The sequence below is a fragment of the Mercenaria mercenaria genome, chromosome 16, assembly GCF_021730395.1.
Source record: "Mercenaria mercenaria strain notata chromosome 16, MADL_Memer_1, whole genome shotgun sequence".
NCBI classification, from domain to species: domain Eukaryota; kingdom Metazoa; phylum Mollusca; class Bivalvia; order Venerida; family Veneridae; genus Mercenaria; species Mercenaria mercenaria.
In genome coordinates, this window is record NC_069376.1 from 40,079,629 (window position 1) to 40,150,626 (window position 70,998).

The 70,998-nt window shown below is 35.1% G+C and overlaps 4 protein-coding genes across 4 annotated transcripts; 3 read left to right on the forward strand and 1 right to left on the reverse strand.

The window, feature by feature from the left end:
• Positions 1–3,188: 3,188 nt before the first annotated feature.
• Positions 3,189–15,219, forward strand: LOC128549644 (C-type lectin domain family 10 member A-like). The gene is made up of 6 exons (XM_053526781.1): positions 3,189–3,311; positions 5,850–5,944; positions 6,427–6,520; positions 7,939–8,025; positions 8,473–8,593; positions 15,096–15,219. Exons 1-6 carry the CDS (start codon positions 3,260–3,262, stop codon positions 15,127–15,129), a joined length of 483 nt encoding a protein of 160 aa, XP_053382756.1. The 5' UTR covers positions 3,189–3,259; the 3' UTR covers positions 15,130–15,219.
• Positions 15,220–17,199: 1,980 nt separating this feature from the next.
• Positions 17,200–25,222, forward strand: LOC123541274 (C-type lectin domain family 10 member A-like). Its single transcript, XM_045326690.2, has 6 exons — positions 17,200–17,307; positions 18,957–19,051; positions 20,497–20,590; positions 22,457–22,543; positions 22,869–22,989; positions 25,075–25,222. The coding sequence occupies exons 1-6, from the start codon at positions 17,256–17,258 to the stop codon at positions 25,106–25,108; spliced, it is 483 nt and encodes a 160-aa protein (XP_045182625.1). The 5' UTR covers positions 17,200–17,255; the 3' UTR covers positions 25,109–25,222.
• A 14,401-nt stretch (positions 25,223–39,623) lies between these two features.
• LOC128549645 (cholecystokinin receptor type A-like) lies at positions 39,624–41,906 on the reverse strand. Its single transcript, XM_053526782.1, has one exon. The coding sequence runs from the start codon at positions 41,421–41,423 to the stop codon at positions 40,281–40,283; it is 1,143 nt and encodes a 380-aa protein (XP_053382757.1). The 5' UTR covers positions 41,424–41,906; the 3' UTR covers positions 39,624–40,280.
• Positions 41,907–53,693: 11,787 nt separating this feature from the next.
• Positions 53,694–56,435, forward strand: LOC128549312 (uncharacterized). Its single transcript, XM_053525892.1, has 4 exons — positions 53,694–53,799; positions 55,239–55,487; positions 56,043–56,050; positions 56,412–56,435. Exons 1-4 carry the CDS (start codon positions 53,694–53,696, stop codon positions 56,433–56,435), a joined length of 387 nt encoding a protein of 128 aa, XP_053381867.1.
• The last annotated feature ends 14,563 nt before the right edge of the window (positions 56,436–70,998 follow it).

Here is a 70,998-nt window from a genome sequence, read left to right on the forward strand (position 1 = left end):
GAATGAAACTAGTACTAGCTACCAGCCATTTTAATGCCACTGACTGAGCCTCACTCGGGGCGTTGAATTCTTCATGTGAGATCTTTCCAGCGGGTCAAGGGATTTGGGCCACCATTAACACAGCTGGGGGCTAATGACTTGCTGTAATAAACAGGGGCCATTGTTTATTGGAAAGTCAGCCAACCTTATACCTGTATCAATAACTTAGAAAGGGAAACAGCGTATTTTATTGTCAAACTTCTATTAAAAATTGTATCTAATTTGGGGGCGCTTCTATGTTTAAAAATAAGAAAATTATTTAGTAATTTATGTTAAAAATCTTTTGGAAAGAAAATCATGTTTTAAGCTGGTTTATGCTACAACTATCAACTTATAAAATAAAGAAATTTTAAAATTATTATCTTGTCAACTTCACTAATAATTAATCTCGTGAATACTTGTTTGAAGTGTGCACAAATTGAAATTAATTTTTTAAAGAAAAAATATGACAGTCGAAAACGTCTAAATTTTTATTTTACTGCTTTCTGAATATTGTAAAAAAACATCTGGAAAAATATGTGCATTTCATTGTTATATAATCAAGCATGAAAAAGGTATACTTCATGTCGAATGGGAGTATAACATCACAGTGTTACGTGTAATGCGAAAAATCGTTTAAACGAATAAATTAGCCATAATGTTTCATGATATATGCAACAAGTAAGATAAGAAATTGTATAATTATAGTGACATATTTGATAACACCAAATACCATCAATACAACCATAAGGCCTAAAAAATATTTGTTTCCGGTATCCTGACCTATCCTAAATTTTTGGCCCGACCATACAGTAAATGTTTTTTTGGCCTTAGAGATTTCTTTTCAACTTTAACCAAAAAATATGCTTTAAACATTGTCAGTGGTGTTAGAAATCAACTTACTGATAATAATAATAATAAATTCTTTATTTTTCTCAAAAGGCATAACCCCCTTATTTGTGTTCAGTTTTTGACACAAAAATAATTTCTGGAAAATCCCACTTAATAAAAAAAATATTTAAAAAAATACCGACCTACTTACCATAATTTTTTGGCATGTTACCGGAAACAAACACTTTTTAGGCCTAACATGTTTTAATTAAGAAATAATATATCTCATCGGTGATTTGTCGCTGAATAAATCACTGTTTGGAGTTCAGATGCGAAGGAATTATATCACGAGGGCGTAGCCCGAGTGATATAAAGCTACGCATCTGAACGACAAACAGTGATTTATTCAAGAGCAAATCACTAAATGAGATATATTATTTCGATTCTAACACGTTATCAAGGACTTTAAAGTACACCTTGTCGGCATGCATTAAATATTTGCCCGTTTTCAATCGGGTTCTTTTCCAGCGCGCCGTTATGCCGCTTGACGCTATGACGTAATAGTTGTGACGTCAGACCAGTGAATTGTTGTTTAATAAATCACTGTCTCCAGTCTTCTTTGTTTAATAGGAAAATGAATCGGATCGTGTTAGAATAAAAGACAAATCAGCAAGTGTGACCTATACCATAATCAGTAACAGTTTATTGCCTCCAGAACAGGATTGAACAAAAATATCTTACATTTTACACTCACAAAATTAATGATTTTGATATGGCTCTGAAATCCGTCACAAAATGCAAACCGGTTTAATCCCCACCAATGTGGCCCGAAGAACAGAACATCTGTGATGTATGTCCCAGATAAAATGTTTAATTTATGCATAACCAGAACAGCATGGAAATCATTTACATAGGAATAAGATATAACTCTATACCGTGTAAGTCATTTTAAGTATTGACATGTATTATTTACATGCTAGTAAACTACGATGTATATAACTTTTGTGCAGAGCAATTGAGTTTGTGACTAAGAAACGATTTTCTCTCTTTACTTTGTAACTCCTAGGGAACAACTTAAAAAAGAAATGGATCGCCTACAGGTTTAATTGCATTTTCCATATATTGTATTGGTAAGTGGAATACTGCAATAGGTTGGATAAGCCGAAACTGTCAAGACACACTACTGTAGTGGGGATCATTTGTTTTACTCCATGGCGACAGTGTGCGATCGATCCCGAATTTTGTCGATTTTTGGAACGATTCCCTATCATTTGGAATAAAAAAAAAACAACACTGTCCATATTGTATTGTATTACAGATAATTTCCATTGCTTGGATATGCGAACCGTCCGGAAAGTTATATTTATTTATATGAACTATGCTCACTAGATGCTTTTATTTACAAGTGCGTACTACGTGTATATGTACCATATAACCATATTTGTACCGATGTGCACGACGTTGCGGTTCAGACAAGTTTTGTGTACGCTTAATAGGCACAAGGAAAAAGCGTATTCTTCAAAAAAAATCCGAAGTTAGACGCTCTGTGCACGTGCCGGAAGTACACATTTTTTAATTCGATAGTATATATCTCATTTGGCATATCGCATGTTTTGCGACGAAAATCGGCAGAATCGGTTCCCTATAAATGTATTTTCTCCATGGCGACAGTGTGCAGACATTATAACCATAAACTGACACATGACCTAAGCTTGGCTGTAGTTTTCTCTTTTTTGTGTGAAAAATACCGATTGTATATAAATTCATTATGTTGTACAACATTAGGTAATTTACCGAGAAGTTTCGAGGGATTGATCCATGGTTTGACTTTGGGAGTGGGAATCGATTCAAAATCGTGTAAAGGGGACATGACTCTAGAAATCTACGTATGTTTTCGGCAAACTTACATTGAATTGTACAATCTGGTGTATTTTTTCAGTATATTTTAGGTACAACATTTGCATAATGTCATTATTTTAACTTTTAAAGGTTCAATTAAAAAAGCACTATTATCCCAGGTCTGTCGGTCGGTTCCTTCTTTCAAGCAAGTTTAAATACTACTGGCATAATGATGCACGAGCATTTCTTCTAACATGAGTAAAATATGAACTTTTGACTGCATGCCTGATTTAGTGGGTATAATAAGAGGCGCTCCATAGATTTGCTGCAGGTTTTCCATTACTATACCTGAACGTCATTGACCTGTGATAATCTATATCAACTTTATGCAAAGTTAACTAATTTTACAACATCAATTTGGTATCAGAAAAAATGAGATAAGTTTCCAAACTTTGGCAAATCAGCTTGAGAGATAATACGAAAGTATGTGAAGATGAACATGATTAAACTGATAAGACATGTTTGTGCAATAGTTATAGGCTTGTGGTCGTAGACTAAGGGATCTATTAGCATGCTGTTTATTTTGTCTTTTCTTTCCATAGGATTGTTTGCTGAAACAGAAGGTATGCTTACTTTACAAACTTAAAATCTTAAATCAGTATATTATCATATTTAATAGTTCCTTTGTATATACATCATATGTCAGAGCATTGATGATCTACTATTAAATAATGGTGTCAAATAATGGAATAAGGGCGATAAAACGATGGATAATGATGCTAAAACAGTGGAATGTTATTATTATTATTATTTACCAGATTATAATAGCGCTCTTTTCATCTATAAAATAAACGTTCGAAAGCGCTGTATAAACCTTATACAAGTATCACAGAATGATATGGACACACAATACAACGCAAAAAATATATCAATAATAAAAGGTATTTAGCCTGAATCAGGTTTTACTCTACATTTTGATTGTACTAGATATTTTAAAGAACAATAAACAACAGTAAATAGTTTCCATTGCAAAGTCATATAACAGCTTGTTTTCCAGTGCAAAGTTAGTTTCAATAGACCTTGAAGAAAAAGTGTGTTTTCAATAATATTTTGAAAGCATCAAAACTTTTAGCGTGTCTAATGGTAGCCGGAAGAGCATTCCATAACTTCGGTGCAGCTGAAAACTACGATCACCGTACCTCACAGTTTTGCTTTTTGGAACAACCAATTGTTTTGAGTTGTTCTTGGATCTCAAATTTCTTGCTGGCCGATAGGGTTCTAGCAAGTCTTTAACATAGATCGGTGATTGGTCATGCAATGCTTTGTATGTGTGAACTAGAATCTTAAAGTCCACTCTGTGAGTAACGAGTATCCAATGCAGTTCTTTTAATACCGGTGTAATGTGACCATAACGCGATATTCTCGTTATGATTCGAGCTGCAGTGTTCTGAAGATTTTGAAGTCTATTCAGCAAGGCCTTCGAAACACCATACAAGAGCGCATTGCAATACTCAAGGCGTGAAGTGACGAGGGAATTTACTAGCGGTTTTGTAGCATCTGTATTTAGATATTTCCTGATGTGGCCTTTATGACGTAGCTGTCCGTATCCTGATCTACAAACTGAGTTAATATGTTTTTCCATGCTCATTTTGGAATCTAGAAAAGCACCAAGATTCCTTACACATTTAGATGGTTTAATGTTCTCTTCTCCAATTTTCACAGTAACCGATTCAATGTGTTTTTCGTTTCTTTGAGAGATAAATACAATCACTTCAGTTTTATCGGCAATATTGATTTACTATGGTGGCTGATTTCTGCCATTTCGCGTTTTCGCCCCGCGACCCCGCCGAGCGAAAAGACGAGAATTAACAAATTAAAATGGCGGGGGCGCGGGGCGAAAACTCGCTATATAGCGTGAGCGCGGAGCGAAAACTCGCTGTTTAGCGGGGTCGCGGGGCGAGATTTAGTAACTGGTATGTCGGGGGCGCGAGACGAAAACACGATAAATAGTGCTGCTTAAACGTCGAGTTTTCGCACCGCGCCCCGACATCCAGTTACTAAATCTCGCCCCGCGCCCCCGCTAATTATCGTGTTTTCGCTTCGCGCCCCCGCTAAATAGCGAGTTTTCGCCTGGCGCCCCCTCCATTTTATCTTGTTAATTTTGTGTTTTCGCTCGGCGGGGTCGCGGGGCGAAAACTCGCTATTTAGTAGGGGCGCGAAGCGAAAACACGATAATTAGCGGGGTCGAGGGTCGAGATTAAGGAACTGGAATGTCGGGGGTGCGGTGCGAAAACTCGGCGTTTAAGCAGAGCTAATTATCGTGTTTTCGCCACGCGCCCCTGACATCCCACTTACTAACTCTCGCCCCGCGACCCCGCTAATTATCGTGTTTTCGCTCTGCGCCCCCGCTAAATAGCGTGTTTTCGCCCCGCGCCCCCGCCATTTTAACTTGTAAATTCTCGTGTTTTTGCTCGGTGGGGTCGCGGGGCGAAAACGCGAAATGGCAGAAATCAGCCACCATAATTTTCAACATGTTGCTGTTCATACAAGATACATTTCTACGAGACAGTTTTCAACACAGCCTAAAGCATCCTTCTAAGAGACTGGATTTGTTGGTTTGAAAGATAAATAAAGCTGCCCATCGTCGGCGTAAAAATGGTGATTTAGTCCATGTTTCTTGCATATTGTAGAAACTGGTTTAGTGTACATTGTGAAAAATGGCGATAAAACGACATGTTAATAGCAAGAAAAACTATAGAATAATGGCGATGAAACGATGGGCAAATGGCGCTAAAACAATAGAATAATGGCGATAAAACGATGGGCAAATGGCGCTAGAACAATAGAATAATGGCGATAAAACGATGGGCAAATGGCGCTAAAACGTTGGAATAATGACGATAAACGACGGGTAAATGGCGCTAAAATTATGGAATAGTGGTAATGAAACGACGAGTAAATGGCACTAAAGCTATGGAATAATGGCGATAAAACGACGCGGTGCTGGCGATAAAACGTTGGAATAATGATAGTAAAACAATAGAATAATGATACATGGATGGAATAAGAGATAGGGCCATCATTAATTGTTGCTTTATTTGTAAACCGATTTCTTTAATATTTCATATATTAGACTCCAGTTTGTTTGAAAATATTTCCAGGATTGACAAGCACGACATGTTACGATGGATGGCTTGCTTTTGAAGGATCGTGCTACTTCTTCGGACATTCTGCGGTCCATTTCACGGAAGCGGAGGTAAAAATAACATCGTTTAGTGAATAAATCTAATGACATGCATTGGCTTTAACATCAAATATTGCTTACAATTCAATATCTTTCGGGCTATTACACGCGGTTCTTGTTTTATCAAAATGCAAATGAGAATTATGCAGTGCTTCTATGAAAATCATAATATCTTGCATGTAAACATGTCATTTTTGGAGACACCCATTATATTTGGTTTTATTCTGACGTTAAATAAAGTATTCATATTATTTAATTTCGTAGGCATACAATCACATTTTTTTTTCACACAAAACTGCTATTTTTTGGCGGACATGAATCCGCGGATATCAAGTTTCCGAGATAAAATGAATGGGAATTACATATTTTTGTTGGAATTTAATTTCTTGGATCAACACAGTCACAAAATCCACGAAAATAAGTTCCCCACGAATATTTCTGATGTCATAGTATTATATTACTGTTATTAATGTGGGTATTTTATTATTTGCTAGCAATTCTGTAGACAGCACCATAACAGCCATCTTATTCATGTTGAGAGTAAACTCGAAAATGATTTCATCAAAGACCGACTCCGGGATTTCAAAAGTAAGTAAACAGGTTGATGCGCTTTTAGGCAGTGCTCACATTGTAACCTGTCAAAATGTTATCAAAACATGTATAAGTTATTTTTATCATACAGGAGTGTCATGATAGTAACTTCGGTGCAAATTCTAACGTCAGTCCTTGTATTAACATTACGATCGCATCTTTTGACTCAGTTTACATGCTTACTTAATGTCTCTTTTAGATCAACAAGTCATAAGGGCAGCGGTGGTCTAGTGGTTAAAGTGTCTGCCTCTCAACCCGGTTGTTGTGGGTTCAAGCCCCACTGGGGTCACGATCATGCTCATATGACACCAGTACTGATTTTTCCGCGAATAACTTTAAGCTTTCATCACAGTCGAGCTAAAATAAATTAGTATAAACTACATGTAAATCAACACTTCATAAACCCCTACGATTTCATATTTGCTTTACATTTATGTGTTTCTTCCGTAATATAGCAACGTTAGCGCCTAGGACAGAGTAACGGGGGCGTTATAGACTGCGTCACTACATGAGTAAAAATGACACAGAATAAAAGAAATGCATTATTGATTAAGTAAAATGTTTTGGCAAAACCATTTGCCGTTAAACATTTACCTCTGAAAAAGAAAAGGTAAATGTCGTCTTTCAACTTCATACATATACCACTGACACTGATAGACTTTTGACAGTCGAATACTTCTTGCCGTTTGAAATGTAATTGTAACTGAAAATAAAACGTTCTTTTAAATAGAAAAAGTAAAAACTCCATAGGACGTTTAACACGATAAAAATGGAAATGTTTCAAGTTCGGTTTGATTGAGCTTGTTCATGGACGCTAGTGGAAATGCCTATACTAGTTATTGTCCATGTCCTCTAGCTCCGGGTTGAGCAGAACTCAACAATTGTACCAAAAAGTTAGAGACATCCGCAGATGTGCTCATACTGCTTTGTATATGGAACCTTCAATAATACAGTGTGCAATTTCATTTAAAGCTGCGTATGGTCGAGTTGCGATGAAGGGCTTACCATAAATGAGAAAAAAAACAGGCAGAACTAAACAAAGGGGATCTGAGGTTATAAGTAAGTCCTTGAGCAGACAAAGACTGTCTAGGAATTTGTCAGAGATTTGGAAGTCAAAGACTTCTGCCGTCGATCTTAATTCTACAATAAAGATTTTGGCATCCAAAATATCTAGCCTTAGAACAGATATTACCGATAATGTCAGTTTTTATTTATTTTTATTTTTTTGACAGTCAAGTACTTTTTCCCTTTAACATTTATACTGACGAAGATAGCTATGCGGCAGTCAAAGGCGATTGTTGCTTTTTGGATTTTTGGAAGTCTTGGACTTCTGCCACCGAATATATGATGTTATATAGGCCTACATCATATATCTATAACGACATAAATAACATATATTGCATTAAATTAAAAAGGTAAGCACTGGTGGCTTGGATTGACAGATGAATTGATTGAAGGCACGTGGAAATGGTTTGATAATGATCAGACAGCGAATTTTACAGGTATGTTTATTGCACACGGTTAAAAATTATCATAATGTTAATTTTAAAGTCTGTGTTTTTTTGGTGCATATATGTTTTACACCATTTGAATTTGATATTTGAGCCACGCCATGAGAAAACCAACATAGTGGGTTTGCGACCAGCATGGATCCAGACCAGCCTGCACGTCCGCGCAGTCTGGTCAGGATCCATGCTGTTCGCTTTCAAAGTCTATTGCCATTGGAGAAACTGTTAGCGAACAGCATGGATCCTGACCAGACTGCGCGGATGCGCAGGCTGGTCTGGATCCATGCTGGTCGCAAAGCCACTATGTTGATTTTCTCATGGCACGGCTCATTTGAATTATACAATTAACATGTAAATGAGACAACTTGCTTTTTCATTGATAGAAATCTCTGTCACATATTGATGGATTGCCTCTATGAGCTATACTTCTGTCGATTTTAGACTGGCATCCTGGACAACCAGATGCTTATCCCGAAGACTGTGCGATATATGTTTACTATCTCGACTTTGATTGGGGAGATGTGAAATGTCTTGATAACTTTTATCCTCTGTGTGAACTTCGGTATGTATATAAAGTATAGGTTAATAAATGGGAGAGCGATGCCTTCGAGTGATAATGGCCCTGGCAAGGTGATAATAGCCCGAGGGCTATTATCTTCTTCCAGGGCCATTATCACTCAACGGCATCGCTCTCCCATGTATTTACCTGTTTATTACATGTTTACCTATAATATAGTAAGAAATTGCTTTTTTTTGTGTCATTTTATGGGTACCTGTATCTTCTGGCACAATAAATTTCAGCTTTTCAGTTTCTATAATTATTATTTGTATAAGAGACTATTTACTGTATAAAATCAAAAACCTGGATAGTTGTACTTTCTTGCTTATTGCATAATTTAGGGATAAAAATACGTTATTTCACGAAGAATACACGATGTTACGCTCAAGATGATAAAATAGAACGGAAATATTCGCTGTTTTACCTCCATGAAACGCCATGACGTCATTTCTGTTTACGGACGTTAATTTCCCGCGCTAACGCGTTATATTATTATCGATAATGTTATTATTATCGATAATGGCCCCGGGGCTTATTATGATAATGTGATAATGCATGACGCAATGCGATAATGGGAGAATTTTCAGCACAAATTTGTTACTATTTATAGGTACTCATGTAATAATATCATTTATTTTATGCTAACTAATGAAATACAGTATTTTATTTTATGCTAACTAATGAAATACTGTATTTTATTTTATGCAAACTAATGAAATACTGTATTTTATTTTATGCTAACTAATGAAATACTGTATTCTATCAGTTAAATATTTTCACTTCTTGCATACCAGACGGGATTTCCGGTATTTTTACCGGTGCTGGAATATAAGATTTTTCACTGGTTACAGGTGCAGATGGGAATTTCCGGCCTCGAGGGTAACTGTTTAGGCGGTAACGAGGTTCCTACCGAGTTACCGCCTAAACAGTTACCCGAGAGCCGGATATTCCCAACTGCACCTGTTACCAGTGACAGAATCTTTTTCTTGCATACTGATATAAAGATATAATAATAAAAATAAAATCCGTCGAACGGCTTTCTTTTTAGAACTATTTCTTATAGCAGCGTATTTAAACAAAGCGCGGGAAATCAACGTCCGTAAACACGAAAGACGTCATTACGTTTCAAAAACAAATAACAATGTTCAGTTCCGGTTTTGTTTTATCAGTTCCAGCGTAACGGTATGAATTTTTGATAAAATAACGTGTTTTGAATCGAGAAATATACTATCAGGAACAAAGAGGAACTGTCAAGGTATTGGATTTTTATTCCGTTTTTCGAAATAAAATATAAATAACTACATAAATTTTCTACATATATGTAGTTCGTAATACGTCATTTAAAGCACGAGAGTCATCTTACACCCCGGGGTGTAAGATGGATTTTTCCAGCACCGGTAAAAATACCGGAAATCCCCGTCTGGTATGCAAGAAAAATCCATCTTACACCCCGGGATGTAAGATGTCTCTCGTGCTTTAAATGACGTATTACGAACTACATATATGTAGAAGATTTATGTAGTTATTTATATTTGATTTTGAAAAAACGGAATAAAAATCCAATACCTTGACAGTTCCTCTTTGTTCCTGATAGTATATTTCTCGATTCAAAACACGTTATTTTATCAAAAATTCATAAAGTTACGCTGGAACTGATAAAACAAAACCGGAACTAAACATTGTTATTTGTCTTTGAAACGTCATGACGTCTTTCCTGTTTACGGACGTTGATTTCCCGCGATTTGTTTAAATACGCTGCTACAAGAAATAGTTCTAAAAAGAAAGCCGTTCAACTGATCTTATTTTTATTATTATATCTTGATATCGGTATGCAAGAAAAAGATTCTGTCACTGGTTATAGGTGCAGATGGGAATATCCGGCTCTCGGGTAACTGTTTAGGCGGTAACTCGGTAGGAACCTCGTTACCGCCTAAACAGTTACCCTCGAGGCCGAAAATACCCATCTGCACCTATAACCAGTGAAAGAATCTTATAATCTCATCGCTCACACTGTGAAAATATGAAATCTATATTTTCACACTGTGAGAGATATGAGCTCCGCCCCCTCATACATTGTGTATGAATTTAAAATTATTTGCTTAAAACAGGATGAAAATTATAGTCGCACTTTGTTCTTTATAATATATTTCTCGATTCAAATTATTTTACTTAAAGGCGTATGCTAGAATTCCCTGTATATGAGATGGGCGAAAATTTTCCCAATAACAGAATTTCTTTAAACTTTGGATATTGAAGGACAATCATCTAAGAAACAAAAAAAATGCAATAAAAATCATAGGTCACCGGATTCGAAAAAGAGTTATCTGCCCTTGAAAACGTCATTTTTGGGGGAAATGCCGTTTTCAAGGGCAGATAACTCTTTTTTGATATCGGTGACCTATGATTTTTATTGCATTTTTTTGTTTCTTAGATGATTGTCCTTCAATATCCAAAGTTTGAAGAAATTCTGTTATTGGGAAAATTTTCGCACCAAATTTTAGCATACGTCCTTAAAGAGAATTTCATACCGTTATGCAGCGAAATATAAAACAAAATGGAACTTTATGTTGCATGCGTCTTAATAACGTCACAGCACGTCTGACGTCATGTCTGTTTACACGCGTCTGTTTCCCGCGCTGAGATTAAAACAGTTACAAAATGCATTTCTCGACGTAATTGAGCATAAAATAAAAAAAAATTGTTTGTTTTTCGTGAATATGGAATATATCTCACCTCGAAGTGAGAAAATTTTCACATTTTCACTCGCGCTACGCGTTCGTGAAAATATTTGAAATTTTCTCACTTCTCAGTGAGATATATTCCATATTCACTGAAAACAAACAAATATCCTCTATCTATCAGTTAAATATTTTCATATCTCATCGCTCACACTGTGAAAATATGAAATCTATATTTTCACACTGTGAGAGATATGAGGTCCGCCCCCTCATACATTGTGTATGAATTTTAAATTATTTACTTAAAACAGGATGAAAATTATAGTCGCACTTTGTTCTTTATAATATATTTCTCGATTCAAATTATTTTACTTAAAGAGAATTTCATACCGTTATGCAGCAAAGTATAAAACAAAATGGAACTTTATGTCGCATGCGTCTTTATAACGTCACATCACGTCTGACGTCATGTCTGTTTACGCGCGTCTGTTTTCCGCGCGGAGATTAAAACAGTTGCAAAATGCATTTCTCAACGTAATTGAGCATAAAATAAAAAGAAAATATCCTCTATATATTTGCTTTCCGTGTTCTAAAGTTTATAAATAAAACTTATCTCATATTATCATATTATCACACACTCGTTTCATCCTCCGTTTGGATACAATAGAACCAGAATATTTTCCATACTGACGTCTGTATTTCACATCGGGTGTGTGACGCCATTTCAGTGCGTGGCATTGCATTAATTATTATCATTATTATTATTATTATTATTATACCAGATTTATATAGCGCCCTTTTCATGATCAATTTCACGTTCAAAGGCGCTTTACATACTTTAAATGCAGCCACACTACTAGTACAGACACAGAGCGATCTGACCAGAGGGGCAGAGTGAGACAAAGCCCCCACGACAGAGAGATCAAAAATCAGATACAGGCTTGTCCGGCTAACTTAGCCTAGCTCGTTGCGAATATAGACAGCCTGGTTCTTTAACGTGCCCAGTGTACAGCACTGATACACGCAAGGATGGCCTGGGTTCCTGACCAGTAAACCTCTAGTTGGGTGGGAAACACTGAAAAGCGTTTCTGAAAATTCCCGAATAGCTGCCGGGGATCGAACCCCCGACCTCAGGATTGGAAGGACAGTGTGCAAACCACTGAGCTATCCGTCCACCTAATTCAGTGTTGCTAATGACAGAAAGAAAAAATCCTCAATTTTTCACAGTTAAGCCAGTTCCCGTTTTTATTTCATTTATACTTGACATTTTGGTTGCATTTTCAAGTATATTTTTGCATTTACAGAAATGTGAACAAACCTTATTACTCATGTGTTCATATCCACATTTTCTCTGTCAGTTTGAAAGATATTCCAGTGTTGACCTGCCAGACAAAAAATCTCTGTTAGAAGCCATAATACATGACCCCTACTTTTCTTGGTGTCTTTGGTGGTTTTTATGTCAATTAAGAACATAATGCTAGTAATTGTAATGGGCCTAGCTATGTGTTACCGCTCTCAGAAGATTCTTAATTTTATATAGAACAGATAAGGTGGACGGATAGCTCAGTGGCTTGCACACTGGCCTTCCAGTCCTGAGGTCGGGGGTTCGATCCCCGGCAGCTATTCGGGAATTTTCAGAAATGCTTTTCAGTGTTTCCCACCCAACTAGAGGTGTACTGGTCAGGAACCCAGGCAATCCTTGCGTGTATCAGTACTATACACTGGGCACGTTAAAGAACCAGGCTGTCTATTCGCAACGAGCTAGGCTAAGTTAGCCGGACAAGTCTGTGTCTGATTTCTGATCTCTGTCGTGAGGGCTTTGTCTCACTCTGTCCCTCTGGTCAGATCGCTCTGTGTCTGTACTAGTAGAGGATGAATTATGCGCCCTGTGTGGCTGCATTTGAACTATGTAAAGCGCCTTTGAACGTGAAATTTATCATGAAAAGGGCGCTATAAAAATCTGGTTTAATGATAATAATAATAATAATAGCAAATTTATTTACTACTGTACAGCCTAAAAAGGTTATTAGTTATGCACTCGTTCTTTAGCGGAAATGATATATTGCACTCCTACAGACGCGCAATTTCTCCGCTGCAGAACTCGTACAAAGCTAGTAACCTATAATTAAAGCGCTTGAAAAGCTTCCGCTTGAGCTTAAAACATAACAGGACCTGTATATACATAAGAATTATATGAACAGGCTGAACACAAGATTAAGTGTTTCAAAATGAAAGCGAGTTTGGCCCAAATTACTGTGGTCTCGAGATCTATACAAGGTTGAGAAGATTCTATCAAAACTACACTCAGTTTGGATCAGAATATTTTAAAAATGTTTTTGCCATTGTAGCTTTTACTTATTATCATACTGGTATCTGAAAATGAGTGAAAAAAGTCAAAAATGGGTAAACAGTTTTCCTACTTTTATCATTGTGACAAGAAGAGGGACCATGACCAATATACATGTACTGTCAGTTTGTAAACTTGCTCTGTCACAAAGCCTATCTCAGTGGGAAGTTCAATGAACTAGCTGACATATTGAAGCGTTTGGAAAAGCAAGAGCAGACGACACTAACAAACCACGATACAATTTTTCAAAGACTAACAAACCACGATACAAGTTTTCAAAGACGTGGAGGTCACAGCGCAGATGAGTGTTATAACAAAAGGACTCTGTTTACTGGAATATAATATTATGAATGTCGATTTTCCGAAAATAATGCTGTTTCTTGGCTTTACTGTAACCCGATATCACCATATCTGAAAGAGAGCACTTGGTATTAACTGAACAAACTGTCATTTTGGATTCTTCTTGCGATTCTTTTGATGGAGTTTGTAGGGAGGGTGGTAGCCCTTTGATGTTGGAAATAGTGGGATCAGAGGCTGGAATATCCGCAAACCGGACAATGCCCAAATGCATTCCCTTAGAGGACCCTTATATATAGATGTTGCATATCTATCCGATCTGGGTCATGTCTGAAGTCATGGTGCATGGTTGGTTACGCTTTTGTACATACGTCATGTGAGATTCTCGCATTTTACCTATGTTTGCCCTATTACAGAATACATAATGATGCTATGGCATAAAGATCAGTGTTCAAACAATCGCCGTTAGAAAGATATCCCAACTTTTTAAAGATTGATAACACTATGAAACAGAAAACAACAGGGATTAATCTCAGTAGTTGACCCGTGATGACAATCGACATATTACTCCTCGTTTAAATGGGTCAACAGTGTTATTGTACTTATAAAATAGACTTGCCTGATTTATAGGTTGGTCAGGGCTACGGATACGCGATATGTATTGTATCTTGTAATTATTTTTGAGCATGGATCCTCTTCAGTTTGGGACCGTCCATGTGCGTATTCTGCGTACGCGATTTCGGCATTCTTCCGTTGTTATGGAAATTAAAGCAATTTTCTGTTATGGTCGAATGATGCCGAAATAACATACGATGATACGTAATTACACGAAAATTGTCGAGTGTGTTTTCACTACCTTATATGTACTACCTCTGTCACTGAAATATATAAACATAAAGTTACAGCGGTAGATCTATGTCGAATTTCGGATATAGAAGTAAATGTCTTGGTCTCTTGGATTTCAAGAATGTGTAGCATAAAATATCATGCAAGAAGACCTTAGCTACCACTTGAATCAATTATTAGTGAGTTGATACCTTTTGTCTTTTAAGTATATTTTAATGTTCATTATCTAATACAGAAACGTCGTAGTTACCGAATCTCAAAAATGTAATATTATCGAAAAATTCATCGACAAAGTTTTTACGTGAATAATCACACAATGATTATTTTCATTTTTCAGAGGAATGCAAGTGGAAACAGAAGTCGTTGGATGAATTTTCATTTGTGTACACATTGTCTTTATCTCTTTTATAGATTAGATAATTTGTTATGGAAATAAAATTAATGGTAAATGTATTACATAACCAGAGTTAAACCTATACCCCTCCATATTACAGCATTATAACTATTGCATGTATATGATTGAAACTTCACACAAAGCTTCCTAGTCTTTGTAGAACTTGATGCAAATTAGGGTCCACTTTGAAAATCCAGATAAAGTTTTGCGTTGAAATATCAAGCTGTGCCTCATTAAAACTCTATGTTTTGTATTAAAACTTCACGCGACGCTTCCCAGTCATCAATTAACAAGTCAGATAACTCTTGGTTGAACTTGATTCAAATTATGGCCACTTTCACGACTTAGAAAATTTGGTTTTGCGTTTATCTGTCACCTGGAATTTTAGCAGCAACTATATATATTGGATTGAAACTAAACAAAAGGACACCTTCTCATTGATTACAAAATACTTCAAAATCAAGGAAAAGTAAAAATAGTTACAAAGATTTGTAAAAGTTTTACATATTATTATTTAAGTGGCTGCTGTATTTGTATTCAAAGTAGCAATTAAGTATTTTAAATCGTTCTTATGAAAGGATAACTAAAAACCCCGCCAGATAAATCCCTTATACACGTTACTGTACCAGAAGGTATTGTATTTAAACACAAATATGAAATACAGAAAGGCTACTCTCTTTTTGCATACAACTCATAAATTGATATGGTTACGAAAAATGACTTAACAAACAATTTTTGTTTATATTTTGTAAGGTTAAACTTTATCAAGAATTTTTATACTCTGCTAATGTTAACAAGTCTAAGAAACTTCATTTAAGGACATTGGTCTCAAAATTAGGTCTTAGGCAATGGTTACTGACAGGTACCAAATTAGAAAACTATTGCCAGATGTAATATTTTACTTTTTGAACACATGTATGATAATACTATTGTACTTTTATAGTTTACACTTCTGAGACATTCGGCTACTATGTTGATACGATAAAACTGCGAACAAACACGGTTGTTTTCATTTTCCACGAAAAGAAAACTGGGCCTATTTTTAAAATGACAAATGTACACTTTTACTGATTCTAACCAAAAAGGTAAATAGCCAAATTGAATCGTATGTCAAAATACGATGTATAAATATTCCCTAATATCAAACTTTGAAATTATTATAATATTTTACGTCAGATAATATTTTAAGATATTTGATCAGAAATGAACAATAGGGAGTCAGTGGCGCAGTGTTTAGCAGGTTGGACTACAACGCCAGCGGTCCTGGTTCGATTCCCGGTCGCGGCTTATATCCCGACTAGTGTTCAGTGCTGGGTGATTTGTTTCCATAGTTTCCATCGGCCTATACTTGATGTTGGGGAGGTAAATATGACGCCTGCCGTGAGCTCGGCTGGAAATAAGTTGTTAACATTTAGGAATTCATACTTTTTATCACAGGGCAAAGCGTTGCGAAATCACTTGGACATTATATCTTACTACACGCCCGGATCAGTTTTCAGTCTTTGAATTAAGAGTCAAGCAGTATTAAGTCAGTTTAATATTTCAAATAAACATTGCATTTTTGTTGTTCGTAGCCTAATGGTGATTTAAAATAAATTTGTTTAAGTTTACGGCTGAAGTCATGTTTTACCAAAAGAACATGTATCTCTGATTGGTCAGTCACAGATTTCTGCATTCGGTAAATTCAGAGCAATATTTTTATATGCATTAGACTCCTTAGCCATGCTATTTTATGTAACTATTTTGAACTGTGTTCAAACTTGCAACTGGATGGTCTGACAAGGGCAATTCTTCAGTCTATATGACTGTGGTATAAAGATATGTCCAATGATTTTGCACTATTGCGCATGCTATTCCTAATAAACAAACCTTGTACAGAACGAATATGTATTTTTTTCAATCCCATGATTATTTGATGCCTAAATGGTAAAAGTTGAAGAATCTTTAATTTTGTGCAACGCCTTTAGAACATGAAAAATGAGTTATTTTCAAACTTTGGTAGGACAGCCAGATAAGTTATATGACATTTTGTAAACCTGTACATGACTGAACTGATAAGACCTATCTATCAAACAATTATTGGTGTGTAAATAGGCTATCAACATGCCGTTTATTTTGTCTTTTCTCTTTATAGGACTGTTTGCAACAGTAAAAGGTAAGCTTATTTAAAACAATATAATAATCATCTTCAAAATCATACAATTATTGCCTTTCAGAGAGGTCGATTTGAGGGTTTATCGACCTGGAAGATTGGCCGTGGAGTTAAGCATGTCTTGATATCCTTATTACCAAGTTGATAAATTCTCCTATTGGTCGAACCTTAATGACAACAATATTGATTTGTTCCTTCTCTTGAGAAGGAATATTATAGTTCAATAAGTCACACTTGACTGAGCTACTGATACCGAAAGCTGTTGTCATTATAAGCTGGCCAATAAAACTCCGTGACCTTAGAAATAACCTCTGACGTTAGACTATTCTTTCCTAATTGAGGCGACTCTCTGACTGAACGCGTTCCGTGGATTACATATTACTAAACCCGGGGATGTTATTTCCTCCATTCTTGAGGAACATAACATACATTAAGTCGACCAGATAGACATATATCAGCAAATTTAAATGTAAACAACTAAATATTATCGTTACCTTGAAATGCATAGTTAATATATGAAAACAAACCCCATTGCGACCCTCTAATTATGCGCAACAAATTCACGCATCGAATCGTAATTGATTAACCGGGTCAATGTCTTATTGCCGTATTTACTCTACTGAAAGTGGTAACAGATTTAATTTGTTGTTGGATTTAACAATTTATGTTAAATAACTAGCGTAAATACTTACTTGAAATTTTTTGGCAGTAAAAACAGACATTGCAACCAAAATTTTACAAGATGATCATTTTATATTTATATAGATATGCCCTAGAAGGAACTTTTGCTATGCTTTAACTTGTTATTAAATCCAAATCCGTGGCTACTTGAGGAAAGGGTTGCAAACAGTTGCAGCGGTTTGTAATTTTTCTAGTGTTATGTAATTGCATTTTGAACGGTCCTATAGTGTATAACTTAGTAAGGTTGTGTATATGGGTACACTTATACTACCTCGCTATAAATGCTAGCTCAATAGCAAGGAAGTATATAAGTGCACCCTTATACTCTACCGTACTACATAACTATTGAACGAAATATTTTATTCACATGCAAAGGGTTCTGGTGCAAATAAATTTACTCCAACCATTTTGCTTATCAAATTCATTAGCGATATATTGAATTAATATTTTTCATGAATTTCAAAATTGTTACATTTATATACATCCTGTCAGGATAAAGGTTCTTACACGTAAAGCTAGAATTTAAGTCTTGTCTGACTTTGTTTTCAATAAAGGAACTTGAAACAATAATAGGACAATATGTATGGTTGTAGAATTTTCAATATTCACTTTATTCCTTTGCAATTTTAAATATAATGCATTAAAATTCACCAAAAAAAAAATGACTTTCCAACCAATTTGTGTGGGGTTTATTTTTACTTTAGGTTCATATGCCGTTAAATATTTGATATATTTTGAACTGCATATTAATCTAAATGTATGCCCAATTAGTAATTTATTAGAAAATTGTAAAATAACAAAGAACAGGTAAGCTTTTCTTTCTTTTTAGTTATATATCAAAGATGATTACTGACAAATCACGTCGTGAACCAAAAGCACCTTATTAAGCGGATCGTCCCGCCGAGAACATTTTGCAGTTATAAACCTTTTTATTCCAAGCTATTCCAGAGTTTTTAAAAACGTTTTTCTAGGATATCAAGCGACAACATGTTACGATGGATGGCTTCCTTTTGAAGGATCATGCTATTTGTTTGGGCATCAAGCCGCTCATTTCACGGAAGCCGAGGTAGGTTACACTGTTGTCTGAAGTTTAAGGAAATGTATTGGCAATTTCCTGTGCGATTATGTACTCTCATAACGTGTTTTCGACATTCTTTGGCCATAACAGAAACTTTGCTTTTCATAACAACCTTAGACTTCCTAACTCAAATAATAGTAAATACCTAACTGATCGAAAAATGCTGATGTCTTGATCGGTTCAAGATTTTTCCCAATAATGGAATTTCTTCAAACTTTGGATGTTAAAGGACAATCATCTAAGAAACAAAGATATGTAATAAAAATCATAGGTCATCAAAATAGTGAGAAAGAGTTATCTGCTCATTTTCAATGCAGTTCACAAACGGTAGACTTAAAAGCTCATAATGATAATGCATTTGTTCAAAATGTGGCCGCCACATATTTTATTAAGAACATAAAATATATTAATTTCTTGTTAAATTATATTTTCAAGAATTGTTTTCTCTAATTTTTATCAAAAGTTTGAATATTGATTAACAAAATACAAAGTTTTATTGAATGCACTATCTATGAGTACCTCCCTTTATAGCTGTAAATGTATAAATGTATGTGAAGTATTTCAAGTAGTGCCTTTCTAATCATGTAATCATGCGTAAAATCTATTTGGATAGCTTTATCGTTTGTTTTTTAATATAAAATTTATAGCCTTTTGGAACTAACTGAAATAATGGGTGAATTACATACAGTAAAAAAGCTTAAATTTACATATTTAATTCGCTCATGTGTCTTGATTGCAAAACAGGTTAGCAAATTATGAAGTCAAAACAGTCAAACTGTATATACAAGTGTATAGCCGCGCCATGAGAAAATCAACATAGTGCATTTGCGACAAGCATGGATCCAGACCAGCCTGCACATCCGCGCAGTCTGGTCAGGATCCATGCTGTTGCTTTCAAAACCTATTGCAATTAGAGAAACCATTAGCGAACAGATAGGATCCTGACCAGACAGCGCGGATGCGCAGGCTGGTCTGGATCCATGCTGGTCTATCTGCACTATGTTGGTTTTCTCATGGCGCGGCTCAATAATTTCAGTAGAATAATCTCTATATATCTATTTTTTTTAATCCTTCAGAATATTATTGCCGTTATACAGCATCGAAAGAACCTTAATCATACCACTAAATTCATGTTTATAGAAACTTTCCATTGCATTTCCGCCAATTTAAGCCAAAGCGATTTTTATTCGATAGCTATTGACTCCTGGAAAAATGGCGATTTTTTTTTAAAACTAAAGTTAACACATTTCGTCAATAAGACAAGGCCATTATAATATTTCATAAAATAATAAAAGGTTTCTATAATAAACATTCTATTCTTGGGAACATTTTTGGAATACAAATACTTTCTTTTCTTTGGTTCTAAAAATTTCAGGATACCAAATTGCAATATATCGATGTTCTTTATCTTAAATATCTTTTTTATTTACCAGCATTTCTGTAGACAACACAAAAACAGCCATCTAATACATATACAAAGTAAAGCAGAAAATGATTTCATAAAAGACAGACTTCGGGATTTCAAAAGTAAGTATCACACCCCAGTGCGTTAAAATGTCATTTAGAACGTCTATGAGTTATCAAAAAAGACGAAAAGAAAGAAAAGAAAACAGCATATAAGTCTACGAAACAGTTCTTTTATGTTATAAATTATCCTTTTTTTTCTAGTAATAAGCTTTTCTTACATTTCATATTCTTCAATCAATGTTGAATACAAGCCGAAAGAATTCCTGCGGCCAGAAGTTATACAGACCAGATTTTTTTTTTTTATGTTTGAGTGACCACTCGGCCTAAAAAGTAACTTATTGGTGAATAAGATGCTTTTTTATTATACCATTACGCTTTAATGTGGCAAGTAGATCTATGAAATATGTATTTCTTAATTCTGAAAGTTTTTGTTTTGAGCAAAATAATTATATTCCCCTTGCATGTATAACATAACTGTTTGCTCAACTGGTCCTTGACTATTGAAACACTTTACTAGAGCTATCACAAATGTGATTTGACTTCGTTGACATTTAGAGCATTGAAGACAACACAGGACCATAATCCAAGAAATTAAAGAGCAATGCAAAAAAAATCCCTTACGTACAACTAGGTATCAATATTGATCATTGCTGAAAGTTTGAATAAAGTATATGAAAATAATGAGGAATTCAGGTCACAAACATTCCTCTATATATAATATATAGTGCCAGCTAAATTGCAAAAACGGCGTTCCATAAATGCGATAAGCCAATCGCATATCGGTAAAAAGTCACGTGAAATTACCCAGTCCCCATGTGCTACACTACTTGTTGCATTCCAATATGCCTGCAAGCCGCAGGTAATGAAGCAATTTGCATCGGCGTTTTAGGTGTGTGTTTTTTAAGTCTTACAAATCGACAAACATTTAGATAAATAGGTAATTCATAAATACAATGCATCGGACCATTAGACCATATATCATTTTACAAAACAGTGGCAAATGTACATATATGCCTGAATGACGAATCCGTATTAAGGTACAAAAATAAATGTTAGTAAAGTCAGGTTTTCTGAAGAAAAAAAATCATGGAGCGCAACAAGCAATGTAATACGTGGTAGACTCAGTTTGATTGAACATGTTCAAGACAGGCAGTCCTTAAAACTCCCTATAACCGGCTTAATCGGAACTCTATTAAATATAAATTCTGAATGGCTTCTATGATACCAGTGGACAAGAAGTAATAACAACATCAAGTATGGAGACAACCACGCTACACTTAAAGACTTGATAAAGTCTAAAAAGACCCTTAGGAAGCCTAAAACATAGCAAAGCAAAATTATAGCAGACTCAGTTCATTAGAGGTAATGAATATCGCAACACCACTAACGCCTCTAAGTACCGGTTTAAGCTGATCTATACATATGAACACTGAATGACTCCATGATTTCAAACGTGCAGAAATGGTACTAGCACTGGGTCCAGATATCGGGCGAATTTACTGCCACCTACGTCACCTTAAATGGATCTATAAGAACAAGGAATATTGTTAAAGTTTTGATAGACAGAGTTCTTTCCTTGTTAAACTGGTACTTCTTATCAATTCAGATTTCTTTCTACTCAAAGACGATTTCTGTCTGGAAAAGTTATAGTTTTGGGCAGACAAAGACGGTGGTTGTCGATTTTACTAATCAAGGAAGATTTTGGCAGTCAAACTCTTTTTCATTTTAAAATGTAATTACAATAAGTTTTTGGCAATCATTTCACATTTATACATGTAAAGATATTGTCAGGTATAGAAATTTGTGCTTAAAGGTGTTCAACTTGAAAGTCGGATTTTTTTTAATAAAGACTTTTGCCTTTTAACATGTATTACAGCGGTGTTGTAGATTCCAAACCGCATTTATATTTTACATTCTATAATAAAGGTAAGAACTGGTGGCTCGGACTGACAGACGAATTCATAGAAGGCACATGGAAATGGTTTGATACAGACCAGACAACAAATTTTACAGGTAGTTTTACACATTAATAAAAGAATTAATACTAGGTATCGAAATCCTGCTGTGGTAATAACATGTTCTTTCCTCGTGAATAGCACGGGAATTTCGCGGTGTGTCACTCCGTCACTTATAAAGACCAACTGTCATTATTTTGTATAAAACATTATCAGGCCGACTTCGTAAAGCTATGGACTGCTGTATACTACTAACGAAGATGTACCCGTACCATAATTATTGTTCAATGGACCCGACTACAAACAAAGATACTTATAACATGTTTTACAGTTGGCAAGTTTCTAATAATATGCGCATGTAATTAGATGCTATTCTTTTATAGACTGGTATCCAGGTCAACCAGACGTTAATCCTGAAGATTGCGCAGTTTATTATCCCGCATTTGACTTTGCTTGGGGAGATTTGCCTTGCTCTAGTAATAACTACCCTATCTGCGAAATCAGGTAAGTATCCAAACATCATGCATTTTTATTTAAATTTGGTTTACCTGATGCTAAGCCTGGTGTTTAGGTCATAAAATGTACCTCATATGGCATCATCGTCATTTCAAGCATAATGTATATATTTCAATGGTGTGTACGACATTGCATCAAATGTTTGATCTGAGATCCCTTACAATAATAAATCATTCATCATCGCTTATACCAAGACGAAAAAAAAAATGTATTAAAAGATACTTGGTTTAGTTCCCACTATTTGTCATTATACTTTTAAAACATACGTACCGTGTCATTTATTTTCGCTTCTGTGGTTATTGCTACTCTTTCTAGCTCAGAATTACAACCCATTCTAAAACTTTTAGTACCTCTTCTTTTGTCCTCCAAATAATGCCCATCCCTTCAGTATCTGTAACATTTAAACAGCTGTAACTTTAGACATATCTACAACTGTATCCTTTTCATTTTTGTAGCTGTAAGTTTATTTTATAACTGGAATTTGCATAATTCGAACTGTAGTTTTACAACTGTGAAGTGAAATCTACAGCTGTAAAATCAATGTTATAAAATATACAGGCGTAAATTTGAAATACAGTGTGATCACATGACTGTAACATTGAACCAAAAAAAGGTTTACAGCTGTAAAATTTCGCTCATGCGGCCAAGAAAAATCTTACTTCGTTAGAGCAGCAGGGATCAGACTTATTCACAAAATAGTTTCAGTTCCAATATACAATGTCATGAAATAATTTGGAAGGCAATCCACCTTGAAAGTACGTTAGCACTTGCAAAAGAAAACTTTATGTTATGCATTATGAGCTTAAAAATGTGTATAATACTGCACTTTTCATCAAAATGGATATGGTGGTGGTGGTGTGTGTATGGACGGGAATATAAGAGGTGTTGCACATTCCATTACCACTTATGAAAGGACTCAACCATTATTTAGCTTACTCGCGTTCTTTACTTCCAACGGGTCTTCTTATGAATGTTATCAAAGTTACCGTATCTTACGTGGTATATGAATGTATTCGTGGATAGTTTTTTCTTTTTAATATTTTTCGATGCTCATAGCTATAATCTACGGTGGCACAGAGGTGACATCCACTACTCTTTATTTTAAAATTTATGTCACTCCCACGAGATACTAACTTAGTATGTCGTGGTAACGAGTTACTAAGTCGTGGGAACGACATAAAAAAAGAAGTGCACTTTTTAATAAAAAAGAGTAGCGCAATAAAAAGAGTAGTGTAATAAAACAAAAAATAGTGAAATACAAAAAGAGTAGTGCATGCTAGCTATGTCGAGGGAACGGCTTAGTAACTCATGGGAACGAGTTAGATATGTCGCGGGTTACCACGACATAGGCATAGCTATCTCGTTCCCACGAGTTAGTCAGCCAATCAAATTGTTTGTTATATTTATTATACCTGTGATCATCCTTCGAATCACTTCGGAGGGAACCCCTCTTCTCACCAAGATATCTTCAAAGTCATCTTCCATCATGGCGACTTTACAAAGGGAAGTAATTTATCATTTATAGCAAATAAATAAGAATTACGCATGTTACGCAAAATTTGACTGGTTGACTAACTCGTGGTAACGAGATAGCTATGTCGTGGTAACGACTTACTATGTTGTGGGAACGAGATAGAAAGTTGTTCCCATGACATAGCTTATTCGCTCCCGCGAGTTAGTTAGTCGTTCCCTCGTCATAGCTAGCATGCACTACTCCTTTTTTATTGTACTATTCTCTTTTTATTACACTACTTTTTTATTGCGCTACTACTCTTTTTATTTCAATGCAATTCTTTTTTTTAATTGCACTCCTCTTTTTTATGTCGTTCCCACGACTTAGTAACTCGTTACCACGACATACTAAGTCGTTCCCTCGAGTCAGTATCTCGTGGGAATAACATAAAAAAGAGAAGAGCGATTAAAAAAAAAGAGTAGTGCGTGTCAACTCTGTGCGAAACAAAACTGTCTTATTTCTTAAATCACCAAAGATCATCCGTATGACCATTTTTTTCGTACGAAGAACCACGCAGTTTAAAATACTTCTAACTAGGAATGTTTCTTTTTTTTTTTCAGCGGATTACATGAAGAAACAGATATCATTGGCTAATGTGGATTGTTTTCATAGTTTCTTATGATATTTAAAGAAATAAAATGATTGCCAAAAACAATTGTTATAGAATCGATCATTTCTGATGAATGCATATGAAAGCAGAAGCCATTGGCTGAAAATAATTATTGTCGTTCATGTTTAGTCTTTCTTTAAAGAAATAAAATGATTGTCAGAAACATTTTATATAAAAATAAATGACAAATTAATACATAAACAGTGGTAGTGTTAGACCCATTTCACATTCCAGTCTGGAGTGATATACATTCAATGAGAAAGTAATAAAATATTTTGGTATATGGTAGAAGTTGAAAACAAACCGCCTATCGGCATGGTAACAAAAGGACAATTTTAAACACCAGATTCTAAAAAACAATTGAAGCTTTTGTACAGTATCGCCTTCCCGATGTCTTTAAGTAATTTTAGCATTAACTGCATACAGGTTCACATCTTTGTTAAAGCCACTATAAAGGTCCGGAATAAGATTAATATTTCTTCCAAAACACGCCAATATCAATATCAAATGTCAAATACATATCTAAATGGTTGTAATGATCACTGCGCGTAAATGTAATGAATTAAATCCTAAATTTAAATTATCTAATTCATTACACTTACACGCAATTCATTACTCTTACGAGCAGTGATCATTACAACTATTCAGTACGAAAGACCCGTGGTGCATGATTTCAACTTCATTATTTCACGATTTCTGCTTCCTGATTTCACGATTTCCACTTCATGAATTCACGATTTCACGATTTCTGCTTCCTGATTGCACGATTTCCATTTCATGAATTCATGATTTCCACTTCATGAATTCACGATTTCACGAATTCACGATTTCACGAAAAAACTTCACGATTTCATGATTTCACGATTTCACGATTTCCACTTCATGAATTCACGATTTCACGATTTCTGCTTCCTGAATTCACGATTTCCACTTCATGAATTCACGAATTCACGATTTCACGAAAAAACTTCACGATTTCATGATTTCTTGATTTCACGGTTTCCACTTCATGAATTCACGATTTCACGATTTCTGCTTCCTGAATTCACGATTTCCACTTCATGAATTCACGATTTCACTATTTCCACTTCATGAATTCACGATTTCCACTTCACGAATTCTCGATTTCACAATTTTCACTTCATGAATTCACGATTTCACGATTTCCACTCCACGAAATCACGATTTCACAATGGTGAAATCGTGAATTCATGAAGTTGAAATCGTGAAATCGTGAATTCGTGAAGTGGAAATCGTGAAGTCGTGAAGTTGAAATCGTGAATTCGTGAAGTGGAAATCGTGAAATCGTGAATTCATGAAGTGGAAATTGTGAAATCGAGAATTCGTGAAGTAGAAATCGTGAATTCATGAAGTAGAAATCGTGAAATTGTGAATTCGTGAAGTGGAAATCGTGAATTCAGGAAGCAGAAATCGTGAAATCGTGAATTCATGAAGTGGAAATCGTGAAATCAAGAAATCGTGAGTTTTTTTCGTGAATTCGTGAAATCGTGAATTCATGAAGTGGAAATCGTGAAATCGTGGTTTCAAGAAGTGGTAATCGTGAATTCAGGAAGCAGAAATCGTGAAATCGTGAATTCATGAAGTGGAAATCGTGAAATCAAGAAATCGTGAAATCATGAAATCGTGAAATCAAGAAATCGTGAAGATTTTTCGTGAAATCGTGAATTCGTGAAATCGTGAATTCATGAAGTGGAAATCGTGAAATCGTGAATTCATGAAGTGGAAATCGTGAAATCAGGAAGCAGAAATCGTGAAATAATGAAGTTGAAATGTCACCACGGGTCTTTCGTAATTCAGATATGCTTTGTGTCAGTGTTTCTGTCCGATTCGACTGATTCGATTGTTTCTTTGCTGCATGTGCATAGCTTCTGCTGTTTTTCTTCCATCGTCACAACTGGCAATTCTTTCAAATCCTTCAAACTCAAGACATTGCATGATGCGCCCGAATCTACCTGGAATTTTATTGGTTGTTTGTCTACTAACATGCTGACTTGGCATTGCCAGTGCTCAGCTGTTTTATTTCAAAATAATCGTCATCAGATTCTGGCTCAAAGGTTTGAATGTTTATCTCCTCAGTATCCAAGTTATGAACACTCGTTTTCATTCCTTTCCTTTATTACCGTGTCAGTATTTGTTACGGCAGGTTTGAGTTTTCTTTCTGATACTGGTAAAATCGATCTTGTTTGTCGGGGACTTCCATTACTCGTATCGTAGACATTTACGTAAATCTGCCGAGCAACCAGTATACTTACCCTTGGATAACAATGTGATAAATCCGTTGGTTTCCTAGGCAGCATATAGAACAACACATAGTATCACAACAGCCAAAGGATCAAAAACATAATGTTATGACTAAGGATGCTGAACAGAACGCGGTATCGCAACAGCCAAATGATCAAAAACATAATGTTATGACTAAGGATGCTGAACAGAACGCGGTATCGCAACAGCCAAATGATCAAAAACATTATGTTATGACTAAGAATGCTGAACAGAACGCGGTATCGCAACAGCCAAATGATCAAAAACATAATGTTATGACTAAGGATGCTGAACAGAACGCGGTATCGCAACAGCCAAATGATCAAAAACATAATGTTATGACTAAGGATGCTGAACAGAACTCAGAACAGTGTGTGACAACTACACGCAGCGGCAGAGTTACCCGTGCACCAAAATAAGAGACTACCAGTGTTGAATTTTTTAATTGACTCGAGTCTGAGTGGAACACTGTGTTTAAGGGTTACAATAATCCCCGTGTTCCATAAAAGTCTATCATTTGATAGTTCCTATTTCTTTTGATATTTGTTTTTTCTAGTCATGTTTGAATACTATTAATGCTCACTCGTACTGACAGGTGGACTTTCGAATATTTCTCAAATGAATTTAGTCATCATGTTTAAACACAATTAAGAATCTCTCATATTGACAAGTTAACTTTTGAACATTTTTTAAATGAAGAAGGATGTAACAAGAGTGGATAACTATTTATGGCTTATCATTGTTTAAACTTTAAGATTTCGTTTAATAACAATTATTATTATGTAACAGATTTTCGTAAAAAAAGTTATATAATTATACATGTGTGTCAATACACGCTTGAAAAAATCTTTCTTACTGTCGTAATTTAAGACACTTTTACACTTACCAACTTTGAATGTTTCATCCCTTAAAACCCATAGATTCTTTTCTTCTTGCAATCAAAAATCGAAACTTTGTTTCGGTCACAAATCAATCTTTGAACATTTATATTATTTACTGTTGATACAAAAAGCTTTTAATCTAGCCCAATATTAATATACAGATTCAATACCAGGTGAAATATTACTAGTACTTACATAGTGCTTCAAGAGGCTGTACATTCATTCTTGTGTATCAGTGTATCAGCGTTATAAAACTCTAATTCCTCATTAAATAGAATTACATCCTAAGTGCCTTTACTACCCTCCATATAATCATTTTTATGCTAACTAGTAAACAAATATTTTACTTTTTCAAACTATCAACTTCAGTCTTGGAGATTTATTATTTCTGTTTTCAGTACTGCTACTCTTTCACGAAACTTCAATTTCACAGGGTTTTGTTTTAGCAAATTAAATAGCCCTTGGCTGCTCTTAATAGTTTCAACAGGTGACTTTTTTATTTAATATTTGCTCCAGGTGTCTCTTTTGTACAATTTCTTTTGCTCAGTTTATATGACTACTCTAGTTTTTGTTGAAACTCTCGTTACAGTACTAATTTTTCTTTTTAAAATCTCATTCTCTGTCACTCTGTGTCAGTTTTCTTTTTTGCTTCTGCTGTGATGAGTAAATCATCTGTTAGCCGGTGTATGGCATTTCCTATTTTCATGTCTTGAATGATATCTAATTCCTTTTCCTTTTGTAATTTCTTCGGTTTAAACAGAATGCTTTTAAGGAAGACATATTTTTCCTTGCTATATTCTTCTATCTTTTCTTTATATGAAGCATTTGATACAGATTGATTTATCTTTCTATAATCTTATATTACTTTGTTTAATCACTGTTCTAAGCTATTTTGTTTTTAATTATTTTTTAGGAGCATTTAACATATGCAATTCAAACATTCTGTAGTTTTTGGTTTCATTGTCAGTACTTCTATTAATTATGTTTCTATTGTAGACATATTTCAATTATTTAAAAGACTGCAAAGGGTCTGACCTGCAACTGTATTTTCCCCTGGGCAAACGGTGTCAGGTATAGATATTCTAAAATTCAAGAATGTAAACCTTTTCTGTTGCTTGGGTACATTTATCGTCTGTTTGAGACTGAAATTTCACCTTGTGTATCCATTCTAAAGTTGAAGTGGTAATTCATCACTGCAGGAATCTATTGTTTGGGATACTTGTAGTGAACTGGAATCTGTTTCATTTGTTTTGTTTGTTTTGGGTTTAAAGCCGTTTTTCAATAGTATTTCAGTTATATAACGGTGGGCAGTTAACCTAACCAGTGTTCCTGGATTCTGTACCAGTACAAACCTGTTCTCCGCAAGTAACTGCCAACTTCCCCACATGAAATATCAGAGGTGGAGGACGAATGATTCCAGACACAATGTCTTTTATCAGATCGTCACGGAGAACATACGCCCCGCCCAGGGATCGAACTCGCGACCCCGCGATCCGTAGACCAACGCTTTCCCTACTGAGTTAAGCGGGCGGGCCTGTTTCATACATCAGTGGATTTGAATAGGTCTAAGGTACCAGTCAAGTGAAATGTAATTAATACACCTATTGCTTAAGTGAGATATGTCCCATTATGGTACATTTACAATCTGACTAAAGTACATCTCCAGTTAACGCTACGCATTGGATCTGAAGACGTTCTATTGCTAGACTCGTTCTGGCGACCCTTCTGCTAGCCAATCAGAGCCTTGCTTGTAACATTTTGTAAGCGAAAGTAGAAGTTTAAAAAATCTATATTTAGCCTGGGTTTTTCATGTTTACAATAATGATGACCACCTCGTGTTTTCAGAGGTATCATATGTCACGGTACGGACTTGGTCGCGTAAGGGGAGAATATGTGTCAGGCAGCTGATTAGCTCAGTCGGTAGCGCACTCGCCCTGTAAGCGAGGGGTCCCGGGTTCCAGCCCCGGACATACTGCACATTTTTCACATCCTATGACATACGGCGCTTTTTTGATGGTCAGATAAATGCTTGTCGTAGACAATGAAAAGTGCAATCCGATACTAGGGTCAAAGGCAGCTCAAGTAATGGAGCTAATTGAAGTATAGTACGAAAATATCGCAAAGCTGGATTGTGTTGAAAACATCACAGCTGAGTATCCGGACATATTTTCCGGAATTGATGAATTAGAGGTGGAATATCACATGAAAATTGACCCTGAAGCTATTCCAACAAATCACCCTCCTAGAAGAGTGCCAGTTACCATAAAACAGGAACTTAAATCTGAGTTGGAAAGACTGCAAAATCTCGGAATGATCACACCTGCGACTGAAGTTAGACTGAACCGACTAAATTGGTGGACAGCATGGTTGTTGTTGACAAACCAAGTAAGCTGCGCATATGCTTGGATCCAAAGGATTTAAATAGGGATCTACAGAGAAGTTATTACACGATCCCACTTCTGACACCATGTAAAAGTGTCTTAAATTACAACAGCAATAAAGATCTTTCAAGCGTGTATTGACATACATGTATAATATATTTTTTGCGAAAATCTTATACATAATAATAATTATTATTAAACGAAATCTGAAAGTTTAAACTATGATAAGCAATAAAGGGTTATCCACTCTTGTTACAGTAAGAATATTGAAGGATTTCATTTATGCGTCTTTCTGATAATTCTGAGACTTCAGTGTTGTTATATTTTCCACAAAGTACACTCATTTGCACTGTAATAGAATTCCGCTTAAGTCGGTGCTGGGGGTGGGGGGTGGGGGGGGGGGGGTGAGAGGTGTTGCACCTTACATTACCTCTCATGAACAGACTCAATCAAACTGAGTCTGCTATTACATTGCTTGGTTGCATTCTATGCTTCCAAAGGATCGATATCATTACAGATTTTATTCTCATTTAACAGAGTCTTTGGAAAATTTGCACTTACACTATTTCTTGTTCCAAATTTTATGCATATTGTTGCAAAAGGAACAAAAAGAAAATAGTGTGTTTCAAATTTAAAGGGAAATATGCACAAATGACAATTTTGGCACAAAATTTGCTTACTAAAACACTGGAGTAGTATAATACCCTGTAAGTTGAAATATTGGAGTATTGTACTGCATTAAAAATCTTTTGCATCTTACATTTAATCTTTGCAAGAGCTGAAATACCATTGAAGGAACTCTGAATAACAAGAAAATGGCGTAAGTGATGAAAAAAGGACAGTTTTATGTTACAGATATCAGACAAACTGTTCCCAAATCAGGACAAGACACTTTAAGCGTACTTCAAACTATTTTTTTCTGATATTGACTCAATAAGTATGTCAAGTAACAACAACATCAATTAAAAGTTTTTGATAAATATATTATCAACAATGTCTGAAAGGACTGCCACACAACAAAGATTTAATTCCTTACATGAAGATTGTTTTAATTGAAGAAATGGGGGACCAATGAAATCAGTTTATAACATCTTCCGAACAATTATCTCTATGCAACTGGTACAGTTTGTACTGCGGACTCAAAAAGTTGGTGCATATTGCTGCAAGTGCAAGTACTACTTTAAAACTTGTAGAAGATGCATTTTTAGCTTGACTATACAAAGTATATGGGGAGCTATCTTACTCGATCCGGCGTCTGCGTCTCGGCATCAGTTCCATGTCCACACCTTGGTTAAAGTTTTGATGCACTTTCTCTAGTATCTTTTTAATTACTTGATGGATTTGCTTCATATGTAAAATGGTTATTACTCATCATCACCCACATCATCTGACATAATGGCAATAATTCTGGCACCAATATTCTATGAATTATCCCCCTTTCTACTTACAATTTAAGGTTAGAGAGTTGGTGCACTTACACTCTATCTCTGGTATTACTTAATGGATTTGATTCAAACTTAAAATTGTTGTTCCACATAATCAACAACATTAGATGACAAAATAGCCATAACTCTGACACCAGTGTTTCATGAATTATTCCCCCTTTTTACTTAGAATTTCAGGTCATTGTTTTGGTGCACTTTCATTGTATCTCTGTTATTCCCTTATGGATTTGATTCAAACTTAAATTATCTATTCCACATTATCACCCATATCATATGATATAAGGTCCATAACTCTGGCAACATTTTGTCACGAATTATGCCCCTTTTTTAGATTTTTTGTTAAATTTGAGATGCATTTTTGGCATAATTTTCTCTAATTTTAATTACAACAACTGTGCTCAATTTTTCTTATATTTGGGTATACGCTAACTCATTCCACACTAGCTTATCTACTACCTTCCTTTCCCACTCCACGTTCCCAGGTGAAGAATCGTGCTCTCCATTGTCTCCATGCTGTAGCATGCTGGCTACTTAATCAACACTTTCTGAAACGTCCGTCTCATTACTTTAGCGACTTTCTTCTTGTATACATCTAACATCTGAATCTAAAAACATGTGAATGAAGCTAAACTGAACCCCTCATCACAGAACACCCTGCAGGTCAAAGAAACAGTTCGATTTAGAGAGGTTCTCGGTATAGAGATTTTTTAGTCAGTGTCCAGTTGAAAAGAAATATTAAGGAAATAAAGTTGTGTATATTGTCACTGCACTTCTGTCTGAAGTATATAACATGGTAAACTATGATTTACTTCATTTACAACCATTTATTAAAATGCATTTAATAAATATTATCATGAAAATAAGGCCATTCAGACCCAATCTTTTACAAAATAAGTTACATACCAAAAGTTTCCAGTTTATAACTTTAGTTATTATTGACTATTCTAACACGATCCGATTCATTTTCCTATTAAACAAAGAAGGCAGAAAACAGTGAATTATTATACAACAAATCACTGTTCTGACGTCACAATTATTACGTCATGGCGTCAAACGGCATAGCGGCGCGCTGGAAAAGAAACCGATTGAAAACGGGCAAATATTTGATTAATGTCGTCAAGGATGTACTTAAAAATCCTTGGTAACGTGTTAGAATCGAAATAATATATCTCATTTAGTGATTTGCTCTTGAATAAATCATTGTTTGTCGTTCAGATGAGTATTATTCCTTCGCATCTGAACTCCAAACAATGATTTATTCAACGACAAATCACTGGATGAGATATATTATTTCTTAAACTTCCACCAGACTTGATGTATAACAAGCTTATGTAAAGAACTGGCATTGGATTGTATTTTGGGTCACTGTTACTAAAAATAGAATAAATGGTTTATGCTCAACTTCACCTGTTTTTATCAATGATATTTAGGAGATATCGCTTTGTGTCAACGCTTTGGTACGATTATCGTTTCCACCTTTCCGGTACACTATTAAACCTATGTTAAACCTAACTCTAACTTTCAATCAGTATATTGTATCTGCCGAAGAGGTGGATACGATTCGTCGTATATTTAGGGGTGACTCGGGTCAAACTCACTGTTACAAAAACTAAAAGATTGTTTCCACTGAATAACTTGATTAATCAGCATACTTTGAAATGTACATTGTTGTCCAGTGGGCTAAAACGTTGGTCTCATATACCTTTTATAATGTAGAATGAACAGGTCACAGTTAAAATCCTGGTCCGGTCCTCACTCTGCCATAGGGTCAAGGTCAAACTAATGATATGTCAAGAATTACATATGGCTACATCTACATTTGTTATATCTGTACTTCTGAATGGCATGCTTGGATGCAAGCAGATATGTATAATAGAATGTAACCCTTTTTAAAAACAGAACCTCTTGGTGTGATGCAAAGGTTGAAAACCTCAATTTCTTGGAATTTCCACATTTCTTGTCTGTGCAATATTTTACTCAAGAAATAATTCATAGCAAAACAGTGTTTTATCACTGTTTATACACGATGTGCGGTTATACATCGGGCGTAATAATTTCACGAGGGTGCAGCCTGAGTGAAATTATTTCGGACGACATATAACCGCCCGCGTGTATAAATAGTGATAAAGCACTGCTTTGCTATAAATTATTTCGATTCTAATAATGTTCTTTATTGTAAAATTTATATCAAATATGATGGAACTGTTTCTTTGCGCAAGTATGGCGCCAATAGTAGGTCTTTGTTTATACACGCCAGGGCCGGAAATGGTAATACGTCTTGCGGCAGAATTCAGTTCGGGCAAAAATTATTGCGAATTATTCAGCAAAGCGAATAACTAACTCAGTATGTTTGTAAATTAATCAACACATTTGTTCAATGTGACATTTCGTTTAAAACATGTTATTAATAATATTCATGATTAAACTATTTCTGATGTCTGCGCTAATAGTTGAAACGCATTTTATGCGTACATGTACAATCACGTTGCTACTCAACATAATATCGTTGTGATGATTAAAGCATTGTTAGTCATATTAGAATAAGATATATCGAATTTTATGGGTAATTATTTATACAAAAAATGTCTAAAATTAAGATGCAGATGAAAGGTCTAAATGTCAAATAATCATTAAACTCAGTAAACTCAAATCTTGGATAGATGTTGTTTAAAGATAATGTTCAGATTTCAATAATATTTAGGCAAAGACCTGTCTTCAAGTTCAAAATTTTGCAAATCAGCAAACTCTCCTTGAAAATGTATTGGATAAAGTATATTAAAAATTGATAATTACGAAATGCTGCAAATCTCAATTATTTATGATAAAGGAAGATGCCATCTTAATAACGGAAAGTTATTTCTTCGTGATTTATTTTTACATTTTGTTAAAATCAGTCTGCAATACTAGAATAATCTTCTATTCAACTGTTCTAGTTTAATGCAGCAGTTAAGGATAGGACCAAATATCATGGATACAATTTACCATTGCACAAAAGATTAGATGAAGGCAAATTCAAATTGGAATTACATTAAACAATGTCAGTATCCATTTCTTTCAGATTATGTTTATTCACTGTGGTGCTGAAGACGCATACACATCATTGGCATCATTGGCTCTATTTTAAAGGCAGTGCTTGATGATGCTTTGCAACATTAGCACTTTAGAGTCTTCTGCTAACTATTTAACAGCTCTTTTGTGGAACGCTGAAAGGATGGCAACACTATTCCAAGAATTTATTGATCTCTGTTCTATTTTTGAAAAAGATGCTTGAACAAATTGATCAAATAATTTCTAAAGAAAAATATCTACTTTTGCTTTGATTCCCACAAGCGCAGGCATTTTGTAATACCGCAGCAAATGCATATCTTAGCCAATGTTAAACCGATTCCGAAACGTTAATAACGACCGCTATTGCCTCGAAATTATGATGCAGCTGTATTTTTAGCTCACCTGAGCAATGTGAATTTTTGTGATCGCTCGAAGTCCGGCGTCTGTCGTCCGTCGTCTGTCGTCTGTCTGTCGTCTGTCAACATTTAGCTTGTGTTTGCGATAGTGTATGCTCTGTATTTTTCAACTGATCTTCTGTCAGAATGATTACCTTGATAATATCTAGGCCAAGTTCGAAAATGGGTCATCTGAGGTCAAAAACTAGCCGGTCACTAGGTCAATTAAAACAAAAACCTTGTGTATGCGATAGAGGCTGTATTTTTCAAATGATCTTCATGAATTGTGGTCAGAATGATTACCTTGATGAAATCTAGGCCAGGTTTGAATATGGGTTATCTTGGGTCAAAAACTAGGCCATTAGATCAAATCAAAGAAAAACTTTGTGTATTCGATAGAGGCTGTATTTTTCAACTGATCTTCATGAAATTTTGTCAGAATGATTACCTTGATAAAATTTAGGCCAAGTTTGAAAATGGATTATCTGGGGTAAAAAACTAGGTCACTAGGTTAAATCAAAGAAAAACCTTGTGTATGCGACATGGGCTGTTTTTTTCAACTGATCTTCATGAAATTTTGTCAGAATGATTACCTTGATAAAATCTAGAACAAGATCTGGGATCAAAAACTAGGTCCTTAGGTCAAATCAAAGAAAAACCTTGTGTATTTGATAGAGGCTGTATTTTGCAACTGATCTTCATGAAATTTTGTCAGAATGATTATCTTGATAAATTCTAGAATAAGTTTGAAAATGGATTATCTGGGGTGAAAAACTAGGTCACTAGGTCAAATCAAAGAAAAACCTTGTGTATGCGATAGAGGCTGTATTTTTCAATTGATCTTTATGAATTTTGGTCAGAATGTTTGTCTGGATGAAATCTAGGTCGAATTTGAATATAGATAATCTAGAGTCATAAACTAGGTGACCCGGTCAAATTAAAGAAAAACCTTGTGTACCCAATAGGGGCTGCATTTTACACTAGATATTTATAAAATTTAGTCAGAAAATGCCTTGATGAAATCTAGGTCAAGATAGAATATGGGTTATCTGTGGTCAAAAACTAGGTCACTAGGTCAAATCAAAGAAAACCCTCGTGTATGCGATACAGACTGTATTTTTCAATTGATCTTCATGAAATTTGGTCAGAATGATCGAAAAATGTTTACACTCTAGAGGCTGCATTTTCTGCTTGCTTTTCATAAAACTTAGTGAATGTTTTAGTCTCCTACTGGTTAAAAACCAGTTTCAGGGACTATAGGATTGCGCTTTTCCGTCCGTCATTCAGTCCACAGTTTCATGTCCGATCCATAACTCTGTCATTCATCAAGGGATTTCAATATTACTTGTCACAAATGTTCCTCATAATTAGACGATATGTCATGCACAACTTTCAGACCCCTAACTAAAAGATCAAGGTTATACTTGGCAGTTTCCAAATGTTAACATGGCATGAACAAGGTCTGTTTCGTGTCCGGTTCATAACTCTGAAATTCATCAAAGGAGTAACAAATGTTTTTCATAATCAGACGACGTGTCATGCGCAGTACACAGAACCCTAGCTCAAAGGCCAAGGTCACACTTGGAGATCAAAGGTCAATACGTTTATATTCCCTTTTCTATAACCTTGTAATGCAAAACAGGATTGAAATATTAGTTGGCACAAAAATTTCCCAGGATGAGAAAACACGTCATGCGCGAATTGCGGGCCCTACCTAAAAGGTCAAGGTCATATTTGGAGGTCAAAGGCGAACTCAACAATCCTTTATAAGGGGATTTTAATATTACTTGGCACAAATGTACCCAATAATAAGACGACATGTCATGTGCAAAACCCAAACCCTAGCTCAAAGGTGAAGGTCACACTTGGAGGTCAAAGGTCAATAGGGATTTTTCCTGTATGGTCAACAACTCTTGTCATCCATGAATTTTAATATTAAAACAAATATTTTAGTGTCTTGTGCAGCACCCTCATCTCTGACTCAAAGCCGCCATCAGAGGTCGAAGGTCATTAGGTTTTTTTTCCTTTCTGGTCCATAATGCTGTTATCCATTAAAGGATTTTAATATTAATTGACACAAATATTTCCCATAATGAGACAGTATGTCATTATGTGATGCCCGGACCCCTAGCTCAAAGGTCACTTTCAGAATAAAATGTTTATCAAATTTATTTATCTATTTATAGATGTTACAAGCAGTCAACAACAGTTACTGTGGTTCTTGTTTATGCAGATTTCAGTCCAAATGCTCTAACATTGTATATATAAGAGGCAAGTTCTGGTTCTTTTGCAGGAAAGACGGATTCGCATGTATCTGTGTTATACCCTGGGCAGAACCAGATTGTCTATTCGTAAAGAGCTAGGCTAGGTCTGTATCTAAAAAGATGAGGATTTCTCTCTCTCTCTGTTCTGGGGTTTTTGTCTCCCTATGTCCCTCTGGTCAGATCGCTCTGTGTCTGTACTACTAGAGAAAGAACTTCGTGCCTTAGCATGGCTGCCTTTGCGCTATGTAAAGCACCTTTTAACGTGTATATCATGAATAGGGCGCTATATAAATCTGGTATAATATAATGTAGCACAATATTGTTTATACATCATTGCCAGATATCAGATCATTATGAAATACTGCCGTAGAGAAAAATAGTTGCTTTCCAGTAAGGGACTTTGTATTGCATGGCAATACTTCATTCACTTGTTTAAAATTAACTTTTGTAAGGTATTGGACTCGTGATGATATTCGACAATAAACGTACATTGTATTCTCCGTATACGATTTCGGCGACATATTTATGTATCTGTTTCTCACTAACTCAGAGTATCCCCAGATACATGTATATGGGTCTATATTAGATTTATGAATGTCCATTTGTCCGCCTGTCGTGTCCGATCCATATCTTCTTACATTGTTTCTCATTACAGATCTGGTGCAGCCGTTCTGCGGATGCCTGGTATGGTTATCTGTTTGAGCGCACAGCAAAAATAGTTAAAATACCCATTTTTGCATGTCTGCACTCGTTTAATGTATATGTATGATAACCTTAGCCGCTTGGAAGTTTTTCGCAAAACTAGCAACAATTGTTTTTTAGCAAAACTACCTGCAGAGCGCACAAACCAATTCACTGAGTCCATGGTCAAGGTCGTATTTGAAGGTCAAAACTTCAACCCGCTCCATATTGTCTGAAGCGCTTGCAAGATTTTGATAAAGTTAACATCAGCTGTTCATCCCACTAGGAGCTTTGCAGAGCACAAAACAATTTTTCACGAAGTCCAAGGTCAGGGTCACACTAAGAGGACTTACAGAGCACAAAACCATTTTTTCACGAAGTCCAAGGTCAAGGTCACAATAAGAGGTCAAACATCAAATAGCTTAACGCCGTGTTCTTAACTGCTGGAATCTTTATGAAACTAACATCAGTTGTTTACCTCAACTAGGCGACGTGCAGAGCGTACAACCTTGGTCACTGTGTCCAAGGTGAAGGTCAAAGTTGGAGGTTAAATGTAAATCATCTTATTTTCGTGATTTTTTTTTAAACTGACATAAACTGTTAACCTCAGCAAGATTAGTGTACAGTGCAAAAACCATATCCCCAGATCCATGGTTAAAGTCACCCTTGGAGGTAACATGGTTTAATTTAGTTACTGCTCCATATCGTCTAAACTGAATGAATGTTGTTTGTTTTTATATATTAATCTTGCATCAGTTGAAAATCACATCAAGACGACTTGCGTAGTGCACAACTTAGTCAAGGTCATACTTGAAGGCCAGATGTGACGATATCAACAGTTTACGTCCCCTGAATCAAAGCGACGTCCCTTTAGTGACAGCTCTATTTACATCATATCTAATGGAAAATCCAAAAACCTGTTAAACTTCAGTAATTCCCAAGATACATATCTAACATCTAGACCTTTAATCAAAGTCTCAATTTCGAACTAATATTTACCCGGTAGGTTGTTTTCCTGCATCGACCTGTGGTTGTTTCTAAATTTAGTTTCTGAAAACTATTTCCTAAAGAAGAAATTTAATTAAAGGTCATATGGTGACATTGCATGTTTTCAAAATGGGGGTAGGTCCCAGGTGCCCCTCCAGGCAGTATTTCCGGCGGTCGGAATTTAATCTCCCGCATTGAGTGTACGCACACATTGAATGTTCACTATTAAACCTATGTTAAACCTAACACTAACCTTTGGTCAGTATAAAGTACACTCAATGAGTGCGTACATCCAATAGGGGCGTTGTAATGTTGACGTATATCCGGCATGTGCGGGAAGCAATCTTCCTTATGTCAGTTGGATGGCTTCCTCACATAGAATAATTCTACACCCCCAGCGATTTGATTCCACAGCAATGGGGCAAGCAATTTGGAGTCACTGACTTCGGCTATTGAGGCCAAAGGAGGTAATCTGATGTATACTAAAATACTACATATACAATATGAAATTTCGCAGTTGATGTGTATAATATATATTTGCAGGGATAAATAAAGAACCAGAAAATGAATAAAGAATTATTAATGTTAAAATTACCACAATCAATTTGTTATCTACAAACAACATTGGACATGCACACTTAACTCACTTAACTGTTATACAGAAACACTCATTGAAGTAGACATAATACAGTTTGGTTTAGTTCTCCGTCACCATGCATGCTTGAAATTACAACAAAAAATATTTAACCGTTTCAAAGTGTTTATCATTCAACTGTTGTTTCGCCGCTTTTTTATTTTCTGTTACGGTTACATATTATGTATTTTCGTATAAAATGTTTACACAATTTTCTAAATTTAGAATCGCAAAATAAGTATATAATGGGATTTGCAACATTGTTCAAAATAAAACTCCTTAAGAAAATTTGATAAACCATTATTTCAATTTCGTTCAAAGTATCCAGAGAATCTTCTTTCTCGGCGGTAACTATCATGAGTGCAAGGTGCGGAACAAATGCAATAACAAATACCATGGAAACGGTGAATAGCATTAGAGTAACTCTTGCAGTTCTTTTCATGATTTGAGGTGTTGGTTGTGTTTGCGTTTCTGCTGGTTGTTGTTTCGATTCCAGTAGTTTACGCATCGCTAGTCTTTCTGCTGGTGTAAGAGTAGGAAATTTGTTTGTTTGTTTCACCCTGTTAAGTCTTGTATCCGATTTCCTGGTCGAACTCATTTGCATGCTTCTCATTGCTTGTATGAACTGATTACTCGTCCAAAGTGTTCTCATAATAAAAACGTATAAAATAACAAAAATTACGGTACTTAAAATAGTTTCTATCATTAGAACGCTCTGATAGATTTTAAAAAGTTGTTTGTGCTCTGAAGTGTCGTCGACGTAGCACTGGTACCCCGTTATATCACCAACACCTGTCTCTATTGTACTGGCACCGTACAACACTGCTGCTGGAATGGCTATTATTGCGCTGACGAAAACAGTTCCACTGCATAAATAAAGTGTATGCCTTGTGGTCGGCTGAGTTTTGAATGGATGACATATTTTCCAGTATCTTTCTACCGAAATGACCACTAACAGCAGACCTGAGCTGTTATTGACAACGTAAAGAAGATATCGCATCGATTTACATAACGCAGATGACGTCATCAAAAATGGCAACCGTAGGCTTGCAATGATGAAAGGCATTCCGGCGATGCAGGCCAGAAAGTCTAACGCTGCTAAAAACAGAATAAAATACCGGTGGTTAGATCTTCTGAATTTCTTCTTGTATACTAATAGAACCAGTAGATTTCCCACAAATCCAGTCACAAAACAAAGTGCGACAAATATTAAGGCGGGAATATGTAGGCGAAATAAGTCCTCATTTAGTTCTTCCAATGTCACATTGTTTCTGTAGACGCCTTTAACACGCGAGTACATACTGGCATCTCACACTTGTATGATCACTTTGTAACTAAAACCTAATAAAGATTTGAAATGACTTAACGTGAATATGATCATTGTGTTTTATACGAAACGATTTTCAAGTAAATTCCCAGAACCAATATAATTCAAAATAATTGAAGGGTCATTCTTGAAACGGAAAAAGGCTAGTAATTTCCAAATTGTTACTTCCAAACACTTAGGTCGGTGTATCATACCTAATAAATAGACTATTACTATTATCATTATTATTATTATCTTTATTTCCTACATAACTGAAGAGCATTTACATAAGTACAGGAAAAGAACACATTATAAACATAATATAAACAAGTGCAATTGTCATAAATAATTGTAAATGTAACGCAGTATTATAGTAACAATATATACAAGTACATTTGTCATATATACATAGATATCAATATTATATATATAATCGGTTAAAACCAAACAGATGAAAGAAAGTATTTGTGTTGGCTTTTCCCTAGAACATTTGAGCCGCGCCATGAGAAAACCAACATAGAGCATTTGCGACCAGCATGGATCCAGACCAGCCTGCGCATCTGCGCCGTCTGGTCAGGATCCATACTGTTCGCTTTCAAAGTCTATTGCAATTAGAGAAACCGTTAGCGAACAGCATGGATCCTGACCAGACTGCGCGGATGCGCAGGCTGGTCTGGATCCATGCTGGTCGCAAATGCTCTATGTTGGTTTTCTCATGGTGCGGCTCATTTAATGTAGAACACCGAATAAGAATAATACCGAAACGAACATTAAGACGACTTAGATTTGCAATGACGTCTAATCTCAGAGAATTTGATGAAAGCATTGCAGTCTTAAATATGATACGAAAATTCGTTTAAACGATGTAAGATCGCTAGTAAGATAAGAAAAATCGTATATTTTAGTGACATTTTAAGTTATAGAGGATATAACATGAGCGTCTTTTCATATTGAATTTATTAAATGAGTTGAATAAAATAATAAAATGCGAGGCTCTGTCGAGCATTTTATCAATTTTATTCAACGAGTTTAATAAATTCAATGTGGAAAGTCACAAATATAATATTCTTTTTATCACATGTTACCTTTTCCTGCCGAAACATAATAAAATTCTACTTTCTTTTGTAAACAAGTTAATTTGACCAACGTCTCCTATACTATATACGACGTTGACGTCAAAGCTGTATTACACTAGTGTATTATCATTTTTAAGTAATGGCTTTATTACACTCCCGAGACGTCAAACATGTGATAAATAACATTCTAACATGGTTCGATTTGATATCCAGTTAAACAAAGAAGGAAATCAAGCTCTGTATATTCTGCGATAAACAACGGTTGACGCGCGGACCGGTAAGAGAGCATTATGACGTCAATTATGACGTCAAATTGCCGCATGACGTCCGATACATTATTCCTCTGGTAAATGAAGTCCAGCATAATATTTATTAAAATATGTCAATGAGCATGTCAGAATGAAAACAATCAAGGCCTTCTTGTGATTTATCGTCTAATTTACCACGATTCATCGTTCAGATGCTTCAGTATTTAACCACTCGGGCTAACGCCCTCGTGGTTCAATTCCTACGCATCTGAACTCTGAACCGTGGTAAATTAGACGATAAATCACTCGAAGGCCTTGATTATTTGTTAAATAAACATCAACACAATCACACGGCAGACATGTAATATATGTTTAGTAAAAGACAAATCAGCAAGTCAGACTGTAGTGTGAACAGCTATACAATAACCTATAACGGATATTGGTCTATATAAAGATTAGGGTCAATCCCCACCTAAACGGTCCGGAGAGCATCTGTGATAGATTTCTATATCTCACAGACAAAATACTTCATCTACGTATAACTAGAACAGAACTGAAGACAAAAGCATAAGAATAAGCCACAATCATAGTCTCCTCAAGGTCTCCGCTCCACAAAAAGGTAACATTTCGATGTTTGGTGACAATACACTTTCAAATGATACCAAAATTATATTAGCTTACCAGGCGTCAATTTTTAATATATTCTTACAGTATTGTTATAAAGAATTTGCTTATTTGTAGATCGGATACCTATCAGTATATGCAAGTATATACAATAGTATTTACATGCTAGTCAAAAACGATGTATATAACTTCTCATAAACATATATAATTTTCAAGTTACTAAAGTTTTAAGTTACTGCTAAAAGAATCTGCTGTTAGCGTTATTATACGACAGTTTAATACTCATATATTACATTCAGTTCGATATCATGTTATGAACACTAGTCGGGGACTTTAAATCACGATGCTCTTACTTTGTCGTCCAAATCAAAAGAAGCAAAGCCGCTGAACATTTTTAGCAATTGTAACTCTTGAGAAGGGCTACACAATATTTCAAATTGTTTTACCCCTAACAGCTTTGACAAGTTTACGCATAATGCTGCTCTTGAACTGTCTTTTTCTCACAGAATAATATACAATATGCAGAGCAAAGGTATTTGTGAGTATGTCACAATTTACTCACTCTGCTTCGTAATTTCTGGAGAATAACTTGCAATCAATGTAAATGCTGAGACACATATTGTATCTTGTATGTTTTAAACTGACGACTAAAGCTCCATAGTATGCATGACTGATATTTCGAATGTACTTGGAAAAAACCTGACAGACCGGCATCGCATAAAATTCTATTTCGCCAATTGAATTCCACGGTTTTATAAACGGCTATTTGACAATCTTTTTTCATGAGTGCGGTGATGGAATAATTCCGGTGTCCATATAATTTCTCAAGTAAGTGCGTAATCCGTAGCGCCCTATTATTTTATATATGTCGGGAACAAAGCCGGACACTTTTCTTGGTTCTAACATATCTATAGGACGTCAGTCTTAAGGCAAACGCTTGTTTGATCTTAAATTTTGTATTTAGGCGACACAACAAACCAAAGAAAAGAAGATTCCTCTTATCAATAATGACGCTTATCCGGTAAATGCCGAGATTGCTTAAGAAAATATTGGTTCTGGACCTTGTCGATACGCTCTGGATATGTTTAATGCATTAGCGATGGGTCCATTCCAAGTGAGCTAACTGTGTATCTGTAATGTCACTCCATAATTCGCTCCCATACAATGCCCGCGGTAATGCTACTGCTTCACATATTTTCTTAGATGTTAGCGGGTTTAGTCCATGTTTTTGTATCCCACAGTTCGCAGTGCTATAAAAAGCTTTACGAAGTTTTGTACAACTTTCGTCTTTATTTTCGTTTAATGATAGCGGCTTATTAAATGACACTCCCATATGGAAATATTCATCCGTTTCGTTGAACTCATTTTCTCAAAGTTCCCATACACGCGATAATTTACTTTTATCATTGAAAACAACAGCCTTGCACTTGACTGCATTGTACAAATGGCGTTCGTTTTGAGAGTTTTTATAAACATAAGTCAAAAAGATTGTCCAGACCGTGTTTAACGTTAGATAATCACTATGTCATCTATCGAATGTGGACAGTTGCAAAGCATATCTTTCAGCTTGAAGCAGTATTCACTATTTTCAATTTCATTCATTAAATGATCAATGAATATGAGATAGAGATTTGGACTGAGGCACGGGCCTTGTCGAGTTCTTTGTAAAATTTGGAACCAGTCTGATGTATAACCCTGAGATTTTACACAGCTAAAGCAATCTGTTAAAAATGGACACCACTGATTTAAACAGTGTTATGTCGATACCGGTATTGTACAATTTAATAAGCAATAAAGAAATCCAGGTTCTGTCAAACTAAGAAACACGTGTAAATTGGTGAATTGTTTTCCTTGGCATAGTAAATACATTCACGCGTCATAATTGCCCGATAGCTATTCGGGTCAGTTTTCTTTTTGTTTTCTCCTTTGAGAAGTGTTGTAATTATTCCCTTTTTTCAAGTCGACCGGTGTGTGTAAGAAGGTAAGCATACAATTAAACAACTTTACTAATATACTCCGCAATAGGGGTCCACCGTGCATATTTCCACAGTCCTTGCCCTTTTTGCAAGATTTAAGAGCATTTAATACCATTTCTTCTTCAACTGTATGTTGTTTTCCATACTTTTGTGTTAATGATTCTTTTAATGATTTGAGTTCATTTTCCACTATAACTTTATAAGTCGGACTGAAGGATGCGTCATGAGAGGGTGAAAAGAATTCACTGAAATAGTTTTTCCACTTGGTATTAATTTTCATAGGATCGTTCAACATTGTGCCGTTCAACTTTATTGCAAACCCAGCGTTAAATGACTGCTTTTTCCGTCGATTATTTATTAATTTGCAGGATTTGTTATTGTCATAATAGATAGCGGAATACGGTCTCCCTGTGAAAACTTCTAAAGGATCGTTTAGCTGTTTTATAATTACTATAGGAGAACGTCTCTTTCGACTTATTTTCATTTAACCATATTTGTCTCTTTGCCTTCATATCATTATGGAGGGACGTCTGACTCAGTATATCATTCTAATACGGCTTAATATAGGACTTAAAGCGTACTTTAGGTACTAAGTTTGTCACTAGATTGATTATAAGAACTATAGCTGAGTATAGGTCGTCTATTTCTTGAGTATCACTTATTTCAAGTTTCAGTGCGCACTTTTACACGTCACTGTCGTCTAAGAATGCTTTATATGCATCTAAACTTTCCTGCTTAACATTTCACCAATTTATCACATTATTATAACGGGTACTCGTGTGCTCTGTTTCTACCTCCGCATGTATATAATAAGAACAAACAATAGGTCGATGTGTGGAAACATTAAGCGCATCGTCATTTAGAATTTGACAATCAATTACATTTTGTAAAAATGTATCCTCTACAATGATATGATCTATAAGTGTTTGCCTATCACTGTTATATAGTACATTGCTGAACTTCGATCCGCGGCACGCAACATGTGTATTTAATGATTGAAGAGATCACATTTTGCCATAAGATTTGATAGCATTTTGCTTCTAGAATCTATACAGATCGGGGTTTGAGTGCGATTTGGTTTAAACTTTATTTCAACAAGTTTGACATACATGGTATACAACAATACTTGCATGAAATTAATGGATTGGAAAACAAGTGCGATTTGATTCGAGTTCAGTATTGCAATCACCCATGATAAACAACGTACATTTATTTTGACATTTTTTAACTCTTCAATGTGTTACAGGCGTAAGGAGTGGTTTTTATAAGGAAAGTACACTTGTACTATAAATATATAACAGCTTGGGGATGTCATAATTTGAATACCGATAAAAGTTTCACAGTTTAGTTCTAGTGTGGTTACTGCTGAGTTTAAGTTTCTGTGCCAAAAAGAGCAAGGTCTCCTGTGCCTACTTTTCTGGAGGATTGAATATCAAGGTCAGGGTCAGATATTGCATAATTGGTATATTTAAAGTTTATACTATCTAAGAAGTGTATAACCCTTCTAAACAGCCAGTGCTCTGATATTCCACATATGTCTATTTCATTATTCGTTAGAAAGACTGCTTAGTAGCTTACACTTGACATGATGCCAGTTGCGTTCCATGTTGCTTTTTTTAGATTACACTTATTTTGATTAATAACCATTGGTTAACTCTAAGATTCTACTCAACGTCATCGTCAAGAGCGCTATAGGGAGTGTAATCAGTCGGATTATACGGATCACCTCTATAACAGTTATAATGACACACAACAGGCGGGTACCGGGACCTTTCATTATTGGCCTTTCGTTTTTGTTTTTTTATCAAGGGGTATTATTACGGTTTTTATAACTGTTTTGTGATAACCAAGGTCTACACTGAATGCCCTGGGGGCAAAAGGTTGGGTCATTGACGAGTAAATTGTCCAGATCGCTGTCTTCGAGATGGATTCAGACAACAGTTGTCCTAAATTTCTTATTTCGAAAGATTGAGACTTTGGTGACTGTAGGACCCCTATCTCCTACATACTTTGCCAGTTTTGCTGCTGTAACCGCATGTCAGATATCGCCAACATAGAAGCAATTCGTTCGCCGACGAACATGCTGTAAGAAGTCATCACTACAGTACGCTGTGTCTCTCGAGGTCTATTAGTACCACTGGTGGGTGGCATTTGATGTTAGGACAAGGTTGTGAAGTTATCTGGGTTTAGCTGTCTTAAGCCTGAGGCTCATCTGGATTTAAATCATGGATTGTATCACCAGATGAGACCCGTTTTTTTTTTGTTTTTTTTTTTTTTTGGGGGGGGGGGGGGGGGGGGGGGGAGTTGTCACACATGTCTGTCTTTCGATTGGTTATAATGGGTAGAATAGGAAGACCTCCCAAAAGAGTTTCCATAACCTCCATATTGGTAACTGTATGAATGATGGGGTAAGCTGTACATTCACAGCTATCTGGGACAACTCCTCTGGAATCTTGTACTTCAATAAGAGAGTCATCATTAAGTGCAGATATCAAGTCATTGCGTTGGGCACAGTTGTTTTCAGGGAGGGTGTGAGCCGAACTGGTTGTATCAAACTCAGTTATGGGACAGTTGTATCCAGGGGAGGTCTGGTTTGGTTTGGGCTTTGGTTATTGGAATATTGTTGGGCATAGTTGTTTTTGTGAAGTACGTGGTTTGAGTCTTGGATATCAGATTCTGGTTGGGTACAGTTACTGTTAGGGACGGTAGGGCTTGGGTTTGGGATGTCAGATTCTGCACCTGGAGAATGAAACCTAATATTAATATACATTTCCTCAACACACGCCTTTAGGTGTGCCAAAGCAAAAGATACATTTAGAATATTACCTTGCATTTGTTTGTCATTACATGCGTTTCGAAGTATATTTGTCTTGCATGAATTAATCCATAATACTTGTCCGACAGGATAAGAAGTACGCTGTGAGTTCATCCATGTTCGCTTTCATATTCTAAAGATTTCCTGATACTTCTGTTTTGAGTTCTGCCATAGAGTTTGTTACCGATCTTAAATCTTCATTTGTCATGTTTTGCGTTGCTGCATGTCTTTGCATGATTAATAAAACATCTGCTAGAATCGATGTGATCGTTGCCTTTAACTGGGTTATCTCTGCCTTGCATTGATAGATGTTATGCGATGTAGCTGCATTTGGCGTCCCTAGCACGGTTGATTTCCTGCTGGTTTTCTTCCCGGCACTTGTAAGGTCCTTTATTGTCGAAAAGTGTTCATCTTCAAGAACTGATATTAGTGCGTGGATATCATACGCACATTTGACAGAAGTTGCCTTCCCTTGATGGGTCTTTTTAGTTTACTATTTTGAGTCAAAAGAAATTCCTCACACTCGCAGAGGATATTAATAGTATCTGGCTGCTTCTTTCTAAATTTGACTCCGAGTTGTGATATTCTAGAAGAAATTGATTGACAAACATGTCACACAGTAGGTCACGAACAGATGCTTTCGGTCGCTGTATCTCAACCAGGTCAGCACTGACACTGGCTTCATGTTGGGCTAGGTCAAAAGTCGATGGATTCAATTTATCGTTTGGGGAGTTTGTTATCAGTATCTGGTTATTTTGTATTGCCATTGGTTTATTGGAGTTCTCCGTATAATATTCTGGGCCGTTGCAATTGACCGTCCCGGTTACCTTAATCTCAGTATTGTCATGCAGCAGTAAAGGCTCTAATTCCATTATAAAGCTACTAGTAGCCATTTTCCCTCAGAGATTATCGTATTGTACAGCTGCGTTTAAGTGTTAATGTGAGAATTTGGTGAGCGTTCTTTGTTGAGAACAAAGAAAAATGTATATTTTATCATATATTGTCTTAAACAATATTTATTTTAAACTTTAACTGTCAGCAAATGAAAGAGCATTCACTTATCTCCATATCCATGTAAAGTTTGTGAAATCCAACAAAACATCGAATATTCTCCAGAGCAAAAAAGGACATCGGAGAAAATTCTAGGGTGTTTACCTCAATTTAAATGCAATTTCATGATTTCAATAACAGATAATTTGATATAATGGCTCCGTATCAAATACTCATAAATAAGTTATATTCCTATCAAACTGTCACAAAAAAGTAATTTCATTTTATATTTGTTATTTGTTTTGTTGAAATTCTAGCATTTTGCGACTAAGGGTAATATTTTTGGTCACACAATTGTACTTCAGTTCTTTTTACCTGAGTGCTCATGTTAACTGATGCATTGATTATAGCCTATTGATTGTTTTCTGTACATCTATTGTTATACCATACTGACACATGCAATAGTAAAAACAAGCATTTTTGGGACAGGGATTGTGAATTTCACAACAAAATTTGCACATTGACAGTCGTTTTTCTAAAGGGGTTAATACTACCCCAGTAAATATATCACGAAAAAACCCCTCACGATAACTTTTTGCTACACATAAAAGATTAGTCCTTTTTAAATTTTCCCCAGACACTTCATGGCCACCAGTTGGTGTATTTTTTTAACCCTTTCCGCACAGAATAAAATCCTGAAAAAACACAAAAAAAACAACTTTTTTAAAGACTCAAAAATTTCAAAAAAGTACACGTATCAATAAATACATTTGGAATATAACATGCCCAAAGTAGGGATAGCGTAAATTTGGGAACCCAAAAATTTCAAAGAACATTTTCTAGGATACAACGCCCCGGGAATACTTCATACCGGGTGACCCCAAGAAAAATGTCTTTTTAGGGGCAAAAGATTTTTTTATTTGCTTGGGGTTATTTATATAAAAAAAAAAACCCAGCGGGGGACCAGGCTAGTAGCCCCTACTTTTCTATTTAGTTGGTGTTTTTTATGATGTGCCCACCCTCCATCAAAAAAAAAAACTGTAATATGCCGAAACAAGCTATTAAAATTAATGTTTTCTCTTTTTAAGTCAGCTAAATCTCTGGGTTTCCTAAATTTTTGTAAGCTTTACCAAGTTTTGTACTTTAATAAAAAAGTCTGGGATATTTTTACACTGTTCGGTTTTACAAATTTCTTTTTTTGACCCATATTATACCCAAAACCAAAATGAAAAGTTTGTTTAAACCCAAAATGAAAAGTTGATGTGGAAAATTTTTGCCGCAAACTTTTTTAGTTACCAAACAAGTAATAAAAAGGGGGCAGGACGGCATGGTTCCACATTTGGGTCAACGACGAAAGGGTTGAAAATTTAAAAAAATGGCAATATTTTGAAATCTCGCGGTTCGTTTTTTTTTTCTTTCTTTTTTCAAAAGGGGTTTCTATGGTTTTTTGGGACTCTGGATATGTCTTTCATAGTTTTAGTCACGTCACACTGGGTTTTTTGCGTTTCACTTGAGATTTCGAATTCTCGAATTTATTGAATTTAAAAAAATGGCCAGGGGCATTTTTTAAATTTTTTGAATTGCTCGTTTTTTGCGTTTTACATTCAAAGACAAACTAACCTTTTTGGGGGGCCCTTTTAAAACAGACAAAAAACAATGTGAAAATTATATAACTTTGGGCTCTGCATTTTTGGGGAAGGCTATACCCAAAAAATCTTTTTTTTAACTTTTTTTTGTTGCAAACTTGTACTTCAAGAAATTCTGTTGCAAAAAATTTTTTCTGAAAAAATATTGCCAACTATCAAGGAGTTTTTTTGTCAACTCGTGAACATTTTTTTCTGTTTGGGGTTCGACATTTTTTAGCTCACGTTTTTAGAAGCCTCACAATTTTTTGTTTTGTCTCGTTTTGGGCCCAAAACAGGCTATTTTGACTTCATTTACCATTAGTCCGCCCCTTGAATAAATTTTGAGGAGATTTTTATTTTTACCCATCTACTTTTTAAATTTACGGGAAAAAACCCATAAATGAATACATTATTAAAAAAAAAAAGAACCCCTTTTTTTACCAAACTAAAAAAAAAGTTTTTGTTTTATGTTGTTTAAAACGTTGAAACGTTAAATTTTACAATGTGCAGCATGGATTAAAAAACCAAAGGGTTTCGTGTTTGTGAAATTTCATTCAAAAAAGCTAATAAAAATAAAATTTACAGTGGATTGCGGACGAGTTACTTGTTATAACAGAGTCCCTGAGTAAATTTGGTTACTATGGAATTCAGTTAATTCTTGCATCAGTACAAATTTCTTTTAGCGCATGCAAATCGTGATGATTAATATATTTAGTGTTTTTAAATTATTTTTGTCCAATGGGATTCGTATTTTTTTTAAATTTTCGGGGAAAATTTTGTAAACAGCTTTTCTTACATCGTTTTACCACATACAAAAGATTACAACGCTGTATAAGAGCTGGGTTTTTGTTTTACCACTCTACGCATCCGCGATTCTCTAGAAACAAGGGGTCTTTAATTTACGCAATTTTTTCCTATTTTTAAAGAAAAAAAAAACAAATTAAAAAAAAAACAGAAAAAAAAAAAAACAAAAACAAAAAAAAAAAAAAACAACAACAACAGAAAACAAAACCAAAAGAATGTTTCTTACTTTCCAATAGACTACATTAATTAATTTCCAAGAGAAAAATCCATCAACAAATTCAAATGAAAAATCTTTTTGTATCTAGTCCAAAATACTACAACGGAAAAGTGCACACTAAAAAAGAATCAGTTTTGTTACCCACAGCGCAAAAGTTACAGAAAATAATAACTTTTGAAAATTAAAACAGGTCAACTACACGTTAAGAAACCTTGGAGAGAAAACCCAAGTCCCCCTTTTAAGGGGTAGAACCCCGGGCCTTATGATCCTAGGCGACCTCAAAACCCCGCGCTAAAGGGTTTTAAACCCAACTGCTAAGGTTGGGGAAATGGCCCATAAACCCACAAACACAAAACGCAAGTTAAAGATTTGAAAAATTTATCTTCAAAGCATTTTCGTCCCTCATTTTAATAATGACTTTACACAGTTAGGAACAATAATCACAACGCATCATTCAGAAATTTTAAGTGGCACAACTGGGTTTTCCGTTTCCGCATCTGGAGATTTTTCGGACTTCACGCGGGAACTTTATATTTCCGTCGGCGCGGTAACTGGTTTAAATTTAATTTTATTGTGTTTTTTTTAAACCGGCCTCCAGAGCACGCTGAATAATTCAAAACCAAACAGATCGAAGATCAACTCCATTCTTTTCTCTTTTTTATTATAAATTTTTGCAGATTTGGGGAAGGGAATGACCCGTTTTCCCCGTGATAACATAGCTGTTCTAATGATTTAAACAATTTTTCGCTTGAAAGATAGGTTAACTTTACCAGGGAATCAGGAAAACATCTGTGTTTCTGTAGGCGGAGCTTAAATTTGTAAACAAAAAATAATTTCAAACACTAAACAGGTTAGTATTTATTAGTAGGGTCAATGTCAAATTTGTAGTGAGAGCATGGTTTTTTAGGCTCTGAAATTCATCTTAAAAAATGTGTTTACAGTGGATTATTTTGGACAAAACTGGACTAAATCATTTCATTAAGTATTTAACAAATGTCAGACAATAAGAAAACACCAAATCTGAGTGATGGAAATAAGAAAAAACGAAAAAACAAACGACAAGCTACATCGCCTTTATTAGAGGAGTGCACGGAATTCACGGGAAAATTAACTGATAAACAACCTACACAGGTGAATAATTGGACTAAAAAATATAAAAACCTGTATGGACAAACAGTAAGTGATTTTCAAAATATACAAACTTTCGGGAATCAAATTATGGCTTTTCAACAATCTGCTTATGGAATGCAGTCACCCTACATTCAGAGCCCACCCCCCACCCAGTTGAGTGGTGGAGGGTATGTTGGAATGCAGGCAGGACCACCACCATGGGCCGTCGAACTCCTCGACTAGATGAAACAAATTAAACAGAAAATGCAAACAATCGATGAAATAAAAAAAATGTAAATATGATAAACTCAAAAGTGTCTGACCTTAAAAGAAAATTCAAAACTTTAGAAACTAGGGTATCTGACACAGAAACATCTTGTCAATTCACATCAAGTGCGGTAGAAAATAACAGAAGTGAACTGAAAAGTGCTAAAGATGAGATTAAGTACCTACAGAAAAAATGTGAAACTCTAGAAAAGGAATCGAAAGAATGTACGAAGGTAAATACGGAACTTGACAGTAAAATGGTCGACCTCGAAACAAGGTCAATGCGCGATAACTTGTTATTTTATGGAATACCAGACGGTATTTAAGGAACAAATGAAAATTGACGAGACAACGGCGGATGGCATCTTATTGGATCGTGTGCATAGGATCGGGAAGAAACCGGCACCAGGGAAGAAGCCCCGCCCCATTGTGGCTAAATTTCATTACCCGCGAGATAAGGAGAGGTCAGAGAACTGTCATTGACATGCGCGCAACAGCTAAAAGATTCTAATATGGGAATCGGAGTTCAACTACCGCGGGACGTAAGGGAAGCTAGGAAACCGTTGTACCCGGCTATGAAAACAGCCAAGGACAGTGAGAAAAGTGTAAAGTTCGTCGGTAAGAAACTTCTTATCGATGGAGTTGAACACCGACCATAACGGGGTGAAGAAGAACAATCTTTAAGGATCATTGCATGGAACATTAACGGTCTTAAACGGAAACTTACTGAACAAGATTTTCTTGAATATGTGAATAATTATGACATTATTTTTTTTAACGAAACTTGGTTGAAACAATCTGATAACAGTAACTCTGATATACAGGGATTTACTAGTGATCATATTTTTGGGAATAAATCAAGATTTAGAAAAAAGGACGTGCTAGTGGAGGAATATCTGTCTATTTTAAAACTGAACTTAAAAGACACATAAAGATTGTAGAAAAAAATCAAAATGGTATATTATGGGTAAGAATTTGCTCTGAATTATTTGATTTTGACGATGATGTATACATTTGTCATGCATATTTGCCCCCCACCAATTCAAATGTTTTAAAAGATTTTGATCATTTTGACCAACTAGAATTAGATGCTGTTAAGTATACAGGTTTAGGAAAAGTACTCATTACTGGCGATTTTAATAGTAGAACTTCAAATTCGCTAGATTTTTTTGAATATGATAAGTATTTAGATGATAACTTTACGTTTGTAAACACACAGGATAAATAAAGACCACGTGACCGATTATTATGGGCGGCGTTTACTAGATACTTGCCAATCAACCGGCTTACTAATAGCAAATGGTCGCCTGCTCTCGGAGGGAAATGAAGGGAAATTCACTTTTTGTTCACATAATGGCCTTAGTACAGTTGACTATCTATTACTGGATTTTTTAAACTTTGATATCTTATCGGAGTTTGAAGTTGAAGAGTTTAACGAATATTCAGATCATGCACCTTTATTCTTCTCATTGTATACTAAATAGCCGCGCTCACGGAAATTAAATGAGTCGCAAAAAGACGATTTTTATACAAAAATAACGTGGGATTACAATAAAATACCCCAATTCAGGGACCTCCTCATGCGTAATAACAACGCTTTACAAAAGCTTACCAGAGACGTGTCCGATCAACCAATTGACCACGTGGTACAAAGTTTTACAAATTTAGTTTCAGAACACGCCCATAGTGAATTTGATAAATCGTACAAAAATAAAATAAACTATCCGCACAATCGGGTTAATAATAAATGGTTTGACACGGATTGCTTTAAAGCGAGAAAAGATTTCAAAACCGCAAGAAATGTCTTTAATAGGCATAAAAACGAGCAAACGCGTGCAGCTTTCGTAGGTGCTCGCACAAAATATAATAGATTAAGAAAAGATCAAAGCAAAAGTTTAAAACAAGGGAAGGAAATCGTATTAATGAAATATGGCAAAAAAAGCAACCTAGGAAATTTTGGAAGAATATAAAAAATACATATAAAAATAAAAATGAAAAATCAGAAACTTTAACGGTTACACAGTTACACGATCATTTTAATGACATGTTTGGCGTAGATTTTCCGCTGAATGGAAATGATGACTTTGATCTCGATCAGAATATAGAGGACGAGACTTTAGACATGGACATTACAGAAACCGAACTCCACGAGGCAGTTTACACACAAAATAATAATAAATCACCTGGAACGGACAATTTGCCAGGCGAAATTTTTAAATCGGCTTATGACATCATGTCCCCTTTTCTGCTTAAACTTTATAATAGACTGTTTAATTCCAGTGAATACCCTATAAGCTGGGGTGAAGGTATTATAACGCCAATTTTCAAAAAGGGCGATATAAATGATTCAAAAAATTATCGGGGGATAACTCTCGTTAATATTCTGGCAAAAATTTATTCACAAATCTTGCTTAATTGTTTAACGAAGTGGTGTGACATGTACGAAAAAATAACACAGAATCAGTTTGCCTTCCAAAAAGGGAAGTCGATTGTAGACTGTATTTTTTTTCTCCATGCTGTTGTCTCGAAAGTGTTGAACTCCGGTGAAAAACTTTACTGCATCTTCATCGATTACGAAAAATGCTTTGACAAAGTCGATAGGTCTTATCTTTTAGCCAAAAATGTAAGTTGCAAACTTGTAAAAGCAATTAAATCCATGTATACCAACGTAAAATCGTGTGTTAGGTTCAACAGATCCTTGTCAAACTTTTTCAATTCGGACATCGGTTTAAAACAGGGGGATCCGAGTTCACCGTTACTTTTTATGCTATTCGTGAATGACCTCATTGATAACATAAACAGTGATCTTAATGATATTTTCTCCGTCAATGAGTTGAAATTATTTTTAATTTTATTTGCAGATGATCAGGTACTTTTTGCAAAATCGCCAGTAACGTTACAATCAATGTTATGTGATGTTGAAAACTACTGCAACCGATGGGGTTTGAAAATCAACGTCTCAAAACTAAAGCCATGGTCTTTGAAAGGGGTGGTCATACACAATACGCATTTTATATCTATGGTAGCGCGATAGAAATCGTGGAATCGTTTAAGTACCTAGGAATTACTCTCTTCAAAAACGGAAACTGGTATCGTAGTCAAAAACGTATTGCACAACACGTGTCTTTTGCTCTCCATAATCTATTTCTGACATTCGAAAATATAGACCTACCGATTGCCCAGAAATGCAAATTATTTGATTCATTGGTTGGCTCAATCCTTAATTTCAGCTCAGAGATATGGGGAATGCATGACGCTACCGACATAGAATTAGTGCATACCAAGTTTCTGCGCCGGATACTCGGTGTTAAAAAATCCACAAATCTGTCGGCACTCTATTGCGAACTAGGACGCTTACCACTCAATGTTTACAGAAAAATATCCTTGATAAAATATTGGATTAAAATTCTAGCACTTTATGATTCATCCCTTACAAAGAAAATTTATTTACTTCTTAAATTAGACGCAGATCAGGGGCAAACTTATAATCGAAAAAAACTGGGCTTTCCAAATAAAGACAATATTGTCGGACCTAGGACTGTTATATCTTTGGAATGAACAATTTGATATCGAAATTCCCTTTAATGCAATTAAGCAGCGGATTATTGATACATACTTACAATCATGGTATTCTAATATAAACAACTCTAGTCGTTTGAAAATATACTGCATTTTTAAGCATAATTTTGTACTGGAAAAATATCTGGAAACTGTTACTGAAAACAAGTACAGAACTGCCTTGTCAAGGTTCAGGGTATCATCACACGACCTGTTTATTGAAACCGGAAGGTACCATAATATCCCGCGCGAAGAAAGAATCTGTAAATCACGTAATATGCAAAAACCGGAAACGGAGTTTCACTTCCTTCTTGTATGTCCTCATTATCGAGAATTAAGAGTTAAGTACTTCAAACCATATTGTCTCCATTGGCCAACCCTTCAAAAATTTGATGCACTTATGTCAACTTCTTGCAAACAAAAAACGTATTACGTCATAAACATATTGTATTATTCTGTTCATTCATAACTTTTGTTCTTCAGAAATGTATGAACTATTGCTCTCACTGCATATAATATTGTTAGGTTAATTTCATAGCTATAAACACTGTATATGATGTTTAATGCTAATAAAGTATATTGTATTGTATTGTATTGTATTGTATTGTATTGTATTGAATTGTATTGTATTGTATTAGTAATAGCGAGTAAGATATGGAACAAAAAATGGCAAAGATGTTCCCCTTTGTGAAGAAAGCACCAAAGTTTGCATGATATTACTTTAAGATATCCCAAATCCTACAAGAGGAGGAGACACGCTATATCTGCCCTGGAACCTCCTTTTAAATCAGTTTAAAAAAGGGAGGTAAAAATGTCTTGAAAATAATATTTTTTTCCTTCAAATTGAAATTTATCAATAAAGTAATGTTTCATATGATCTAAACAATGGATAACGTATCAATAGCATAGCCAAACAACCCTTTGGTATTGACAATATACAAAGTTTACTACAAAAAACTTTTATTTCTCAAGATACATACTAAAAAGGGAGGCAATCAGATTTTACTGTATGTTTAATTTCAAAACTGCGTGTGAAAAGATGTTTCTTATGAAGAAAGAATGAAAGTTGTATTATAAAGTGTTATAAAGTATACTGGATCAGAAATGGACTACATATACGATTTGTTGGCTTGAATAGACCAAAACATGAGGCCCCAAAGGGGAACTACCTTTTATTTATTTCAATTAAATATATCTACAACAATTTCAAAAATGTTAATTCATTACCTTAACCAATTATAACCCTTGACACAAAATTTATTCAATTACATTTTATACACACTCAATATACATGACTCAGGAAAAACAATATGAGGTCCTTAAAGGGGAAATTGTTAAAAATCACATTTAAAGGGCAAATTAATTTATTTCAATCGTTAAAATATCATATTTCTGAACTTGACATAAGTAAAAAAACAGTATTCATGGATCAAATGTATAACATATCAAAAAAAAAGTAAAAAATATTCACATGTTTAGGTCCATGAGTTAACCTATATATCTGTATTTTTATTTGGGCAATAGATTTATATAAAAAGAGAGGCCCTTCAATGGATCATTTTTGTATGTTACATAACAGTAATATGACATAATCATGTTTTCAAATCAAATGACTCATCCAAAGACCCATAAAATAAAAGATACTGATATTTACACCCATTCAATAGACATCTAAGAATTGTAACAGGTTTCCCAGTACTTCTCTAATACATTTGTTTGACAAATTTATATTTCTTATACATGAATGTGTTATTGCACTGGCATTTAATTGGTTCTATGAAGTGTACATAGTAATGAAAGTCAAGTGTCATTTAAGTGGTCAATCCAGATTCAACAGAATTAAGCAATGCAAGGGTCACAATTAAGGTATAAAGACACTAAACAGAAAACTGGCACGGAAAAATCATGGTAGTTGCAAAATGGCGCATTCAAAGGGTCCTCCTTCTTTACTCTGTAGAGCATTTTTCCTTCCTTTTTTACATTTTGTTTGCTGAAATCACATAACAGATCTATTCTTGACATGTAGGAAGCATTTTTGCAATAATATGATAGTATGACAGATTTATTATGGAAATGTAGGTCATACAGTTTGGGGTATCATTTTTAGTTGATATTGTAGTTGGTTTGTTTGACTGAAGTACATGACTCCCATTTGATGTTTTTTCAGCACTGACAATATTCTTTAAGAAAATGTAAAAATGTAAGCTACAGACATTTAAAACGGGTCCTGCTCTATGCTGTAGCCATTTGAAATTTGTCAACTTCATCTAGAATAAAGAAGTCCAGCTATTTAGTATGTCCATACCTTAATGTCTCTCCACAAACATGGCTTCATATATAAATATTAGAAATGTGAACATCAGGTAATTTAGATGTTTTCATGCTGTCTATTACCTTTAGGAACTAGAATTTTATCTTGCACCATTTACTGACTTACAGCTTGATACCTTTGTTCATAACACGACCATGTATTGTTCCAAAAGTTTGAAGTCACAACATGTGGTGCACTAATTGGTATGCGAAATGGTACACATTTGTTTGCCGTAAATGCATAAAAACAAAACCACAAAGGCATAATGTTACGAGCAACCAACACTGATACACACTGTTACTTTCTATAGTAAAACAGTTTGCTAGTTGTTAGCTGTAGCTTCATTTGGCCGTTTCAAACAGTTCTGGTACATGCTGACTAATTCCGTAGTAAGCCGTCTTTTTGGCATAAAAACAAGGACACAAATCCAACAGGAAAAGACACATGAAAGAATGTAGACTTAAAGCTAACATTCTTTATAATGCATTATCTGGTTGTGATACTGTCTCAATACGTTTGCAGAAATATCAAAAAGAAGCCAGAGAATATATTTTCTTAAGCAATTAGACGTATTGAAAGCAACCCCTGAGAGATGTTCACGTATGTAGCAAATATCATTGTATCAAGCAGGTTGTAGACAGGCATTTATAGCATACATTGACATTGCTAATCATGTCAACTAGAAATGGTCAAGAGAGCTGGTACTTTACTTTAATTATGTAATACACTTCATAATTAGCTGCTATAAGTTGAAGGAAACTCATCAATGTAACTACAAGAATACATACAAAGGCAGATATAAATGTATCAAGCCAATCCTGTGTACTTAGACATTTTGAAGACATAATTTTTATTATGTGCTAGACAGTGAAATACTGGCAAACCTATTACAGTTTTTAAAATTAGTTAAATATTGAAAGGGTTGTTACGCCTAAAATTAAAAGTTGTTTGTTTAGTGTAACCTGATTTCAACTTTTGTAAATTCACAAAAAATGCTTGGGACATTACCCTAAACAAGCAATTATTCTAGGACTTATAACTGCGCTACTGAGAGGTATTCCTAACACTGTACTGGACAAAGAGCACATATCAGCTATGATTATAACTAGGACGGCTAGTATATTTTAAGAAGACATTGTTTATAAACTAATCGATTAATCTTTACCTTAAAAAATTTACATTTAACTCTATTTGGTATGACCCTCTTTATTTCTGTATTATATTTTCATCTTAAACTATTTTTATATGTAACTATTTACGTTCTTGGGGTGTCTGCAGTAAATCACTGCACTTTAAAAAATGTTCATAGTTATAAGCTCTGTGGAGGGGTTCAGAAAATTTATTTATTTATTTCAGTCTCCTCCATTTACAAACATCAAATATATACAAATAAATAAACATCACAGCATTAAAAACACATGTAAATGGCCATTCAATTTAGAATTATAAGAGACATACCCGTATATAATAGTAAAAATAACGATACATGCATTAAAAGTAACCAGATTACTAAACAAGTACAGATTTATGTGTATAAGCAAGTGTGTGCTTATGTGTTGTGAGTGCTTGAGTGTGTGTCTGTGTGCAGGTGTCTGTGTGTATGTGCTACCAGTTGACTTAAAACATGCTGGTGTGTGTATGTGTGTAACCAGATTTCTTAGAAACGTACAGATATGTGTATATGTGTGCATGTATGTGTCTGCATTTGTCTGTGTGGTTTGTGTGTGTGTGTGTGTGTGTGTGTGTGTGTGTGTGTAATTGAAACTGGTGAGGGAAAGTTACCTCAGAGTGTACTGATATGTTAAAAGGAAGTCAAATCCATATTTCAATGAACATAAGACTAAGTTATTTAATTCAGTCAGTGTGTGTCTGTGTGCAGGTGTCTGTGTGTATGTGTTACCAGTTGACTTAAAACATACTGACCAGTGTGTATGTGTGTAACCAGATTACTTAGAAAAGTACAGACATATGTATATGTATGTGTGTCTGCATTTGTCTGTGTGGTTTGTGTGTGTGTGTGTGATTGAAACTGGTGAGGGGAAAGTTACCTCAGAGTGTACTGATATGTTAAGTGGAAGTCAAATTCATATTTCAATGAACATATGACTAAGTTATTTAATTCAGTCAGTCACAATCCATTAACAATTATTAAGCATACTAAGTAAAATGAGGAATATGTATGCACTTGTATGGAAAATTTGTAGACATAACTTAAATTTACAATAACTACAAAAATCTACCAGTTTAATGGTGGATTTCGTAAGAAAACAAACTATTGTTGATCACAGACACCCAGTGTGGTCTATATTAAAGCAACTGTTTTGTCTTGTCAAGTAATAAAGCCCCTTGTTATCCATTCATGTTCGAATAAGGCAAACATGCTTATTCTGAAAATGACTCCAACCTATTAAGTCTATGTTCTAACAATATGGTGTCATAGAAACACTATATGTAAGAAAAGTTAATAATAGTAATAATTGGTAAAAGGATTATTTTTACAGTAGTGAACTTTGTACAAATATCACACTACTATGTACATACCCATGGATAAAATTGAGCAACAACAGACACAACTTTACTTTTTAAAATGTAACTATAATACTCTGCTTTAAAATGTTGTCGAGGATGATTCTGTTAGCAGTTGTCCCTCAATACTATCAAAAGGTAATCACTTATAATAGATAGATATTATTTACACAGATAAAACTGTCTTCTTTGTAATATTAAAAAGCAGGTTTTGGTTAATACTCTAGTTAAAACATCTGAAGTAAAAAGAATTTTCATTTTATCAGCATTACTCTTGTCCATAAAATTTGGTGCAGAAACTATGGCCTTACTGAAAAGTGTATCTCTGATGTCATTGTACATACTACACTCAAGCAAAACATGGCTCTCATTTTCAATTACACTAACGTTATTGACATTACAAAACGGACATATCCTTCTTTCTATAGGTAAACCTTCGTATCTCCCTGTCTCAATTCGGAGCGGAGCAACTCCACATCTAAATTTACACAGTGCTGATCTATGTGAATTTGGTAGTATCAAAGTGCAATACCTCTCAACACAAAATTCTTTTTTAAAGGTACAGTATGTTCGAAGTTTGTTACCACCTCTACCAGAGTTTCCTAGGACACTATTAATACTATTATTCCACTCCGTTATATGACCTTTAAACATAGCTTCACCAATATGCTTAACAATATTATATTTGGATATTGGTGTAGTAAAATCAGAGTACTGCTCTTACCCATAATGATTTAAATGTTTTCTAACAAAGTAAAACCAATTCTTACAGTTCATTGCTTTAATGTTGGCCCAGAGTGCTATACGTTTATTTAATCGTGAAGCGTTAGTGGTGAAAAGCCGGGCCCAGTAGTTAGTCACCGTCTTCCATTGACGTATAGTTGACGGAACCCAACCCATATCCCCAGAAACTCCAAAATTGGGGGTGTACCGTCCCACTCCAAGAAAGAACCTCATGGTTCTGTTCTGGACTGCAGCGATGCACGAGAAAGATTTATGCCCCCATACTGCCGCTCCATAGCCGATGACAGGCCAAACCACTGAATCATAAAGTTTGGTAAATACATTATACGGAACTCCGCCGATAAGTTTAACCTTAGCAATGAGTAAGCCTAATGCACGGCTAGCACTCTGAGCCACCATCTTAGCTGTAACATTTAAGTCTAAATGTTCATTCAGTATTAAACCAACATACTTATAACTATCAGCATATTCTATAATATTATCTCCACATGTAAAAACAGAATTAGATCTAGGAACTGCCTCCGAACGGAAATGAACAATATTGCTTTTACCAACATTTATAAACATGTCGTTACTTTTACACCAATCATTCAGATTATTTAACAATATTTGTAAATTCTCTTCACTATCAGCCAAAAGAACAATATCATCCGCATAGAGTAAAATACAAACTTTATCTTCATCTATCTGAATACCTATGTTTAGCGATTTTAAATATACAGCAAGATCATTAATGAACAGATTAAATAATAAAGGAGATAATATGCATCCCTGCCTTAAACCACAGTTGACATCAAACCACTCTGTTCTGTGTGAATTGACTCTAACACATGAGGAAACAGATTTATATACTGCCTTGATAGCATGTAACATTTTACCAGATACACCGATATTTTGTAATCTAAGCCATAACTTCGAACGATTAATGTAATCATACGCCTTTTTAAAATCTATGAATGCAGTGTATGTAGACAGTTTACATTTCTTACGAGTTTCTATAATACTAGTAAGTGAGGAAATTTGATCGACAGTTCCTCTTTTTTTTCTAAAGCCATTTTGTTCGTCCACAAACATACTATTTCTTTCAACATAAACTGTCAACCTATCATTAAGTATTCCACAGTAAACCTTATAAATAGCTGAAGCGAGGGCAATTCCTCGATAAGACATAGGCTCCTTTGGATCTAATGTGGAAGACTTTGGGATAGGATTGATAATACACTTGCTCCATAAGGTGGGCACAATACCATTATTAAAACATAAATTAAATAAAACATGTAGAAAATAAATAGCTGTGTCATTACGTAAAACCTCAGAAGGAATGTCAATCATGCCTTCAATATTGCCGCTTTAACTTCACTTACGGTAATAAACTCATTAAAAGATTTGGTGACATCAGACTCAAAACTAAAACTATTATCAAAAGTAGACCCTTGTGTATTATCCTTATTTCTATCAATAAAAAGAGAACTGAATTCATTTCTCCATTTATTTAATACGTCTGAAATGTTTGAGGAAGTATTTCCATTATCCAAGACAACTTCTTCTGGAATATGTTTTTTCCTAGAATGACTAACTCCTATTTTGCCTATGGATTTCCAAAAGGCACTATGGTCAACATCACATTCCTTTAACAAATCATCTTGCATAGTATACCAATATATTCGCTTAGCCTTCTGTACTTGCCGATCAAAATGTTTACGTATATTAACATATTCTACTTTGAAAATACTTTAAGACTTCTATTTGCACAATTTAACCAATTTCTTTCGGCAATACATAGCTTGGACCACATTTCAGTAAGATCATGACTCCACCACGGTTTACCTGGTCTGTGCTTTCTATAGTTACTAGACAAATTTCTGGCAACAGTTTTATGTGGAATACTGGTATACATAGTGCTCTTAACTATATCACACCACTCTTGATATACATTGTACTGAATCAATATTTCTACTATTTATTTCATTATTTTCAAGTCTAAAGATAAGCCCATTTACATCCTGCAAAACAGACTGATCGCTAAGAAAATTACTTGGCATGTTTTTAAAATCAAATTTAACATGGCTATATTCGTTATTATTACTATCAATAAACTGTTCCTTGTCATCCCAGTTTAGATTTACAACAATATTCCATGCTAATAAAGAATGGTCTGGAGTACTAGTAGGAGCTAGGTTAGGAATACTTCCTATTGATGTAATCAAATCGGACGTCAAATTAACATCAAAATCTGTATAATTACATAAATATTCATGTGGTACGATACAATAATCAACCACTGAGCAACCATTTACTGATACAGATGTAAAATTTTGTTCATTAATAGTACCACGTCCATTTAACATACACATATTTGTATTGATCAGAAAGTCTATAAAAAGTTCACCATAATAATTTGTGGTAAAATCAATAATTTTGCGTTGAGGCACCTCATCTACACCAGTTCAGTGAGAGAGACCGTCTAGTGGTTAAGGTGTTGTCAGATCAATAGGAAGGTCATTGGTTCAAACCGTACAAAGGTTAATCTATCATACAATACCAGTGCTATTTTCAAGAAAGCGGAATTTAGACTGATTCTAAAACTTGAAATCTTTATCAAATTCAAATAAATTAGTATAGAATATAGTATAAATTAATAATAAATACAACAATACATTTAGTTCACATTCCATTTTCTTTTGTTGTAAAGAAAGCATTAGGATGATCGTATGCTTTAGCTTGAAGTCATCAATTGTCTTGAAAAACATATAAATTATGTTTTGTATAATACGTTTTACATGAATTTAAATTAGATATTGAATTACAAGAAAAACACAAAATAACCCCTTCTATAGCTGCTCTTTTGAATGCTTAATAATATGCATAGAGAAATCAAACTATCGGTACCCCATGTAAGTATAAGTACTGTAAAATCGATTATATGAATTACAGTATGTAGTACTACGTATATGTGAACTTGTTTTTTAAAATACCCTTAATGAACCTCAAAATGTAAAGAATGTTTAAATAATATTTTGATATAATTAAATACTAAAATTAGTTTTGTTTACCTGAGTGATATAATATTCACACTTAAAAAAAAAGTCATCTTGTAAATGAAATTTTTAAACAATTTTCCCCCTTTTAAGGCCTCGTCTATGTCATTTGTTAGTGTCCTATATATCAAATGTGTATAAAATGTAACTAAATAAATATTATGTCAATAATAGTTACTTATTTTGGTTTTAAATTAACCTTTTGGACATTGCTTTCAAAAATATATGATTAAAATAAATAAAATATAGGTCCCTTTTTGGGGCCTCATTTTAAGCTAATTGAGGTTAGCGAACTGCGTGTCTCCTCCTTTTTGTGGATTCAGCATACTTCAGAATAGTTACATACAAAGTTTGGTGCTTTCTTCACAAAAGGAAACATCTTTTTCCTATAACCTACTCACTATAAGCATTTATCAAATTAAATTGGTCGGGCGGTGCCGCGCGACCAATTTAATTTTAATTAATTTGTATAGCTTGTTTCTGTGGCATGATTACATCAGGTTATATGCATGTAGTTATTTGAAAAAAAATGTTGCACGTGTAGTATTTCAGTGATTTTTTGTATATTTGAAAATGTATTGTGTGTTCGGGATTCACTTGATAACGGATAATTTCCTTTACTTTTATCTCGTAAAATTGTTTGATGAGAGCAGAACTATTATGTAACAAAAAGAGCTAATTTCTATTTGCACTTTTATTAGAACAATTTTGCATACTTCTTTTTTATGTTGAAAATAATTGTTTCCGAAGTATAACAAAAATGATTGTTACTCAATTACTAAAGGAATACTATGTAGAAAAAAACGTCTTTAGTATTATTACTATTTCATGTTTTTAAGGTATTTTAACAATAATTTAGTCCAAAATTATCATAGGCGGCACGTATTTTTTTTTTTTTTTTTTTTGGTACGTTTTACATAGAACATTCTTACTCTAGAAATTCTAGAAATAATTACACTATTATGTATTTACTCACTAGGGCGTAATCGGTCTGATGAATGGTCAAAAAAAGTATTATAGATACTCTTTTTTGTTACATAATAGTTCTTCTCTCATTAAACAATTTTACGAACTAAATGAAAAGGGAATGATCCGCTATTAAGCTTTTGAAAAAGTAGAGCTCCAACCCTGTATCATAGCTTCGTCATTAGTTTAACAATAATGAATAACCTTTACTAAGTTCTAAAATGGACTGATTCATCATACAGTTTGTGCAGTATTACTTGTTATTCAAAGATGTATTCACTGAAAATTTAATGACTGAATAGCGAAAAGTGCATACGATGATAAGCATGCATGGACATGCAGGCTGATCTTGGTCTGCACTGGTTGCAAAGGCAAAACCACTTGCTTCCATTGTGGCATGACATAGAGAGGCATAACAGAGTTTAGACAATCATGTGACTAGATGGAAATTGAATTATGTGACTAGATGGAAATTGCACAATTATATCAATTAAAGAATTATGTGAGTAGATGGAAATTGCTCAACTGTCAAGAAATAAAATGCGAGCTTAAGTTAAGAAAAATGGTGATTATGATACATCAAAAGCCATTGAACAGTTATCAAAACACATTAAAGTAATTATGCTTAACTGTCTATTAAATAATTTTTTACTAATGTTTTAAAAACAGGTAATTTCTCAGTCTGTGCTATGCTAGCAGGCAACTTATTCCATAGGGAAATACAGGAAAAGAAAAAGGACTTTAACCCAAAACCTTTGACCTTTGGAATAGCAAAAGCTACTCTCTGACTTAACCTTGTCCTATATGAATACACAGTACTAGTATCCTGTAGGATAAAACTGTCTCCGATGTAGTCCGGGGCTAAGCCATTTTTTATATTAAAAACATGACACAGGATAATCTGGTTCTACACGTTTATTGACGGGTAACCAGTTGAGAGATTTAAAGTGCTCTAGGCCAATGTGCGATCTAACATCAAGGTCCAGAACAAACCTCATTAATTTATTCTGTGTGGTTCGAAGCTTGGATATAAGTAACTGAGTCAGAATATGGTACCATAAAGAACAGGCGTAATAAAAATGACTCTGGATTAGGGCCACGACAAGAAGGTTTTGGTGTGTTGAGTAAGATAACGTATCTTCCGATCTAGATATTTAACTTGGTTAGCCTTTTTTTAATACGGAACGAGCCAAGGAATCGAAAGGTAGGGTCTGATCAAGGGATGCACAAAGATATTTGACAGATGGCCGGTGACAGGGAAATTATCATATTCAGTTGGTGGCCTTTACCATAACCCAAACGTTCCATATGATTTCAAATCTCTTGGTAAATATGAAACAAGTATTTTGTTTGTTTGTTTGTTTTGGGTTTAACGCCGTTTTTCAACAGTATTTCAGTCATGTAACGGCGGGCAGTTAACCTAACCAGTGTTCCTGGATTCTGTACCAGTACAAACCTGTTCTCCGCAAGTAACTGCCAACTTCCCACATGAATCAGAGGTGGAGGACTAATGATTTCAGACACAATGTCGTTTATCAAATAGTCACGGAGAACATACACCCCGCCCGAGGATCGAACTCACGACCCCGCGATCCGTAGACCAACGCTCTTCCCTACTGAGCTAAGTGGGCGGGTATTATGGTCTCACGACAGGTTGCTAAATATCTCACAAGAATAAATTTAATAAAATTATACTAAATTGTAATGTACATGTATACGAAACACCATTGACAAAATAAAATATATAGTTTAAAAGGACAAAACGAACAAAAAAGGGCTGTCTATTCGACAGCTTCTTGGTAGAAAAAGGTAATAAAATTATGCAACTGGCTGAGGAGAAACATTGGATGGGATCTATGATAGAATGCAGACACTGTGTACAGTTTTGATAACAGTATTCTATTCTGAAAAGATCTTTACGGAGATCTCTCATACACATGGAACACACATTAGATACTGGACTATACCCCCTTCCCCTTCAATAATAACGTTCCAAATGATAAATATAACAATTAATTGATATTCTGATATCTGAATTTTTCTTCTGTGGATACAGAGTTTTGGTGTTTCCTAGGAATTCCTAGGTATGCAGACTTCGGAAAAGCGTTGCCAAGTATAGCTCACATGGTGTTTTCGTATATTTGACACAATTTGAGTATGAATGTTTCACACAAGGGCATCTTTTAAATTCGTCCTCTTTCAAAAAAAAAAAAAGAAAGAAAGAAATTTGACCAATAAATAATAAAATCTTTAAAAAGGCCTTTTGGAAGCAAAGAATACAACCAAGAATAATAGCAGACTCGGTCTGTTCATGAGAGGTATGGAATCGTGCAACAGCTCTCAAGCCCACTAGCACCGGCTTAAGCGGAACTCTATTTACATATATGTTGAATGGACTTCATTATCCCAAAGAACCAGAAAATATAATAACACTGAATCCAAGTATGGGGAGACTTTTACAGCCGCCAAAAGATTGATGTTGTGATATTTAATAAAAATCTGTAAAATGATCCTTTGGAAGTAAATAATGCAACCAGGAAGAATAATAGCAGACTCGGTTTGTTGATAACTTTTTAATTTGACTGTCGCACGTTATAAAATTATGCTAATAACAAGTTTTGCGAGCAAAGCTATCCTTTTTTCTATTAAAATGATCGACGCATCGATAGAGATGCCCATGCAAAATGATACACCAAGGGCGTAGGAGCTGGGGCGGCAGGGGCAGCGCCCGCCGCCCCAATATTTCGAGGAGCGGCGAAATGCCGAACTCGTAAATGTTTGAAAAGGCTAGAAAATATAATTGAAAATAAATACAACGGTCTTCCATTTATCATGTAGTGCATCGGCGACTGATATGTTGTCATATTGATTGCTAGATCACCTTGGTGACAGGGTATTGTACATCCGCAACGACCAAGGTCGCTGTAGTTTCACGCCCCGCAGGTTCGGATTATAGGCAAAATTGCAATTAATGTTGTGTTTCAAATTCTGCCGACAAAGGAAAGTATCTTGAGTAAAACACTAACGCAAATCGGGATCTTTAGATGTCTTTATATTAAGTTAGATATTTTTGACACTTAAACATATTGTTTGAAAATCAAAAGCACCAATCATAATGATTAAATTCAACGCATAAAATGTAGACAAATCCTGATAGATATTACAGATCTAGTTAAATTAACAAGTAATACATTCTACATAAAAGTATAAAAAGGCCAATCAACCTCGCAATTTTGCATTTCCAAATCGATCGTTTGGAAAAAAGAAACCTGAACTCCGTTCATTCAACCCTCAATGGTTCAAAGAAAACAATGAACTGCGTTTTACCTTTATAATGCAATTTAATGACTAACATGCCATAAGGACTGGATTACCCCTTTAAGTCAGGGTCTTGTGCTCGATCTCCTACTCAGGACATTACTGGTTTTACCCTGGCAAGACATTGTCCTATCTAACATCGTACCGCCATTACAGTGTTTAAACATAGTAAACTGTAAATAGGGATGAAAACTCGAAAAAAACCGAGTATGTTCAACAGATACTGAGCAGTCCAAGAAGTCACCAGAATTCACCACTTACTCTAGCTATATGCAAAATTTTCTCGTTCATAGGAGGGGGATCCCCCCTCCTAAACACACCCCCTCCGCCGCCCCAATGCCCAAATCGTCCCTACGCCCCTGTACACTTATTTTATCCTTGGCTTGTACGACTTACATTTTTTCTAATGGCTTTGTCGGCAGAAAACTTGCAATGCACATGTCCAGACAGAATACCATGTAATTCTAGATAAAATGCATACAATATATTACTTTGGACTATTCATTTAGGGTTCTTCAAGTCTGTTGAAACCATTTATGCATTATAATAATTATCTCCATATCTACAAGTAAAATGCAGCACGTGCAATTGACAACAATAAATAGACAAAGGCTAAAATTCACTTTGTATACACAATTATATATATGTTCAATATTATAAATACAGTACGTGGCATTAGTTTCCTGCGCAAATATTTTTCAATTCACATTTTTTTCCAGTAGGAGTCTATCAGTACAACATTCCATTTGATTTTTAAAAAAGATCAGAGGATATGTTTGCAAAAGAAGAACATAATGGATTACTGTTAAGCGGGCACAGTTGTGCAGAGGTGCACATAAAGGGCCATATATGTAAAATGGGCACTGGAATACAAATCAACATGAAAGGATACAGAAAATCGTGAAATAGAACTAAACTATACGGCCTTTCCGTCTCACCTTTCTCGCAAACTGTATTATGCAATTTCTGTAGCAATTTTTTATATTTGAAACATCAAGATAATGAATAAAATCTGTTAAAAGGTCAGCTGAAGGCTCACATTTATGTGTATCGCATTTGACTGCATTTCATTTAATTCACTATCCGTCAGGGGAGGTAACTATAGGTCGGATGGTGGTCTAGTGGTAACACGCTTGACTGTCAATCAAGAGGTCCGGGTTCGAATCCCACTCCAGGCACTGGATATGTTTTAAGTGTCTCCCACCTAAATGGATTCTCCCAGGAAAGAAGACTTCTCGTGTATCGGTGCTATACACCGGGCACATTAAATAACCAGGTAGTCTATCCGCAATGAGCTAGGCTAAGTTCGCCGGACAGGCCTGCATATAAAAAGGATTGGGGCGGGGATGTGGGTGG

Excerpts from the sequence above, each read along its gene's own strand:
- LOC123541274 (XM_045326690.2), top strand. The coding sequence starts at position 17,256 with ATGCCGTTTATTTTGTCTTTTCTCTTTATAGGACTGTTTGCAACAGTA. Across the intron at positions 22,544-22,868 it reads CCAGACAACAAATTTTACAG|ACTGGTATCCAGGTCAACCA; the intron begins GTAGTTTTACAC and ends ATTCTTTTATAG. Across the intron at positions 22,990-25,074 it reads TACCCTATCTGCGAAATCAG|CGGATTACATGAAGAAACAG; the intron begins GTAAGTATCCAA and ends TTTTTTTTTCAG.
- LOC128549645 (XM_053526782.1), bottom strand. The coding sequence starts at position 41,423 with ATGTACTCGCGTGTTAAAGGCGTCTACAGAAACAATGTGACATTGGAA.
- LOC128549312 (XM_053525892.1), top strand. The coding sequence starts at position 53,694 with ATGGGAATCGGAGTTCAACTACCGCGGGACGTAAGGGAAGCTAGGAAA. Across the intron at positions 53,800-55,238 it reads GAAAAGTGTAAAGTTCGTCG|ATTTTCCGCTGAATGGAAAT; the intron begins GTAAGAAACTTC and ends TGTTTGGCGTAG.
- LOC128549644 (XM_053526781.1), top strand. The coding sequence starts at position 3,260 with ATGCTGTTTATTTTGTCTTTTCTTTCCATAGGATTGTTTGCTGAAACA. Across the intron at positions 6,521-7,938 it reads CCGACTCCGGGATTTCAAAA|GTAAGCACTGGTGGCTTGGA; the intron begins GTAAGTAAACAG and ends TAAATTAAAAAG. Across the intron at positions 8,026-8,472 it reads TCAGACAGCGAATTTTACAG|ACTGGCATCCTGGACAACCA; the intron begins GTATGTTTATTG and ends TGTCGATTTTAG.